The 72,089-nt window shown below is 42.5% G+C and overlaps 1 long non-coding RNA gene across 1 annotated transcript; it reads left to right on the top strand.

Annotated features, from left to right (window-relative positions):
- Nucleotides 1-14,282: 14,282 nt before the first annotated feature.
- Nucleotides 14,283-57,060, top strand: LOC141983312 (uncharacterized). The gene is made up of 3 exons (XR_012638348.1): nt 14,283-14,638; nt 38,250-38,374; nt 56,978-57,060. It is a non-coding gene; the product is annotated as an uncharacterized LOC141983312 (long non-coding RNA).
- Nucleotides 57,061-72,089: the final 15,029 nt, after the last annotated feature.

The following is a 72,089-nucleotide window of genomic DNA, read 5'->3' as shown; positions in this document are numbered from 1 at the left end:
ATTCAATAGAAAGCTATATGCCTCTGACTGTTTACTTGCTGCCAATGTCGTCAGATCCTTTGTTGTGATAAATGCCTTTCTAAAATTCATTTCTATTAAAAATCTGCTGTCTCAGGAAGGTGCCACGCAGCCTTTCAAATCAGTTAGCATTTTAATCTTTAGGAGGGAAGACTTTATTTGCATTCAAAATATGGTCAGAGTGAATGGTAATGCATCCATTTGTTTTGCACAGCAGTATTGAAAGGATGCCACATTAAGTATTCCAAATATAGGTAACTTTCCTAAGCTGCTACTAAATATTCAGAAATATACTTCTGTGCCTAAAAATTTGATGCAGCTGTAGTGGATTGTAGCTGGCATGGCCTTTAACAGAGGGGTTTGTGTAAACAGGTGAGTTTGCTTGTTTCAGCACAGTTTCTAGTACCTAATGTCCAATTTTAATTCAAACATATGTTCAAGAAATTCCAAGTATCCAGCACTAAGCAAGTTTCTGAATTACCTTTTTGTCCACCTTAAGGACAGTAATAGTCACTAGGGCTAAAATTGCCCCCTTTGTAGAAAGTATGCAGGAGGCTCTCAGCATTGCAGGAGCTCTGTGAAATAGCCAGAGGATGTCCTCTCCAGATTCTTGACCAGGACTTTGGTACAACCAAGGGATAGTCTGCCATTGGACAATCCATCCCCATTTTTAAAATGAGCCCCATGCATACTGGGACAAGACTTTGAGAGTTTAGTCAGTTCTGTGTGAATACACATTGTGCAGATATGAGCAGTACAGCTCAGGGCTGTGTATCAAAAAACCCCACCTTGATTAGTGTTTTGATTTAAGGAGCTCTCAGTAGCATGAGTCACAAGCTCCTGCAGAGGGGTGATGTGTGGATGGAGTGGTTATGTAGTGGGGCCTGCACTCCCCCTACATTCTTCTGACTGGACTCAAAATAGTCCTGTGCAATGGGGAATGTTGAGGGTTTTCTAGATAAGGGCCACTGGATCTGCTCAGTACCCTTACATAGCAGGACAGTGGCCCCTATGCCAACTCATAAACTGGTAAGCAGCCAAGAAGGCTTTGAAGGTGCTATGCTGCAGCCTCTCTGCTTATCCCTGGGCTAGAAGGGCGTAGACTTAGGTCTCTCCCACAAATGGCAGCCACATAAAAGCCTGATTATTTGGTCTTTATCCAGGATTCCAGAATTTCACTCTGGATCATCTCCTAGATGCTCAAGCCAGAGTCTGATGAAAACTACCCCTGTATTTGGTTGGATGGAGTGATTCAGCCATAGTTTGTCTGGTGAAAATGTGTATGCCTATTGAATGCCTCCAGAGTGCACACTGCTTGTAAACAGCAGCTTGCTCAAGATATAATTAGGAGGGTTGTAACCAGCCACCTTCGGGGCCCTATCCCTTTTGTGAGAAATTTTACCAACCTAAGTAAGAAATAAAATTTACAAATCAACAATAACAGCAACCTTTTCTGTATTCAGTTGGTTCTCAGCATAAATACACATCATTAGCAGGGGTACAATTTCAGTTTGGGGAAGTTCAACTCATTCCCTCTCCCTCTCTCCTTGCAATATTTCAATCATCACAGCTTGTTGAGGAGAAAAATCTTCCTAGCTGCAGGTTGTAACCAGCCTAACTTTGGCCCTAATCAAATCCACATCTGGGATTTATTACCACGCACTGGCATTTTTAAAATATGGGTGTCAAGCTTTACTCATTTATTCACATTTTGACATATGATACTCACATTGAATTCAAGACCAATTTTGGTCTTTTGATTTTAAATTTATGTTTTAATGTTGGCTCCATTCTGTTGCCTTTTTCTTCTGGAAATGGATTTGTGTTGGCCTGTGATCAACTCCATTATTCAAGGGCAGAGTCTCTTAAAACAACAGGTAGATTTTATGCAAGACAAGGAAGAAGGTTCAATTTAAAAGAAAATAATATAGAGGGTTTTTTTTTAATCTACGCTTTATTTGCTTTTGAAGAGTGTGATGAAGTTTCTTCTACCTAAGGGGCAGCTCTTGGATACTGCCTTATTCTCTTCCTCCAAACAACCCAGTTCTCCTGTGCAGAATATGAGTACATGCATTCAGCAGTGACAGAGAATAATGACTGACATCCAAACCACACTCTTTTGCAGAAAACTAATATCTGAGGGGTGTTTCTCTCAGATTATCCTGGCCTATTAAATAATTATCCTATTAATCCATCTTCATCCTATGAAGAACAGCACTGGGAATTTGGTCCAGTGAGACTTCTGAATCAAAATGAAGAGAGCAGAGAGGATTGAGCTGACTGGTCTGGAAGTGCTTCTCCACCCCTAATCGCCCCTCGCTTAAGAGCTGAAGGAAGAGAATGCAATTAAAGAGAAAATATCTTTTTAGGGAGAGCAAAGGGTGTCATTTCTCTCTCTTCACCCACAAATCCTAAACCCTTTCTGCCTTTTAAAGTAACCCAAAACAAGTTAAAGGAAAGCAATAGATACCCATCAAAAACATATGTAAGTGTTGAAACTTCCTTAAAATCAGCTGCAACCAGAGTGCGTTCATCCTTTATTTGCAGTAATAGGAAAGAGCTTCTCAAAAATGTCAGTAACCTCCTTGGGATGAGTGAGTTTTACTATTTTTAAAATTGTCTACAGTGTGAATTTAAAGGAAAGAGTCATTTCTTTTGTTGTGGATTACAAAAATCACTAATGGCTTTCTTTGAGTATAGTCCTTTTGCACAGTGCATAGCACTGTACTGAAAGTGCCCCTGGATGGCCTTAATCAGAATCTGAAGAGACCAACCAGGACTTGTAAGCATAAGGAACTGCAGAGTGTAGCTCTACTATAAGAGATTTATAAGACTAAATCTGGTTGGCAACTACCAGTATGGTCATTATCATGAAGTATATACAATGTCTTGTTTGGCAAGCACCACAATACGTTAAATATCTACTTTTTAAGAGCATGCTGACAGAGGGCACAATCCTGTTCTTACTGAAGCAGTAGTGATAGTCCTGTTCCATTCAATGGCGGCAGTATATGCTGGAATTTTACATCCACACAAGCACACTCCAAAGCCATGTCTGTTCCTATGTAAAAGGAGATGAGCAAAAAAATTGAATTACTTGAATAATTTGGAGTATTATCCAGCTGACACTTCAGGTTGAAATAGGTGCAAATGCAGGTTGGTGAATGAACTTTCCTGACAAGCAACTGATTCTTTTCAGTTTTCAGGAAGCTAGACCATGTAACCAGGCTTTCTTTCATTGAAAACTGCCACTATCAAACGAATCTTTTGGCTATAAAATATGCATGTAAGAGAAAAGCTCTGTAAAGTCTGAGAAAAATCTGAGAAACCAGCTCAGCCGTTAAAACGTGTGGCAAGGTATACTGGGTTGTGAATTCAACTCCTTCTTTTTTAACTTTTTCATTTAATTAATGTTTGTCTGAAGGTCATGTTCTTGTTACTCAGAAGCATGTCTCAACGGTGCTAATGTACAGCTGAGGTGACCTCAAGTTGGTTAACAATGATCACCCTATAGTTTTCCAGCCAATTATCTCCAAAGGTACTAGAAAGGATTATTTATTACACTTGTTTAAAAAAAAAGAAAAACAAACCTCAAAATTAATTTAGTTTCCTTAGGGAAAATTATAAATCCATGATATAACATTATGAAAGGGCTATGAACAGTAGCCATGTTTTTAATTGATCTCCGAATTTTCATACAATCTCCCTTCTCACCTAAGATATCATACAGTTGCAAAATGCTTTGGGGTTGTTTGGTACTTTTGCTGTATGAATTGCAGCAAAGATAGTTTCTTAAGGTGTTGTGGAAGAATTAATGTAGCATAAGCACATATATGGGGATGCGTGCTCTGTGGGTAGATAATATATAGTGTGCTCTACATAGTCATACTTACAATACACAGATATCCCATTTATATAAATAGGATTGCATGGGGTGTCAGAATAGCTACTCTGTGTGTGTGTGTAAAAGTACACATTGAGTTCCATATATATATGAGTTCCATTTATATGTCCAGTATTTCTATTGGCCTAGGTTTTTATATTGTTACCCCCTTTGATCCCTTTTGACTTGAGTAGCTAGCAAAAAATGTGGGCTCTTGCATGTTCTGGTTAGGAAGAGAAATTGATTATGGAACCAGGAATCTTTGGTGCAATCCTGTTTATTTACAAAGAATTTACAAAGTCCTGTTTCCCTGAACAGAGGAGGAATCAAACAACAGAAGATATATTCTTTGCTCCAAGCCTCTTTCAGCCAGCACTCTATCCAAAAGCTTTCTCTATCTAGGCATTTTCTCAGGGTCATGCTCCAGTGCTTCTGTTGCCATGTCTGGCTTCCTGCTCCTTCTGTGTCTCTGGTGCTGTGCAGTCACACACACAAAGATACAAACCCCCTACCCAAAACAGTGCCCAGGTAAGCCCTCCACTCACATAGTGCTAATTCCTGAATGGACTTGCATATTTTCGGGGGAGTGACATGTGCCTATGTTTTGCTTTGAGGCCCTCTATTGTTTCTTACATTGAACCTGAATGTAGAGGGGTGGTTACACTCACCAGTTTCAATAAGATTTAACACAGCTTACAACATTATCAATTTAGTCTCTACATTTTTTTCAACCAACAACACAGCTTTCCTTAAGTGTAATTTAAGGGGATGAGATAGTTAACTCTACGAAGCTAATATACCATGCACACACATACACATATTGTACATCCTTAACTGTAACTCAGATGAGACAGTTAATTATGAGGGTAACTTTGTTGCACCCCCAGGTGACCTATGAATACCAGCTAATGTTCACCGTTATTCTATGAGGCACTCATCTTCTGGGGTGTGTTGAGTATTCTGACTAGGTAGTTTTCATATCAGTGACTTTAATGTACTCTCTCTCTCCCTAGAACACACACAGTGGTACACAATACTGCAGGAATACAATACTGCTGTAGAATTATATCTCAAATTGGGAAAATATTATATGATGTATTATTTTAGTAATAGTTTGAACATGTAGCTAAGGGCCATAGTCCAGATTGTCTTAACCACAAGACCATTCTTTCCCCAGATGGTCCTGATAGTATTAGGGTTACCATAGGAACAAAAACTGAGGGATCTGTGGTGCTCACAGAGCCCCAAGATGTGTAGTCTTAATCATGTGTTTTTGTGTTGCTCTGCTGTACAGTATGTAACCATGAAATAATCTACTTGCCAAAGCACCTGGGGAAAGGGCAAGCAAGTAGGTTTTGTGCCTGGGCTAATTTTCCTGACAGTTTTTAACAGCTGCTCTTGATATATTTGACAACTTACACAATTGGATATTGAGAAGGTTTTGCGCTAGAAGTCAAGGTTCTATTCTATTCATGTTACACCATCCTTACCCCTTTCTAGAAGTGCATTAAGTAATTAATATATGCTATTTCCGTACCATCAGGTGTACATATCAAATTACTTAAAATACCGATAAGTCCTTTACAACTAATAGTCAGTCCCTTGGGATAGTGATGGTACAGAACCAGTATATAGTGAAACCCAAGTTTAAAGAAGGGTCTGAGGATTACATCCCTAAGGGTCTAAATTGGCTGCTCCTACGAAGAGTGCAACAGCGCAGAAGAGAAGCTGTCTTCAGTATATCTTGGCCTAACATGCTTACTGACCCACCACAGAAAAGGCTAATATCAGTTAATAGATAATGGATGGTGTGGGAGAAACAAAACAGAAATAAACTGCAATAAAGCAAACTACGTGCATCGGAAACCTTCCTGAAGAGCTGCTGTTCATATCCCTAGACTCCTAATTTATCTGGTTTCTCCTATTTTATTCACTTTCATGCTTGTTACAGATATCTGTCACTTATCTGCTTAACTGTGTTATGATATTTTGGAATGCAGAATCTGAAACAGAGAATTTAAAATGAACATGTCAGTGATCACAGCACCAGCTAATTAGTCAAAACAAGTAATTCTCTACTACAGCATTTCATGTAAATGACTCCTCAACATCTTATAAAATTTATAATAGGCATGAATCAAACCATGGACAAAACCCCTCAGCACTCTACCCGTTCTCATCACTCAGTGGTTCAGAAGGTAAGCTGGTAACAATTTTTCCTAGACGTGAATACATATAACCTGACCAGATTGCAAATGAACACCTAGAGTGAAATCTCACTCAAGAATGCCCCTTTTGTCACTGACTTTGGACTATGATTTGAAGCAGGAATTTATAATATCTCAGTGCAGCACCTCTCCCTTCATATGGCAGCTGATCTAAATTGTTTTGTCATTGTTTCCACCCATGATCGGATTCTAGATGTACAAGGATAAATTATGGGCTGGATACAGGAATCAATTGGAAAAATTCTATGTGTCTGTGTTATGCAGGAGATAAGTCTATCTAGATTTACATAATGGTCCCTTCTGGCCTGAGAGCATTTACCCAGTTCTCTACCACCCTCTTGACACAATTACTGCTAGGGTCCACCTCTACCATCGTTCTACCTAGCACCATGCCAGGTGGCAAGAACCATTGGCCTTGCTTCTGAAGCAACCAGTGTCCTCATCCCTGATGTCCTTGATCAATCAGCCTTTCTTTGTGGGGTGATATCATAACTCTGCCAGGAGGTCAAGTCTGTTAATGAACTGAACAGCAGTCCACAACATGGAAGAGGGAGATTAATCCCCGGTCCTGTGATTTCTCTTGTCCCCTAAAACTATGTCAGACACATAATAACCCATATGGCTATAAAAGTGAGGTATTTCATAGACTGTCTCATGCAGACTTGAACATTAGTATCTGTTTTAACAAGAGAGGTCATATTTACAAGAACATGGGGTATCTCTGACTCTTTTCAGTAAGTGACATAGGATCTCCATCTTCTACTCAGTCAGCAAAAGACATATGAAGGTTTAGCATCTCATCTAAAGTCTGGTGCATCTGACACAAGTCCTCAGCCCAGCACCCCTTAACACTAACCTGTAAGCATCTGCTTCTCCATCCTGTCCTGACAATGGAGGCCTTGGGAAATGCTACCAACTGACCCAAAATGATAATTCAGTAAGAGCTGGGAATAGTGAAGAAGCAGGATTTATTTTTCATTTTCCCTGCTATGTTTGCACTGGCGTAATGAGTAGCCTTTCACTCTGGGTCCAAAGAGTCCTTGGGTCACAAGGAAAGCAGAATTTTAGAAGGCTCAGCCTATCAGAAAACTGCCACACAGTCTGTCAACCTCTGGCATGATTAGCTGTCTTTGTTCAGGACGGGCTGCAGACTGAAACAGGAGGAAGAAGGACAAAAACAAGGCGCACTGGAAGAGCGATATGGGGCAGCTTACCCAGTGCCTGCCCAGGCTATGCCTGGCTCTAGCTACACTGTCAGTCTCTCACTTTCGTAAATACCAACTTCTGACAGTATTTAAAATAAAAAAGGAAGTGTTTGTTAGCACCGTGGTCACTCAGTCAGTGTCCCTCAAAATTTATGCTTGAAGTAAGGCCAAGAATCACCACCTCCGGTGAAGTAAGTTGTAGCTCACGAAAGCTTATGCTCAAATAAATTTGTTAGTCTCTAAGGTGCCACAAGTACTCCTTTTCTGTTTGTGGATACAGACTAACAGAGCTGCTACTCTGACACCTCCCAGGGTTTGTTGTAAGTGGTATCAAATGAGAATGACATCCATCAGTGTTTTATCTTCATTGCATTTGACTGAATGGCTTTTTTCTGTATGGAAATTAACTGCATTCATCTGGTCACCAGGCCTCTCTATTTTGAGCAGGAAATCCTATATAACCCACTTGAAAATCAAAATGGTGGGTCATCCTTCCAGTTTGATTTTTATAGATTAATCTCACATGGATATACATCTGATCAAGGGACTGCAGCTGCGACTGTAAAGTGATAATTGATGTTTTGAGCCTTTGGGGGTTTTTTGGAGAGAGTTTTTCCTGTGCTTGACAAGTGTAGAAAAGCCTACTTGGAAGCAATTTATTGAGAAGGGGAAAGGGACCTCTCATCAGCATAAGATTTTCTGATTCACATTCCCCTTTACAACTGCTTTGCATTGCAAAAATAAGAATCAATTGACTTTCTAGATGCAAAAGAAAATCTAAAAGGCCATGAAGATTCAGGTTTTCAGATGAAAGCTAAGTGAATTTTTGGCTGAAGCTCTTTTATGGCAGAAAATGAAAATTAGGCAACACTAAAACATTTTGTGAATTCATGTCACTGTTGCTAAATTGAGTCAGTCAACCCCCCCATTTTCCCCTCGCAAAAAATCCAACAAATGAAAACACACTTTATTTTGACATTAACAAAACATTTTGATTTCTTTTTCTATTCAAGATGACTCTTTGATTCAAAATTTCCTTTAATTTTATTAATAAAACAACCGAAAATAGTTAAAGTGGTCAAAACCAAAATGGAACATTTCAATTTTGTCTAAAACAAAACATTTTGTTCTGACTTGAAATAATTTTTTTCAACTTTTTGATTCACTGGAAATTTTGAAAAATTTCAATTTTGGTTTGACGAGATTTTTTTTGTGTTTTTTTTTTAAATCTGTTACTCGTACATCTCAATTTCAGATACTCCCAGATATGACCAAAGTTGTTTGAAGAAGCTAAGGATCATTGGAACTCCTTCCATGTCAGTGACCCCACCGAGAGATAATGTCTGTAATATCTTAATACAGATTCACTAATTAATTATGCTGTTGGGCTGCTAAGTGTCAAACTAATGTGCCTTCTAGAACATTACCATTGGATTTATGCTACAGTACTGTAAATAACAGGGGGGGGGTTAAATACTCTCACCTTCAAAGTAGAGTTTCAACTGAAAAAAGTATTTTTTAAATTGGCAAAAGGCATAGCACTAGCATAGGCCTTGTGGGGACCTGCTCTGCCACAGACTTCCATTGTGACTGTCATAAATAGAAAGGGAAGGGTAAACCCCTTTAAAATCCCTCCTGGCCAGAGGAAATCTCCTCTCACCTGTAAAGGGTTAAGAAGCTAAAGGTAACCTTGCTGGCACCTGACCAAAATGACCAATGAGGAGACAAGATACTTTCAAAAGCTGGTAGGAGGGAGAGAAACAAAGGGTTTGTGTGTCTGTCTACATTTTGTCTTTGCCGGGGATAGACCAGGAATGAAGCCTTAGAACTTTTAGTAAGTAATCTAGCTAGGTATGTGTTAGATTATGATTTCTTTAAATGGCTGAGAAAAGAATTGTGCTGAATAGAATAACTATTTCTGTCTGTGTATCTTTTTTGTAACTTAAGGTTTTTGCCTAGAGGGGTTCTCTATGTTTTGAATCTAATTACCCTGTAAGGTATTTACCATCCTGATTTTACAGGGGGGATTTCTTATTTCTAATTCTATTTTTATTAAAAGTCTTCTTGTAAGAAAACTGAATGCTTTTTCATTGTTCTCAGATCCAGGGGTTTGGGTCTGTGGTCACCTATGCAAATTGGTGAGGCTTTTTATCCAACATTTCCCAGGAAAGGGAGGGTGCAAGTGTTGGGAGGATTGTTCATTGTTCTTAAGATCCAAGGGTCTGGGTCTGTAGTCACCTAGGCAAATTGGTGAGGCTTTTTACCAAACCTTGTCCAGGAAGTAGGGTGCAAGGTTTTTGGGAAGTATTTTGGGGGGAAAGACGTGTCCAAACAGCTCTTCCCCAGTAACCAGTATTTGTTTGGTGGTGGTAGCGGCCAATCCAAGGACAAAAGGGTGGAATATTTTGTACCTTGGGGAAGTTTTGACCTAAGCTGGTAAAGATAAGCTTAGGAGGTTTTTCATGCAGGTCCCCACATCTGTACCCTAGAGTTCAGAGTGGGGGAGGAACCTTGACAGTGACCTTGGGCAAGTCACTTAGCCACTGTTTCTCAGTTCCCCATCTGTAAAGTGGGGATAATACTTTCCTCACAGGGGCATTGGGAGGATAAAAATACATTAAAGATGACAAAGCCCTTTCAGATCTACTGATGACTAGTGCTATATATAAGCTAGGTACTCTTATATTTATTAGCACATTTCATCTTCAAAGCATGTTATAAATATTAAGTGATTAATCCTGACATTACCCCTGTAAGATAGGTAGGTAAGTATTATAATTCCTCATTTTACAAAGGGGAAAATTTGATTCCACAGAGAGTGGAAGGAAGTTGTCACAAGGGAAGTCAGTGGCAGAACCAGAATTTAGAATACAGGAGTTCCGGGCTCCCAAGTGTTCATCCTAATAATCTCTGTCTCTCTGTGTCTTACTGTTCTAAATAAGCCATTATCTGCCTTCTAAAATATTCATTTTCTAGCTACAGCATGACAAAAAATCATCTGAAACCTGGGAAAATGCCAGTGTTGTCTCTCAAAATCTAAGAGCTTAATTGAGAAAACTTTGTTTTAAAAAGTCTTTTATCTGGTTAGATACTATGGTGACAGGTGATCTATAAATACCACAGGTGGACAGACAGAAAGCTAGGTAGAACTTGAGTGACAAGCTTAATCTAAGAAGATTTTTAATAGTCTTGATCACACTCTCCCACAGGGAAAAAAAAGTACAGGACAATTTCCATGAGTCTCACCTTCCATAGATTCCTGTTAAGCATCCCCTTAAGGGGGTGTGGTTTGGGGTTCCTGCAGGAGGAGCTCTTTTGCTATTAGCTGGGTCCCTTTGCTCAGTTGCAGTATAGATGAAACTATATGAAGCAGCATTAATTCCCTCTAGAATGTCCACCCAGTGGGAAAGCAAGGGATATTGTCAAGGAGCATAGCCAGTCCTCTGTTCCAACCCGTTCTGTCTCCAGCCCCAAATCCAAAACTGTGTGGTCACTGATCCCATAGAACCTTGGCAGAAGGGAATCCATGGGTCCCTCCTTTCACATGGGCAAGGGATATCTGGGTCCCCTGTGCAGTCATATGCAGAGGACGTATTGAGGTCTCCTTCTATGACTTTTATGTTTATACTGGAAACCTTGACAGGTCTTCACAGCAGTGGTGCTGCCAGGGCTGCTCAAACAATTCAGTACCCCTAAGGAGAGAGGAGTTAACATACAGGACCTTTGATTTTTATGAGATGTCACTGGGTCGCCTTCCTATTGGTCTGTGTGGCGATCTTAATATTATATGCAATATTTCTTTCTATTGTTCAAACTGCTGCTGCAGCTGACTACAGGAGGAAGATTGATCTAGTTTAATATATCTTTTGTTTGTAACGGTGATAGGGGCTAGTTTAGCTCACTAAGTTAAAGAGCAAGGTTTAATGTGCTCCTGGATGGGCCTGCACTTATAATCATAATGATAGCTGAAGCAAAGTGTCTCTGCTCAGTGTGCCGGGCGAGAGGTTACTGTGGCAGATGTTTTGAGTGACTGTGTTAGAGCGTGCAGAGTCTCAAAGCATAACAGGCAGCGTGACATGTTTCTTTAAGAGCTGCTGCTACAGTGCCTAGCGAGACAGGGGTACAAGAAGCTGCTGCAACTCTGAGTTACTGTGTGCATGTTTGATTACTTGATCTATCAGTAAAACACTCCATCTGTACTGCACGTTTTGGCAAAATTGCATGGCTGAACTCTCCTTTCCTCTGCCTCCCTTCACTCTCTTAGTCCCAGCTCTTTCCCCTCTGCCTGAGGAAATGTTGGTGAAAACATTCACTACAGTGAGGTTTTCCGTATGGATCTACTTCCAGTTTCCTATTAGGAGTAAGGATCCTCACTCCCAAGCTGATCCTTTTTCTGCCCAGATAGGCCTGCAAGGACCAGCCGTAGATACAAGAAATACAAAGTTTCCAAAAGCAAAGGACCCGAGTGTAGGTAAAGTCAACAGAAGAGCCAGTGATGGGCATAATGGCTTTCTAAAGACAACATAAAATGTCCCCTTAAGCTGCAGGGATTCTGCAGTATGAAAAGCCCTAGTTACTCTAGAACAGAATGGGTGTTCACCTGTGTGGTGCCCAGACTTCTTCCCCCAACACATCTCCTACATAGCCAATGCTTATAGTCACAGCCACTCCTCCCACATGATCCAGACTTTTCAAATAGCCAGATCTCACCTGCCGCGGCCATTTGGCTCCCCGTCACTCATATGCCTCCCCAGTACACTTGGGCAAACATTTATGTTCCTCAGCACAGTCATTATATAAATGTATGAAAATCAATATGGAATAGAATTACATAGAGGTCAAACAAAAAATGCTAAGGAATGCAGTATAATAGTGATTGTGACTATTTCACTCATGATCACCTTATCTCAGGAATAACTCTATAACTGCTGCGTGGTAGGAGTAGCCCCACCAAACTAGTGAAATAGCACTGAATAGAGGAGGTGCATGTGACCTGTTGCCAAGCTGTTGGGTTAAGAAGCCAGGGATAGCATGGTGGCTCCTTTCTGGCACATTAGAACTACAACAGGGCTTCTTTAAGTTACATCGGGAGTCTAAACCACTTCTGCATGGTTTAGAACAGATGTAGAATAGCACTAGACTGTACACATCCTCTTTTTCTTGCTGGATGTGTCTCTTTTGCTGTTTCCTTCCCTGTGCTGTTGGGTCCATGCCCTTCCATCGTAACCCCACAGCTATCTGATTTGGCTGTTGACTACTTTTAATACAAACTTGTTGGGGGCATAGGCTGCAGAGTTGGCAGCAGGTACCTGGGCCACGGCCCACCTACTTTTTGGCCAGGCCAAACCCGAGTGGCACTGTAACCCCGTGCACCAGGTCGCAACACCACTCACTCAGATTTGGTTTGGATGCCCCTCTGTCATAATGAAGGGTCAGCTGGGCCAAATTTGAGTGAGGGCGGTGCAACCTGGCACGTAGAGTCACAGCAATACTCAGGTTAGAACCTGAGTGATGCTGTCACCCTTTGTGCGTGGTCAGAATGTCACTCACTCAGGTTTGGAGAGGGTGGGTGTAGGGGCTCATGGGCATGGGGGGGATCAAACTGCTGGGGTGGGCTGAGATAGGAAGAGGCGATTCAGACAGCAGGGGTTAAAGCTATGCCCCCACTTTAAATGGTGCTCAATAGCCCCTGTGGGGGAACTTTTTACACTACATTTTTTATACGAAACTGGTGTACAATGAGTTCGTCACAACTCAGAATCTGTCTGAAAATATGTTAGTTAGAAATTATCAAAAGTTATCCAGTAGGGGAAAGAAGCAAGAAACAGCAATGAGCATTGGTAGCGGGGATGCACAGGAGATAGTTTGGTACAATAGCAGCCTTATGTTAATATGGATTCAGGATCCAGCCTTCAGTTCACTGTCCTGTCATCTTTTCCTGGCTAGGACAAATATCACTTCCTGCTTTCTAGGAAATGTTAGGCCACTTGGGGATCATATTATGATTGCCACTTGGGGATCATATTATGCCCCTGGTTGTTTTAATGGAAGTAAAAGCATTGTTATTAAATTGGCCACTCTGATCATTCTTAATTCAAGCTCTCCTTTTTGATGGCTTTCCCTTTTTAGTATTCCATAGAGGTGTTCAAATACTATAAATAAACTGTGATTTCTGCATATTTTCACTAAAATAAAAAGAAATTAGCTCACTGTGGGGTGAGCTATGGGGTCACTGTGAGGTCAGTATATTTCTCATTCCCAAACATTCCATGAACTACCATGTACTGGCAGAAATGTTTGTGAATCCCAAAAGTTACATGGTTTATATGATGAGGGTTTATTTGAAAATTCATGGTTGACATTTTGTTTTTCATTAGTCTCCAGTTTCAGTTCTCCAGGCATGGAGCACAAAAAATACCATGTGACTTAGCTTTCCAATAACATAAAGCAAATGAATAATCAAAACAAACAACCCAGAGCCTGAAAATGATTCAATGAGGCTATTCAACGAACAGTCACGAATAATGGATAATCACAGAAATCAGGATGCCTCACAAACAAGGGGCTAACAAAAATAAAAAGGCTAAATTCACCGCAGTTATTTTGTAAAGACTAGTTTGAGCAACTATAGTACCTGACTTCAAGTGTTTAAAGCTTCCCATAGAAAGGCCACAATCCAGCGAAGCACGTAAGCACATGGTTAATTTAAATATGTGATTAGTTCAATAGATTTCAGTGGGACCACTCACGTGTTTGTGCTTAAGTGCTTTGCTGAATCAGGGACTAATTTTAAACATGCTTTAGGAAACAATATTGCAGTATCTTAAAAGCAAGCAACTGCAAAACAAATGAAGATGAGCAGTGGATACAAAATCCTTTCCATTGGATTCCTGGAGAATGCACAATATTTAACTGAGAATTCTCTTATTTCTCTCTTCCCCTCCCTTCCCCTGCCAGCATGAAAAATTCTCACACACACGTACAAAGGATCTAACGCTGTCCTGATCTGACCCTGCTACCAAGTGCTATTCGAAGCAATATGGGATACAGCTTAGCTATGAGAAAAGCGAAAGCCATCCGAAAACAGCCTCAGTGGGTTTTCTGTTAAGAAGGAGAACAGCTTCCTTTCAGAAGAGCAAATAACTGTTTAGCTGTGTTCAAGCACAACACTTCTCCGGCAGAACCTCTCGCTCTGTCTCACTGCAGACTGCTCAAGTGAAGGGCACTTGCATGCCAATGAAGGAGCTGCGTGTCGTTTCACAGGCTGGAGCAGCCACCACATCATGTCTCTGCACGATTTTTGGGTAGGTATTGCTGCCACAAGGAGGGGTTGGGGTTCCTTTGCCCCAGGGTATTGCTGAGCAGCAATCTGTGTACCATAAGGTGTCATTTTTATGCATGAGTAAGTAAGTAACATGTCACTAGTCGGTCTTGTGAGACCATCGTGTAGCTGCACCACTTTGCTTCTATAAATAGATTTTCTTCCTTTCTCTCTGGTATGTTAATAACCTGATTGAAACTTTGCCTTTCCTATGAGTGCCTTTGCCCTACTCAAGATTCTGTGGGGGCTGGCAATTTTTGACACTGGCATGCAAGACTTTGTATCCTGCTAACTCAGAAGGAAAGAATGAATGATGGTGCTTGCTTAGGGCTAGTCCATTAATTTTGCTTTAGCATGAGGCTTCAAACTAAATATTCAGAGCTCAGTTCTCCTTCTGACGTCTGGTGCATATTCCCATATTAGAGTCTCATAGCTGGGCTTTTGCCTTAAGAAAATCCCCATACATATGAGATGCATATTGGGCTTTTAAGGCAGTGCCCTTTGTTTCTAATAGCTATTGATTCCCTGAACACTGGGGAATATGGGATTCAATTAGCTGTTCATAGCACTGTAGCTCAGGGCTTGTCAGCATTTCCAGTATATAAACCTCTGTTTTCAAGGTTTATAATAACATGGCCATAAAAATTCATCCTGCGTTAAACTTGGCATTCAAGCCTTTTGACAGATGATTAGTTCATAATGCTTACTAGTTGCCTTTATTATTTTACACCAGAGTTCCCAAACGTTTTTCAGGCATGACCCCATTTTAATGACATATTTCCTGCCAGTACTCCAGACAGTATGGAGGATGCCATTTGAAAGCGCAAAATGGTGTTCTCCGCACAGTGTGACCTCGCACACACCATACATAGGAGGTCATGCTGCATGGAGGATGCCATTTTTGCTCTACAAAATGGCATTCTCTATACAGCATGACCTCATATGTATGGTGCATATGAAGTCATGCTGTGAGGAGGATGTCATTTTGTACAGCGAAATGGCATGCTTCATGACCTCACATGCGAGGTCACACTGCGCTGAGCAAAATGGCAACCTCCGCACAGTAGGGATCATTGAGATCCCTATATCCTGATGGTGTGGCCCCATTTGGGGCCAGGACCCAAAGTCTGGGAACCACTGCTTTCTACCATTTTAAAACCACAGCTTACTGCACATGTATAGTGAGATTTCAGCAAAAGGTTCTGAGGGATTTGTAGCACACTGGCCTAGAGCATGGCCATAGCAGCCACACTGAAGGTGATGGATTTTCTGGATGAAGTAAAAATTATTTTTATGTCTCTTGACAAGATACACCACAGCTCTTCCTGCAGCAGCTTTTAAGGGCTGTCGTGTCAAGATCACCAGCATGTTTAGTTTGCTGATTATGGGTCAGATCCCCCAGCCAATAAAGCTCACTGAAATCGATGGAGATTGGAGTTACACTGATTTACAGCTGTGGAGGCTCTGGCCCAATGTGGTTTTAGCCAAGCTAGTTAATAATACTGTGTATTTTTTCAAACTCTCCGCCCCCCAACCTGTACCCCCCTTCTCACACACACACACACACACACAGACTTCTGAGTGCCTCTGAATTTTTCAGCAGGGGTTTGGAGAGGAAGGGTTTGCCCCACTTCCCCAAAAATAGATATAGGAGATCCAGCCTCCATACCTCATAGATTCCCCTGTAATCAGCTGGAGGGTTTTATGCTCCACACTGGCTCTGAGGCCTCCTGGTCACCCTTCAGGTGTCTTGCAGCATCACTATATTATGAGCTGGATGAAACTTTGTTATGGGTTGAGTTAAAAACATACCTTCATTGAACGTAGTTGTAAGAGACAGTTAAGGGGGCCGCACCTAAAACAAGGCCTAATAGATGCTGCCCAGAAACTAGCACCATGTGTGCGGAGGGTTTTACTGGAATGAGGCGAGGGGGAGGAGAGTGAAGGAAGAACACACAAGAACTGAGAACATACAGAACAGAAAGTGAGCCAGAAACAAAAAGCAAGAAAGCCAAGCAGTAGCCTGGGAGCACTTTGTGATCCTGGAAAAAGCCAGAGAGCGCACTTCTGGGTGTCTTGGCTAAAGAGGCTTGCAGCTGTAAGCTAAGAAACTTTGTTCCTGGTTCTTCCTGTCTTTAGAGAAGCAGAACTTTGTACTTTCCTTGTCAATAAATATGATTGTATCAAAAGGCACACCAGACTCCACCATCAATTTGTTCTCCCAGCTGAAACATCAGAACTTTGACTAGTGGCCCAGGTCTAAAAGGGGCAACAACTACATTGTAGTGTTGCCACGGTTTCCTCTAGTAGATCCTCCTTTAGGGGAATCCCAAAGCATAGAAGTACTCTATAAGAAAATTTATACACTCTCAGGCAGCAGTAACTTTCCTGTGCATTCCCAATGGGGTATTGGAGGTAAAACAATACTGTCTCTCCCCTCGCCCCTCCCCCCCCCAATTGACTTATGGAGTCCCAAGCCACAGAGAGAGACCTTCACAGATCCAAAATGGGGACACCATCACATAGCTAGGGGCCTATCCAAACTTACAGGTGACCTTCCATGCACAGATCTAAGGGTTATGATCTAGCATTGGGTGACTGGCACTTGCCCAGTCATGTAAGGTTTCTAAAAGGATCACAAGCTCTGAAGACAAAAACATCTTCCTGTATCAGACCTTTGTCTGTCCCTAAAAAGAAGGAGCAGGAAAGAGCTCGTTGGGCCAAAGTAGGGTGAACAGAGCTGATAGGGACAGTCCTGATTTTGGGGTCTTTTTCTTATATAGGCTCCTATTACCCCCACCCCCACCTCCGTCCCGATTTTTCACATTTGCTGTCTGGTCATCCTAGGCCAAAGCTAATACCCTTCCTCTCCTTTGCCGCATCACAATGGTGACACTAAGGCAATGTGTACGCTAGCAAGCTTACAGTGGCACAACTGCACCGATGCGTCTGCGCCGCTGTAAGATCTTGTGTAGCCGCTCTATGCAGACTGGGGAGAGCTCTCCCATTGACATAAAACCACCTCAACAAGTAGCAGTAGTTATGTTGGCTGGAGAAGCTCTCCCTCTGACATAGCGCTGTGCACACTTCCACTTATGTCGCTCAGGGGTGTGTTTTTCACACCCCTGAGCAACATATGTTTTGCTGATATAAGTGGAGTGTACACATGGCCTTAGTATTGTTGTGTGTTGACTCACTTTTGCCCTCTGCAGGCTCATTAAAAGGCAGCATTAACTAGCAGCTGAAGCACTGGCATTGGGCCACAAATCGTCTGAGTTCTACTTCCAGCTCTGCCACTGACTTTCTGTGTGACCTTGTGGAAATCACTTAACCTCTCTGCATCAGCTTCCTGGTAAAGGGAATAATAGTATTTATCTCCCAGTATTGTAAGGCTTAAGTCTTTAGTGTTGTAAATTTCTTAGATTATATGGAGGAGCTGACTAGTCCTAAATATGGTTAGTATAAAATATACTTTGTCAGTACCATTTAATAGGATGAGATTTAATAAGATTTGATTAACTTTGACTTGACTTCATTTTTTATTGTGATCCAGTAAATGCTACTGATTTTGTAGGTACAATATGTGACAATGTCTGTCACTGTTAGTATTTTTTAACCATATCAACTGTGAAAATAAATAAAATAGCATAAAATATTAGAATATACCTCTTAGAAGAAATGTGGATGTTAAAATTTGTTTATATCTAAACATTTTAAGCTGGAGCAGATTTAATATTACCTAAATAATTGTTTAATATAATGTGAAATCATTTTCTCCTCTTCCAGGGAAGATACTGTATTTATTTACAAAATCTTATCTTCCCAAACAGCATATCTATTTAAACTTGCAAATTAGTATTTGCACACTAAGGATAGTTGGGGTAAAAAGCAATTAGGAGTATCTGATCAGCAAAGGAAGAAGAAATTGCTGAAATGTATCACCATTACCACTGTAATATATGGCAATCTTATGACAGATAAATGTATAAGAACTTATTTGGCAACTCAGAATACACGCTATGGAACATTGATTTAGATATAGCAGTACCTTCTTCTCTTCACTGGATCATAATGTAGCAGTATGCCCTCTGATGTCCTTTACTTTTACAGCTGGTGCAGGGATCCAGCTTAAAAGACTGTAGAAAATGGTTGGGAAGTATAACACAAGACTCTGAAACCATTGCTTTGAAATATGCAGTACTGTGGGACTAATGCATTTTTGGAAAGTAATAAGAACAGCTATTAACATTATTCTAGGAAGAGGCATCCCTGAAATCACTAAATTATGCATTAAAATGCCATGCATTACAGTAGCACATTTGCACTGCTATAGTTAAGGTTGAGTTGCAGTTTCCATTATAAATCCATGTGCAGTAACTTTTTCTCAGATCCTTTCCTAGTACCTATAGCAGTATTAACTTAATGACAGCTACACACTCGGGTTACTACAATATGATGGACTGTAATGGCTGTAAAGGAGCAGTAATGGTCTGTCAATTAAATAATATGCATTTAAAAAGTACTTAAGTATGGAGCTATACAATAGCCTGCAGTGATTCAGAAAGGGTTTTAATAGAATATTAGTTAAATCAATCCATGTAGGCTATGCACAGCCCCTCCTCAGGGTGAAGGTCTTTTCTGCAATGCTCTTGCCTTGATGCTCACTTTCTTGGCTACTACTGATTAGCAAGGACATGCTACTCATGACCAGATTTGTCTCCACATTCACCATATCAGTGAATTTGAGGGTAAATGTCTCCTCCATGATATTGTTGAGTGTACTAGCTTTCTTACATTAATCCACCACCTGTGAGATAGTGTCCAGATAAATATTAAATGAATTTGAAGTACTGGAACAGAGACCTAAGGATCATTGTGACCGATTGGTTAAATAGTTTATTAAAAGCTATATACATGTATATGTCTATTAAAGCTGCTGTTTAGTCACACATTCTGAAGTAGCAAAGGGCTCGGACTCTTCCATGTTAACTGAATTTCCTGGTTTTGGGAGGAAATCAGCAAATTCTCCTTCCTATTCCTTCCTCCTCCTAATACCTCTTGCCATTTCAAGCTCTCTAGTACCTGCCATCTGGCTCCTTCCATTTCCAAAAATGACCTAGAAGCAACATTCGTGCTGGGTGTTGCAATGCTTTATGGGGCAAATCCAGCCCCCACTTCTGTTGCCACAGAGGCACACTTTAAAGTTCTACTACACAAGTGGGGCAGGCAGGATACAGGAGGGGCACACAGAGGGTGGACACGCTGCCCAGCTCTGTAGGTGCTCCTTGTGCAGTTCCATAAGGAGACAGGGGATGAAGTAGCATAGGGGGAGACTCAGGGCAGAATTAGAAATTGGATCTTCCTAACTTTCCCCGAGCTTTGCAGAGAATACTCCACTTTGTGGTCTGGGGAAGAAGATTCCTGCATTCAGCTTCTGAGCATCCACACAGCATCCAACCCAAACACTCACACTGAGCCCCAAGCCCAGGACTTTCCCTTAAGAGCGCCATTAGATGCCACTAAGATACAATACCATGGCACCAGTGCAATAGATCCAGCACCCAAGCCAGTCACCTTCTCCCATGCCAGTTCTATAGTAAACCAGCCCCTTAACATTACTTTGACATTCACTTTTGTCTTTTCATGTCTCCAGACAGTACTTCCTTATTACTACATTGCCACATTCATTCATTTTACTACCCAGAACTCACTTTGGTTCACATTTAGCGTCCTGCTTAGCATACTGACAACCCTGTGCATCCTTAGTGATTAAGGATGCATTTGGATTTTATAAGATAATCAGGATACCTAAAACAAACAACTAAAAGCGTCTAGTTTATTTTCATTGTTAAATTTACAAGGGGCCCAATCCTGCCAGTGGAAGTGGGATGGGCCAAAATAGGAAAGTTAAGGATCAGTGATGTATCTAACATATTCTCCTTAGTAAAACAGGTCTGGTGGTCTCATAAATAAAGCTAGAATTCCCTATGGGAGAGGGGGCAGTTACAAAATGTTAGTTTATTGTTCTGTCTTTCATCTCTGGCTAAACTTTGATCTCCAAAATATGTTAATCTCTAAGAGTTTTCTTAGACTTCACTCAGCAGCATATTAAAATTCAGCCTTCTAATTCCACTCTTTTCTTTGATCTTTCTCTTTATGTGAATTACTCTTTCTGGAGAGCTCACATTTACATGAGTAAAATTGATCTCTCTTTCTTTGCACATGCAAACACTTCAGCATTTCCTATTGTGGCATTTGGGGCTCAGTTATTCCTGCTGTTTCATGCATAATTCTCTCCTTCCCCTACTTTATTTATATTATTCTTTCTATGGAATCCTTGATATCTCTAGTATACAAGGTCCCCACCCTATCTGATCCCTACCTACTTGCTCATGCTGCTTACAATTCATGAGGATAGTTGTAAAAGAGACTTCCAGGAAATACAAGACCAGCAGTAGACAATCAGGGCTGCTTAATACTACTTTTACCTGGTGATTTATTCCTATTATTATTTTATTTAACTGTAGTAGTATTTATTTCTGTAACATCAGAAGTGATCACATGGGGCTAAACTGTGCACTATGCACAGTCCAAACTGAGGGGTGATGCCTGTGCCACCCCAGGAGGAGCGTCAGTGCCGTTTCACCTCAGAGAGCCACAGAGTCTCCCACAGTTCTGTGGCTATGCTGGGGGAAGTATACTTCCAGCATATTTCCCCAGGCACTCTCACTCACTCCCCATTCGCTCCTGGGTGGAGCAAAGAAAATGAGTTTTCCTTAATATCCCCATGTAAATATATGACCCTGATCCATTTATCTGTTAACTTCTCCCCCCGCTCATATACGCTCTGCCTGTTTCTTAACCCACAACTGTATTAGCACAGGGTGCATTAGCCTATTGCAGAGCTCCATATGTTTTCTGATAAAGTGATGTGCTGACTGAGTAGTAAGATGTTTGATGAATAAAAGTATATTCTTTAGATTTCATAGATTCATAGATATTTAGGTCAGAAGAGACCATTATGATCATCTAGTCTGACATCCTGCACAACGCAGGCCACAGAATTTCACCCACCACTCCTACAAAAAAAAAAAAACCTCACACCTATATCTGTGCTATTGAAGTCCTCAAATCGTAGTTTAAAGACTTCAAGGAGCAGAGAATCCTCCAGCAAGTGATCCGTGCCCCATGCTACAGAGGAAGGCAAAAATCCTCCAGGGCCTCTTCCAATCTGCCCTGGAGGAAAATTCCTTCCTGACCCCAAATATGGCGATCAGCTAAACCCTGAGCATATGGGCAAGATTCATCAGCCAGATACTACAGAAAATTCTTTCCTGGGTAACTCAGATCTCACCCCATCTAATAGCCCATCACAGGCCATTGAGCCTATTTATGAATATTTAATTACCAAAACCATGTTATCCCATCATACCATCTCCTCCATAAACTTATCGAGTTTAATCTTAAAGCCAGATAGATCTTTTGCCCTCACTGCTTCCCTTGGAAGGCTATTCCAAAACTTCACTCCTCTGATGTTAAAAACCTTCGTCTAATTTCTAGTCTAAATTTCCTAGTGGCCAGTTTATATCCAAAAAGAAAAGGAGTACTTGTGGCACCTTAGAGACTAACCAATTTACTAAAACCAGTTTATATCCATTTGCTCTTGTGTCCACATTGGTACTGAGCTTAAATAATTCCTCTCCCTCTCTGGTATTTATCCCTCTGATATATTTATAGAGAGCAATCATATCTCCCCTCAACCTTCTTTTAGTTAGGCTAAACAAGCCAAGCTCCCTGAGTCTCCTCTCATAAGACAAGTTTTCCATTCCTCGGATCATCCTAGTAGCCCTTCTCTGTACCTGTTCCAGTTTGAATTCATCCTTCTTAAACATGGGAGACCAGAACTGCACACAGTATTCCAGGTGAGGTCTCACCAGTGTCTTGTATAACGGTACTAAAACCTCCTTATCTCTACTGGAAATACCTCTCCTGATGCATCCCAAGACTGCATTAGCTTTTTTCACAGCCATATCACATTGGCGGCTCATAGTCATCCTATGATCAACCAGTACTCCAAGGTCCTTTTCCCTCTCCGTTACTTCTAATTGATGCGTCCCTAGCTTATAACTAAAATTCTTGTTATTAATCCCTAAATGCATGACCTTACACTTCTCACTATTAAATTTCATCCTATTACTATTACTCCAGTTTACAAGGTCATCCAGATCCTCCTGTAGGGTATCCCTGTCCTTCTCTAAATTGGCAATACCTCCCAGCTTTGTATCATCCGCAAACTTTATTAGCACACTCCCACTTTTTGTGCCAAGGTCAGTAATAAAAAGATTAAATAAGATTGGTCCCAAAACCGATCCTTGAGGAACTCCACTGGTAACCTCCCTCCAGCCTGACGGTTCAGCTTTCAGTAGGACCCGTTGTAGTCTCCCCTTTAACCAATTCCTTATCCACCTTTCAATTTTCGTATTGATCCCCATCTTATCCAATTTAACTAATAATTCCCCATGTGACACGGTATCAAATGCCTTACTAAAATCCAGATAAATTAGATCCACTGCGTTTCCTTTGTCTAAAAAATCTGTTACTTTCTCAAAGAAGGAGATCAGGTTGGTTTGGCACGATCTACCTTTTGTAAAACCATGTTGTATTTTGTCCCATTTACCATTGACCTCAATGTCCTTAACTACCTTCTCCTTCAAAAATTTTTTCCAAGACCTTGCATACTACAGATGTCAAACTAACAGGCCTATAATTACCCGGATCGCTTTTTTTACCTTTCTTAAAAATAGGAACTATGTTAGCAATTCTCCAATCATACGGTACAACTCCTGAGTTTACAGATTCATTAAAAATTCTTGCTAAGGGGCTTGCAATTTCTTGTGCCAATTCCTTTAATATTCTTGGATGAAGATTATCTGGGCCCCACAATTTAGTCCCATTAAGCTGTTTGAGTTTCGCTTCTACCTCAAGTATGGTGATGTCTACCTCCATATCCTCATTCCCATTTGTCATGCTACCATGATCCCTAAGATCCTCTTTAGTCTTATTAAAGACTGAGGCAAAGTATTTGTTTAGATATTGGGCCATGCCTAGATTATCCTTGACCTCCACTCCATCTTCAGTGTTTAGCGGTCCCACTTCTTCTTTCTTTGTTTTCTTCTTATTTATATGACTATAGAACCTTTTACTATTGGTTTTAATTCCCTTTGCAGGGTCCAACTCTACTTGACTTTTAGCCTGTCTCACTTTATCCCTACATGTTCTGACCTCAATAAGGTAGCTTTCCTTGCTGATCCCTCCCTTCTTCCACTCCCTGTATGCTTTCTGCTTTTTCTTAATCACCTCTCTGAGATGCTTGCTCATCCAGCTTGGTCTACAACTCCTGCCTATGATTTTTTCCCCCTTACTTGGGTTTATGGAGCATGGTAACTGTATGGTGTTTTACATGTGTCTAAGGATAATAACAATAATAAATACCTAGCTCTTATATAGAGCTTTTCATCAGTAGATATCAAAGCACTTTACAAAAGAGCAAACCTTGGTAACTGGTAGGTTCACCTACAATGTCTGCTAACTAATGTTTGTAGTTCTTTAAAAGAAAAAAAATGTAGGCATGGTAGGATTTGATTTTTTTAAAATAATTTCAATGGATAATGTGTTTATTTAAAAAAAATTATTAAGGGAAAGTTACAACAAAACATTAACATACATCCTTAATGTTCCAATAATTAATGTTTATTTGTAAGCAACATTTAGATTTTTATCAATTAAAATTTTCAGATTTGCATGAAATTATGTGCTTAAAGTATTTGTTGTTTATTTTTATCAATTTACATTTTTACAGTTGTGGAAAAAAAATTTGGGGGGTGTTGGGCTATTATTTAATGACCTTAGATGTTTAGATTCAAAAAGTTAAAAGTTTATAAACTGTAAAAAAACCCAAATTGTCACCATCACATCAAAATATACAAAGATAATATCCTTAAATCAAACTCTAATTTGAAGTTCTCAAGTGGCATTTTTCTTACTTTGCCTATCGATACATTTTTATTATCATTGATGGAAACATTTTTTCATTGGTTTGTGTGTGTGTGTGCAGTGAAATTTATGTTTACTGCCATTTACTGATAAAAATCAAATTCTTCCAAGCCTAATTATATGTTACTTCTATTTCCTGGAAATAGACTTGATAAGATGAGGGGACTGGACAATCTCCCAGTAATGTGTTCCTCATAATGTTAAAATTGGGCAAAGAGAAGGTTGGAAGGGGCGGGCCCTGGGCTGGTGTGGGAAGAGACTGTAAGTAGCCTGTTCCTCAGAGCCAACCTTAGTGTTTGGGGGCTGACCAATGAACCAATATTTTGCAACCATATTCCAATTCTGTTCCTCTCCCGGCACCTCCATATCCTATCCACTGTCATCACATCCCTGGGCACATGAGTAGCCTGAGGAGGAGAATTTCTTTGAGATACACTTAACTGACTCATTTTACATTAAAAGCATGTGTGTGTAGGGGGGGAGGAATCTTTAGCCCACTCACTCCCCAGCCCACCCCCCGATGAAGATGTGGAAGCCAGCGGCTGTGGCTTTCAGACCTAATCGCTGATTCGCATTGGTTTAGATTTCCAAGGCTCTCCTTGTAAGGAAAAGGGCTAGAAAATAGAGGTGTTTCTCTGAAGACAGCTGAAACTCTTCTTTATATTTCTAGTTTCCCCTAAGCCAGAGGTCCCATGTCTGCAGGTTTAGAGGGCCCAAATGCTATCTTGATTTTCCTTCCTGTGCAGCAGGTAGGCATGATTCCATGCTAACATTCAAGACTAATAGGGAGGGAAACAAGAAACTATGCCTGCTGTTGCACCCTGGCCATTCTGGAAAGTAGTGGGGGAAGGTGTCCGATGTATTGAGCAGAGAGTGTGGCCAGCCGTGCCAGCTGTCTGGTGAGTAGCTGACCATCTGCAGCACGTGCTAGTTGCGGATGCATGCTGCTCCTTTTCAGAGGTATAGCACTGAGTGTCAAATCATGTGTTTGTAGCTGCCTGACCTAAGGCAACTGCTATGCACTGACAGGATAGCTCTGGTACTGCTGGCACTGCTCGTTTCTCCTCCTTTCCTTTCCCGCCCCTCTTCTCCCCACAGAATATGCAAGATTCCACCTTGAGGGAAATCTCTCTGTGTACAGCCATCAAACAATTCAGCCAGATACTACATTCACAGTGAGATTTACCCACTAACCACTCAGACAGCACCACCTTACACACATATTATACAGGACAACATCTATGAGCAAAAGAGACTAAGCAGACTTTTTACCATTTTGCTGAAGTTTAGAAGTTAAGCTAGTGCTTCAGTAACTGTTTCCCTTGCCTCTCCTAGTGGTGCTGTCTTCCTGGGAGGCTGGTGGTTTTTAGCTGTTTCTTAGTGTCATTTTATGTTTACTATTCACAGGACAACTTTTGTTCCTCTATGTTGTATCTTCACCCAATCAGAGGTGTTGGCAAGCACAGAAAAAGAACTAATAGCAGTTCTACCCCTCTCCCGAAACAAACATCCAGTTTTGCTTCTCAAATCTTTAACCATTGTTTCAACTAACAATGTCTTTGATAGTAATTACCTTTCTGATTCATTCAGTTTTGCTTCCTTGGTTTCTCCTAATGACTAATGGTTGTAGAAGTTTACAGATACAATTTTCAGAAGCACCTAAGACACTTAGAAGCCTAAGTCCCATTGACTGAAAGGAAGTGACTTATTGCTTTTGAAAATGTATTTTCAAACGTTTGTTTCCTGTCAACTACATTTTTATCACGTACAAGCTTCTTTCTGGAGGAAATAGGTACAGAGGGTAATTTATTTGTCAGTGTCATGCTGCTCTTCTCCATTGCTTGCCCACAGTGTTTCTTGAATACTTATACTGGTTTGCACAACATATAATTAACCTATAGAACTCATTGCCACAAGATATCTTTGAGTCCAAAAACATAGCAGAATTTTATTTAATTTAGGTATTTTTATGCATTAGCTACACTAGCCAGGAAGAAAAATATAAGGGATACAAGTCTTCATATTTCAATGCATAAAACATTGATAAAATTTCCCCTGTGGGCAGGTTATTCTATAATAGTGCATTACAGGGATTTGTGTATCTTCCTCTGAAGCATCTAGTACTGGCCACTGATAGAGACAAGATACTGAACTAGACGGACCGCTGGTCAGATGTGGAATGGCCATTCCTATGCTCATAAGTCTCTGTGGTGCACCTTCAATATCACTACCCTGTTGTTCACCAAGACCTCACACACAGCTGCCAAGCAAAGAACCCCTAGGAATAGTTCTGGGGCCAAATTCTTTGTTTAAGTAAATTGGTGCAGTTCTATTGACTTCAGTAAAGCAGATAATTTGGCTCCGTATTTTAGTCACTCATAATTCTAAACAGAGTCATAGAGTCTAAGGCCAGAATGGACCACCAGATCAATCAAGTCTGACCTCCTACACATCACAGGCCACTAAACGACACCCATTTACCCTGTATTGACCCAATAATCTGGAGTAGACTAAAGTATACAGCCCTCGGAAGACTAAACTACTTTGTGTGCCACTGGCAGAGAATAATAGAGACTGAGATGAACCCCAATGCCTAAGGCACTGGTGGGTGTTGCAATATCTGCTACAGATGGACAGCATGTGTGGTCAGGAGCATTAGAAATGCCCCATCAGTGGAGAGGCACATAACTCCAGTCCGGGATTTACCTGTGTCTGGCTTGGGTGAAATGTAGTGGCGGAGAGGAAGAAAACTCCTTCTGTCAGTTAGGCCAGCTGGATTAATTCACTAGCTGACACTCGTCACATGTGACAGTCAAAAACACTGTAAATCACAAGATGGGAATTTGTGACAGCTTCTTCCTCCCTCCTTCCCTTTCCCCAAGCAACACATCAGTGCTGCTTCATTAGGATGTCCACAATCCACGTATTACAATTTTCATATTAATGTATTTTTGGAATTTTTGTGGGGTAAGTGCAGGGCTGATTGCTTTTTCAAGCTTCATAACGCTGACTTGGCCATTCTTGGATCTCCAGATCTCTCCCTCTCTCTCAGCTTCACAGAAGGAGGAAAATCAATAAGGAAATTAATCCCTCTTTAAATCCCAGAGTATGAACTCCTTTATGCAAAGTGACCACACAACTGCTTGACCAACTGGCTGAAGATACTACCAGCAGGAGGGAATCCCTGTGTTTCATGTAACCAGCTATGCCAACTCTATATCTCTCCCCCCCCAATTTTGCAGCCCCTGTGGTAGGTGGCATGGCCAGAAGGGAGGGGTGTGCTAGAGAACTACTGCTCTCTGGTGATCCCTAGCCTCTTGCAGGGCCATTAATATCCAGAGAAAATTAAAGAAGTTCTGAGGCCACTCTAACTCGTGCCAGGGTCCAAACCAGACCTTGGCTGGCCCGAGGATTGGGAAAAGGACAGAGCAATGATCTAAAACCACCATGACACCCCTTCTCATTCCCACCTTCAAGTTCAGCCCAAAGCACAGCTGCACTAAAGCCACAGATGAGGATCTAGATTATTTTCACATTTACTTATAGCTCTCAGTGTTTTTGTCATGGTGCTGTTTAATTCAATGTCTGTGTTATTCACCTCAGTGAAGAGTTATGGGATACAGTTCTCATGGAAGATGCTGTACAAAACAGAGTTATACTTTATTGTCAGTGTTTTAGACATTTAAAAACTGATGTTCCAGGATATAGACAACGCTTCAAGTGCTGTAGTTAAAAGCTTTCATTACTGAAATATCCACACCGCCCCTTTAAAACAACATAACAAAAGGAATTTCTGTGTTTTTAAAAAAAAAAAAAAAGGCACACATTTATCACCCTGAATTACAGGCATAAGAAAGAAACGTATATATTTAACTATAAACAGAATGTCATTTTATGAAGGGAAACAGCAGTTTCATTGCATTGGCATTTTGCTTTTGTGTAGGTACAAAACACCCCCCCCACCACCACTATACACACACACAATGTAATGTAAGCATAAACACTATGTTCAGTGTAACAAGACTTGGGTTTGCTTCATCTCTGCAATGTCCCGTGTTAAAATTTTACAACTCAACCTTTTACATTGCAGTTAGCCTTGGGTGTAATAGGTGTGACATCCCAGCTAGGAACTGGAAACGGACAGCTGTGCTCAGCTGGACTGAGCACAGGACAAGGAACTGGGAGCTGTGCATTCTGCTCCTGGCTCCGACACTGACTTTATAGTAGGCAAGTCACTCAATCTCTCGATTACTCCATCTGCAAAATGGGATAATGTTGTACCCACTTTTGTAAAGCCAGTTGAAATCTCTGGATGAAATGCTTGGTATAAGTGTAAAGCAGTAATACTGCACAGGTCCTTCATAGAGGCAGAGCTTGTGCCTCCAGTAGCACTTTAGCTCAACACAGGTCCTTTATAACATTTATTTACTGACTTTATCATGTTTTAGGAAGCTTAATCTGAGATTGCTAATACCCCTGCTTTCTAAATAAACACTGGCATGGAGTGAGGACTGACGCATGTGGCTGAGCACCAAATCTCAGTGACACTAGCAAAGAAAGGAGAAAGGAAAGAGTTTGAGCTTTTTAGAATCTTTTGAGATGAATTTATTGTCTCTGAAAATGTGGGGCTGATTGTATTGGCTTGTATTACAGGCTCTGATCCTCAATATGCTCCATATGGGCGGACCCCATTGATTTCAGTGGGGATCTGCACAGGTGCAGGGGCCTGTTCACAAAGAGTTCACTACAGGATCGGGGACTTAGTGTGGGGAAGGCACAAAGCAAGTTTCCCCTCACACTTCTGCAAATTCACTTTAGTCCTCTCCTGAAGACAGCACCAATTCCAGTTCTTGGCCTCCCTGAAGTGGAGACTACCAGTTTTGCCGTGTCATGATGTGGTAAAAGGGTAGACTGTTCATAATCAGCTGAACTCAATTGAATGTGTTTGAACATGGCAGAGCTCTGACTTTTAATAGCTTCACTACCTGAAGCTGTGCCACTTTTCACTTTTAGTTCTTAAGAAAGCAGGTACGGTTTGGGTGTTAAAGCTGTCCATGGGATAGAAAGCCCCTCTGTGGGAGGAAATATCTGGAGCGACTCTGCAACGACCCATTCTGTTGTTACCATAAAGCAACACTGATGGGCTCTCGACACAGTGAGTCTTTCACTTTGTATTCTGTGTATCATTTCATAAGAGAGAAATCAGCTCCTAGACCAACACCTCTCTCTCTCCTTCTCTCTGTACTCTCTGTTTTGGAGGCCTTGCAGTACACCAGAAATGGCTCCACCAACTACGAACGCTCCACAGACCCTAGTTTGAGAACCACAACTTTAGAGGTGTCCAGACATCTTTGGCTGGAAGGCAAACTGGCCAGATGCAAGGCTTTAGGGGATGGGCAATAGAGGCAGATAATGGAGGGATCCTTGAGAACTCACTCAAACAAACTATATTATACAAGTAATATTTTTTCCTTATCATATGGGATTCCTCAGAAGAGGGGATGGGGCTGGAGGAAACATTTTAAACTATCCCACCATGCAGGTGCAGGGACAAAATTAGAAAGGCCAAGGCACAAAACAAGATCAAACTAGCTAGAGATATAAAGGGTAACAAGAAAACATTCTACAAATACATTAGAAGCAAGAGGAAGACCAAGGACAGGGTAGGCCTGTTACTCAATGTGGGGTGTGTGTGTGAAACAATAACATAAAATGTGGAACTAGCAGAGGTGCTTAATGACTTCTTTGTTTTGGTTTTCACCAAAAAGTAGTGATTGGACGTCTAGCATAGTAAATGCCAGTGAAAATGAGGTAGGATCAGAGGCTAAAATAGGGAAAGAACATGTTTAAAATTACTTAGACAAGTTAGATGTCTTCAACTAGGACCTGATGAAATGCATCCTAGAATACTCAAGGAGCTGACTGAGGAGATATCTGAGTCATTAGCGATTATCTTTGAAATGTCATGGAAGACAGGAGAGATTCCAGAAGACTGGAAAAGGGCAAATATAGTGCCAACCTATAAAAAGAGGAACAAGGACAACCCAGGGAATTACAGATCCATCAGCTTAACTTCTGTACCTGGAAAGTTTGATTACATTTACAGGAGATACTGCTTCCTGCTTCTTATTTACAATGTCACCTGAAACTGAGAACAGGCATTCGCATGGCATTGTTGTAGTTGGCGTCGCAAGATATTTACATGCCAGATGCACTAAAGATTCATATGCCTCTTCATACTTTGGCCATCGTTCCAGAGGACATGCTTCCATGCTGATGACTCTTGTTCAGAAAAAAATGCGTTAATTAAATTTGTGACTGAACTCCTCGGGGGAGAATTGTACGTCCCCTGCTCTGTTTTACCCGCATTCTGCTATATATTTCATGTTATTGCTGTCTCGGATGATGACCCAACACATGTTGTTCATTTTAAGAACACTTTCACTGCAAATTTGACAAAATGCAAAGAAGATACCAATGTGAAATTTCTAAAGATAGCTACGGCACTCCACCCAAAACTGAAGAATCTGAAGTGCCTTCCAAAATCAGAGGGATGAGGTGTAGAGCATGCTTTCAGAAGTCTTAAAAGAGCAACACACTGGGCATGGCTACACTTGCGAGTTAGAGTGCATTAAAGCATCCCTGTGCTCTCTAACTCACGATGCGTCCACACTGGCAAGGCACGTAGAACGCTCTGACTCCGCGGCTAGAGCACTCCTGGTACTCCACCTTGGCGAGTGGACACCCAGTGTGGACACCCTGGTCTGTTAATGCACTCTGATCGGCCTCCAGAAGTGTCCCACAATGCCTGTTCTACACACTCTGGTCATTACTTTGAACTCTACTGCCCTGCCCTCAGGTGACCAACCGTCAGACCTGCCCTTTAAATTCTCTGGGAATTTTGAAAATCCCCTTCCTGTTTGCTCAGCCAGGCATGGAGTGCTCTCAGCGAATCTTTCCAGGTGACCATGCCTCCACGCGCCAGGCGACCCCCAGTATGGAGCAGTGGCAAGGTGATGGACCTCATCAGTGTTTGCGGGGAGGAAGCTATCTAGTCCCAGCTGCGCTCCAGCCATAGGAATTACGATACCTTTGGGCAGATATCAAGGGACATGATGGAAAGGGGCCATGACCGGGACACACTGCAGTACAGAGTTAAAGTGAAGGAGCTGTGGAATGCCTACCACAAAGCCCGTGAGGCAAACAGCCACTCCGGTGCTGCCCCTGCGACCTGCCATTTCTACAAAGAGCTGGACGCGATACTTGGGGGTGACCCTACCTCCACTCCGAGTACCACCATGGATACTTCAGAGCCCAGTGCAACAAGGCAGGAGGAGGAGGAGGAGCAGCAAAGCGGGAGTGTGGGTGCTGAGGCAGAGGAAGACACCCTGGCATCCCTAGATGCATACAGCCAGGAGCTGCTCTCAAGCCAGGAGGAAGATAGCCAGTCACAGCAGCCGATGCTTGGGGAAGGACAAACACCAGAGGAGGTTCCCGGTAAGCGGCTTTTATTTTGGGAAGGAAGTTATTTCGTGCGGGCTCTTGGGGCGAGGAGGGTTAGGGCTGCATGCATGCCTAGATGCGGAATAGGGCATTGATGTGCTCTCTCACATCATGGTAATCAGCCTCAGTGATCTCTTCAAACGTCTCAGCCAGAACTTGGGCAATGCGCTTGCGCAGGTTTCATGGGAGAGCCACCAGTGGCCCTTGTCCCAGTCAGGCTAACATGTCCGCGCTTTTGTGCCGTGAGTGGGGGGGAGGGAGGACCATTGTTGCACCCAGGCAAGCCGCATATGGAAGCCTCATTGTAGTAGAAGTCCCTCCCTTGCTTCCCAGGTCACCTTCAGCAGCAAGATATCTTCCAGGACGAACTCCTTTGGAAAATGTGGAGACGGTGTTCAGTATAGGGGCCCCCTGCAGCTGTTGGCTCTCCCCAAGGAACAGAAACCAGAGGACAGTACAGCCGTGAAAGAATCAGTTCCCCTTGACCCTGTGCTTACTCACCATTTTGGGGCTCCTGTGGGTTATGTGCGCTTGCTTTGGGACGGGAAAATTATGCTGTTGTGTAGACTGTGCTTGCCCTTAAGTATAGGGGAATCACTACTCTGTCTGGTGTGAAGAATGCTGCCTCTGTTAAGTGTTGCATTTTGCCTTTACAGATGCAGCCTTGAGATCTCAGCTGTCTGTGTTATCACCGGCTGAGAGGCTGCAAAGAATCAGGAAGAGGCCACATAGAAGCAAAGAGGACATGCTGTATGAACTCGTGCAACACTCCCTTAATGAAAATCAAAAAGTGCAGGAGTGGCAGGAGAGTGAAAGGAGGATCCGCCAGCAGAATGTGGGTCGCCGGCACCAAAGCACAGAGCGGCTGATAAGCATCATGGAGCGCCAAGCGGACTTGATGCAGGCGTTCATAGCCATGCAGGCTGAGCACTACCACCCCCGCCTCCCCCTGCAGCCCTTGTCCCAGAACTCTTTCCCTTGTGCCCCATGTCACCTCCAACCCACTTTCCCCAACATCCGGGTTCTTATCGCCACCAGCTGCCTCCAACACCTGTAGCTTCACCATCCAGCCCTGAAAACTACGACCCTTACCCACTGCACTCAACCCCCATCACCATGCAGTATAGCCAGCCTGAAGTGCAGCACTCGTTGCACAGCACTCCAAACAGGAAGGCTGAGTATGATAACAGGACATATGCAAACCTGTGATTGTACTGTTCCCCACCTCACCCCCTTGCCCTTTGTGTTTCCCAAGCAGTTGTGTTTCTTTTCAATAAATGCATTTTCTTTTCATTAAATGGATTTTTTTGCTTTGAAAACATTATTATTGCATAACATAAAAGATACCTTAACCCAGGAAAGCAACAGGCACTGCAAGTCAGCGGATCGTACGTAGCAAACACAGATTCCTACTAACATTGGAACCACTGCACTTCACTCCCGTGCAGAGCACCGGACATTACTGGTGGCTTTCAGCCTCAAATTGCTCCCTCAAGGCATCCCTAATCCTTGAACCCCCTCACTGGGCCCCTCTAATAACCCTGCTCTCTGGCTGTTCAAATTCAGCCTCCAGGTGTTGAACCTCCGAGTTCCATACCTGAGTGAATCTTTCACCCTTCCCTTCACAAATGTTATGGATGGTACAGCATGTGGATATAAACGGGGGGGAGGCTGTCATCAGCCAGGTCCAGCTTTCCATACAGAGAGCGCCAGCGGCCCTTCAAATGGCCAAAAGCACACTCCGCAGTCATTCTGCACCGGCTCAGCCTGTTGTTGAACCACTCCTTGCTGCTGTCAAGGCTCCTTGTGTAGGGTTTCATGAGCTACGGCATTAAAGAATAAGCGGGGTCTCCAAGGATCATAATGGGCATTTCGACTTCCCCTGTGGTGATCTTCTGGTCTGGGAAAAAAGTCCTGGCTTGCAGCTTCCTGAACAGGCCAGTGTTCCGAAAGATGCGTGTGTCATGCACCTTTCTGGGCCAGCCTGCTTTAATGTCAATGAGATGCCCACAGTGATCCATAAGTGCCTGGAGAACCATAGAGAAATAGCCCTTCCGATTAATGTACTTGGATGCTAGTTGGGCTGGTGCCAGAATTGGAATATGCATCCCATCTATTGCCCCTCCGCAGTTAGGGAAACCCATTTGTGCAAAGCCAGCCACAATGTCATGCACATTACCCAGAGTCATGGTTCTTCTGAGCAGGATGTAATTAATGGCCCTGCAAACTTGCATCAACACGATTCCAATGGTCGACTTCCTCACTCCAAACTGGTTAGCGACCGATCAGTAGCTGTCTGGAGTTGCCAGCTTCCAGATTGCAATAGCCACCCACTTCTCCACTGTCAGGGCAGCTCTCAATCTCGTGTCCTTGTACCTCAGGTCGGGGGCGAGCTCCTCATACAGTCCCATGAAAGTGGCTTTTCTCATCCGAACATTCTGCAGCCACTGCTCTCATCCCAGACTTGCATGATGATGTGATCCCACCACTCAGTGCTTGTTTCCTGAGCCCAAAAGCAGCATTCCACAGTGGTGAGCATGTCCGTAATTGCCACAAGCAATCTCGTGTTGTATGCATTACTCGCGTTGATATCATCGTCGGAGTCCTCGCTGTCGCTTTGGATCTTAAGGAGTAACTCAACTGCCAAACGTGATGTACTGGCAAGACTCGTCAGCATATTCCTCAGCATTTCGGGCTCCATTCCCGCAGACCGAAAGGGAAGACAGAGCACGCAGTAGAAAAAACATTGAAAGATGGCACCAATTGTGGACGGAAGCAGAGGGATTGTTGGGATGCGAACCAATGCATCATGGGGCATTGGGACAGGACCCAGAATGCCCCACATCTCCCACACCCTTCCCATAAGCCACAGCACCAGAATGGAAAGAGGTGCTTTGTGGAATAGCTGCCCACAATGCACTGCTCCCAATGCCACTGCAAGTGCCGCAAATGTGGACACGCCAGTGCGCTTGCAGCTGTCAGTGTGGACAGACGGCAGCACTTTCCCTACTGCACTCTACGAAGGCTGGTTTAACTCAAAGCGCTCTACATTTGCAAGTGTAGCCATGCCCTCTGATGCAGAAACTACAGAACCCAAACCACCAAAAAAGAAAATCAACCTTCTGCTGGTGGCATCTGATTCAGATGATAAAAATGAACATGCGTTGGTGCACACTGCTTTGGATTGTTATCGAGCAGAACCCATCATCAGCATGGACGCATGTCCTCTGGAATGGTGGTTGAAGCATGTAGGGACATATGCATCTTTAGCACATGTGGCACGTAAATATCTTGTGATGCTGGCTACAACAGTGCCATGCAAACACTTGTTCTCGCTTTCAGGTGACATTGGAAACAAGAAGCAGAGAGCGTTATCTTCTGCAAATGTAAACAAACTTGTTTGTCTGAGAGATTGGCTGAACAAGAAGTAGAACTGAGTGGACTTGTAGGTGCTAAAGTTTTCTAAATGTTTTATTTTTGAATGCAGGTATTTTTTGTACATAATTCTACATTTGTAAGTTCAACTTTCGTGATAGAGAGATTGCACTACCGTACTTGTATGAGGTGAATTGAAAAATACTATTTCTTTTGTTTTTTACAGTGCAAATATTTGTAATAAAAAATAAATATAAAGTGAGCACTATACACTTTGTATTCTGTGTTGTAATTGAAATCAATATATTTGAAAATGTAGAAAACATCCAAAAATATTTAAATGAATGTCATTCTATTATTGTTTAATAGCGTGATTAATCACAATAAAAAATTTTAATTTCACGATTACTTGCGATTAATTTTTTTAATTGCTTGACAGTCCTATTTATAAAGTTTGCAGATGATAACAAGCTGGGAGGGGTTGCAAGTGCTTTGGAGGATAGGATTATAATTCAAAATGATCTGGATAAACGAGAGAAATGTTCTGAAGTAAATAGGATGAAATTCAAGAAGGAGAAATGCAAAGTACTCCACTTAGGAAGGAACAATCAGTTGCAAACATACAAAATGGGAAATGACTGCCTAGGAAGGAGTACTGCGGAAAGGGATCTGGGGGTCATAGTGGACCACAAGCTAAATATGAGTCAACGGTGTAATACTGTTGCAAAAAAAAGCGAACATCATTCTGGGATGTATTAGCAGGAGTGTTGTAAGCAAGACACAAGTAATTCTTTCGCTCTACTCCACACTGCTTAGGCCTCAACTGGAGTATTGTGTCCAGTTCTGGGCACCACATTTCAGGAAAGATGTGGACAAATTGGAGAAAGTCCAGAGAAGAGCAACAAAAATGATTAAAGGTCTAGAAAACATGACCTAGGAAGGAAGATTGAAAAAATTGGGTTTGTTTAGTCTGGAAAAGAGAAGTCTAAGAGGGGACATGATAACAGTTTTCAAGTATATAAAAGGTTGTTCCAAGGAGGAAGAAAAATTATTGTTCTTAACCTCTGAGGATAGGACAAGAAGCAGTGGGCTTAAATTGCAGCAAGGGCAGTTTAGATTGGACATTAGAAAAAACTTCCTGTCAGGGTGGTTAAGCATTAGAATAAATTGCCTATTGAGCTTGTAGAATCTCCTTCATTGGAGATTTTTAAAAGCAGGGTAGGCAAACACCTGTTTTCTTAAAGCGGTATTATGAAATTTAACAGTGTGAAAAGAACAAGTCACTATAAAGAAAGTATGGTGTGAAGATGAAGGGTTAGTTCCTCACCGGTTGTAAATCAGTGAAGCCTCTTCGAAATCAATGAAGCTAAGCCAATTTCTGAGAATCCAGCCCATAGATTGAAATGAGCATCAGCATGTCTGAACTGTCTGGTGTTAGTGGTTATCTACAGAGCACATTTGGGATACTTCCAGTGTTAGACTCCAGTGTCCAGGAGGCTAAGCTGCTTTCTAACCTGGTGACATTGTTTTAGCAGTTTGGGGAAGGATTTTATTGTTTAATATTTAAACAAAATGTTTGATCAACTGCATTCTTCTCCAGACATTTAAACTAGTTTCAAAGCATGCCCCGCAGCCATATTACTTTGGGCTCTGATCCCATCATTTTTCAGAAACCAAGCAGTGTCATCCTGTGGCAGTACATGGATACGAGACCTCCAGAAAAGACACAGATGTGGTGTGGTCAGTTCAGTATATGGCATGCTCGCCAGGGCCGGCTCCAGCGTTTTAGCCGCCCCAAGTGGCAAAAAAACCCAATTTGCCTCTGAACGGGGAGGCGGAATCTTGCCCGCTGAACACGGACGTGGAGTGATGGTGCAGCCGCCAAATTGCTGCCGGTGACCGAAGAAGAGTCGCATCCCCGCCGCCGAATTGTCGCCGAGCGCGAAACGCGCTGCGACGGAGCCCCAGAGCCCAACGTCCTGCCACCCCTTTACATTTGCCGCCCCATGCACCTGTTTGGTTCGCTGGTGCCTGGAGCTGGCCCTGATGCTCGCCTGAGTCAGTAATAAATCAGTGCCCCAGTGGGGCTCTGCTCTTGTGGAGGTGCCATTTTCAGATGCAATGTAAAACTGAGATTGACCATTCATGATCACTGAAAATCTAATGGACTGATTTCAAAAATATGGACGTTGGGTAATTACATTCTCTATCTATCTTAGGTTTTAGCATCCATCACTGTAGTATCTAAACACTCCCCTACATGGTTGTTACACGGTCTCAGGTAACAGGGCCAGGTTCTTTGACTGGCAATACCAGTATCTAATAACCTGGGGAGTAAGTTAACTAAAATCTTCCCACCGCCCACCAGGTAGGTAACAGAAGACTAGAGAGGCAAAGTCTTCAAAAACAAAGAGGAAATTTATTAAAAGGGTTAGTAACACTGTCAGGGAGAAGGTGGGGAGAATAAAACAGATCAAAACCATAAAACAGCAATGTGGTTGCCCAAAGATGGGCCTGCAGATTGGTCCCCAAGACAGCCCTTGGCATTTACACTTCTAACAAAATAAACCAAGGTATCCCAGAACTGTATCTCGAAGGATGGATCTTGAGTGGGATTAGCTGCTGGTGTTAAGTGACAGTCTCTCTGTTGCTTGGGTTCATAGGGAACTGGACCTACCACTGTGCACCCAGTGGTTACTGGGGACAGGAGAAGCTCAGGACCTTCCCTGCATTGGAACCCGGAACCAGGAGACTGCTGGTGTTGGTAATCACTGGAACCAGGAACCAGGTAAGTGGATTCAGGTGGAAGATACCGGGATTGGTGGGATAGACCAGGTAAGATGGTGAAGGAAGTCCTTGATGCCTGCACAAACATGACAGTCCCGCTGACAGAGTGTGCAGCCCTTTTATGCCATCGCGAAAGTTCTAGTCCAGACCAGTTTGATCCAGTCTCCTCAGAGGCAGTTTCTGCAGCAAACCCTGTTTCCCTCCAAACAAAAAGGTGCGAAAGTGAGTTGTAAACAACCAAAACTGGACTCCACTTTAAAAGATGGATTCCATTGTCCAAAATGCTTTATAACTGATTAGTTTAATACAAATACAATAAATTCAAATGTGAACAGTGAAACAAGCATAAGTAAGCATGAATAAACGTATATAGGGAACGCTGCCCTACATGGTGGTGAGATCTCCAATGGGTGTTATGGGGTTTTCTGCTCTTTTCTCCTTCCCTGATCACACAAGGCTCTTCTAGGGGAATAATTTTTTCTTCTATTATCATGGTGATAGAAAAGCTTTGTGAAAAAGGAAGGTCTTGCAGTGTGTCCTAAATGTTGTCAGACTCCAGATTAGTCTGATCTCCTCTAAAAGCTGGTTTCCTCATTGAACCCTCTTGACTGGAAATACTTTGTCTACAGCTCTCACATGCTTTATCCTGGGCTTTGTGATCTGTACAGTTCCAGATGTGCAGAATTGTCGAAGCGATCGATCGCAAATACAGAACACAGTCACTGATTTTGCTGGATCCTGACCTGTTACTGCCTTTGAAGATCAGGACCAAGGCTTTGAATTGATGACAGAGCTGGACTGGAAGACAGTGGAAGGATCAGATCACAGGAGTAATGTACACTGATCTTACTTAAGGTCAGTTTGAGATAGCTGATCTAGGCATTTTGACATCCTTTTTTATGGTGCTTGTTGCATCTGTGGAATGACTGGAGCCATTTTAGTGCTGCGTCATCTACTCCATATATATTATGTAGGTAGGTAAGTATCACCTCACTAATAGCTACTAAAAATGCAAGTGGTATGACTGTTGAGATATGGCCTCTATCCATTGCCATCAGGAGGGCATTTTTTAGAGCCACTGGAGCTGTCTCTGTGCTGCACCCCATTGCAAAGCAGCCAGGATGATGGAAGCTGTCACGTGTTGCAGGAGATTGGTGGTCATTTGACTCTGATTGTCTTGATTTTTCCTATGAGTTTCCTATGGTTTTTTGAGACAGGGCAGTATTTCTATTTTAAAAATGACCTATCAACCTCTCCACCCTCTTGGTCCAACTGGGTGTGCTATTCTTCATTTCTGGTTCACATATTGTAGTTTTGCATTATTGGAAGAACTGTCTTTTATCCCAAAGGTGGTGGTATGTCAGTAATCAGTGACGTGGTCCCTACGCTTTGCTGGGGGATCCCTCAAGATGAAAGGTGCTAGGTAAATGTTAGATTATTACATTTCAAAGTAGTACAGAAACTGGTCTATCATTTCTGATACTGGATGCAGCATCCGCAAATGATACTTTTCCTTTTAATATGATGCCGTCTTCCCACAAGAAGCTCAAAATAATATTTTAAAGTAAAAATCATCCCTTTAAATGTAATATAGGCTGGGCACATGATCCACATGATGGTTGTCATTCCGAGGGTGCATTGGGGAGAGAGGGTGCCACAAAGGCTGGCCACTAGCTCAGCTGTCAGTGTTATACCACTCAGATGGAATGTTGGGGGATGACTTGGTGGCATGACCACGGCTACAGGCCCTCGGGGTACCACCCAGTGCTATACTCCTGGTATAAATGTCTCAGCAGGTATTCTGATGTACACCAGCATAATGCTTCCCTCCACCACTGCTAAAGCAATGCAGCCATTAAACCTCCCTTCTGTCCCCATGTACTCCACTGACTTTCAGAGCTACCACTCACCCCAAATGGATGTGCGTTTAACACCATCTGAAGTTTCTGCAGAAACACGACTTCCCACCTCCATTTCTCCATAAATGATGCCTGCCTTGAGCATCCATTTAGCTTCTTCACCCACAATAGTCTCTGTAAGTGATCTACAAAGTCACTAGCCTCTCACCCTTTGGCACCCTCCTCCAGATTCACTTCTGCTTCTCCATCTACAAGAAATTGCAAACCAAACTGAAGCTAAGTTTGAAACTAGTCTGTAAACTTTTCAGGGCAGGCACCATTTTTTCCTGTGTTTGTGCCCCACCTAGCACAGTGGGGAGCCAGTACTGAATGGAGCTTTGTGGCACTACCACAATACAAGTAAATAATAATAAATGTAGTCTTCTTAAGTCTTTTTTATATTAAAGAAAATATACAGTATTTTTTTAAAAATTGAGCCAGATCGTCAGCTGGTGTAGATCTGGCCCTTTACATGCATATCTAGGAAGGAAAGAGGGATAATCTAGTGATTAAATCCCAAGGAATGGGATTTACGTGATCTTAATTCAGTTTCCAATTCTGTCACAGATTTTCTATGTGATTTCCAAAAAGTCACTTAACCTCTCTGTGCTTCAGTTCCCATATCAATAAAATGGTGATAATAATACTTAATTATCTCATGAGTGCTGGGCGGCTTAATTCATTTGATACTCTCAGATGGAAAGTGCTAGAGAAGTACAAAGCACAATATTTATTGTTCTTCTTCTTAATTATTATACCTCCCTAATTAAAAGCAGCTCCTGAAGTCTGCTCTGTAAATGTATCCCTAGAAGTATGATTACCTGCAAAAGGTTAAGAAATGTAGTAGTTATTACAGAGGTAGCTAGTTGGAATACCCAGCAACGTGAGGTAGCAAAATATAATAACGTGGCTGGTTCTAAGCCCCCAACATATATAGACTCCTAGTCATTTCGCTTTCATATGAAAATGGCAAAAGTTATGTTTTTTTCCCATTTAGCTAAATATTTTGTTGTTGTTGTTGTTCCTGGCCAATGACGTTATAGTATAAATGTTTAAAAGTATTAAAAGAAAGTTGATCTGGCCAACTCCCATTAATGTCAGTGAAAATCACATAGCTAAAGCCCGGCACACTGAAATCCAGTCCAGTTATATCTCCCTGAAAAATAGGGGGGCTTAATGAAAACCCTGACAGATTCTTAAATACAGTGGCATGAATGCAGGACTATAATATATTAGCTATGGGAAAACTAATGGAAGACATTGCCTGTCATTTTGTAGGCAGAACATTTTGATGGCTAAACCTTCCTGTTCATGTTGGATGCTAAATAACTCACTCTTTCAAGGAGCCCTTAAAAAAAAGGCTCTTTGAGAGATGCATACAAACTCTGTTGTCATAGCAACTGCAAGCATCAGTGATAACCCAGAGCTTCTAGGTTGTAACGTGCATGCAACCCTGTTAATGAGTGCCATAAAACAACTCTCAATTAGTGATATATGAGGTAATAATAATAACCTGGTCTCACAACTTTGAATTAAACCAGAAGAGATCTGAACCCATCGAGAGGACTGTTTCTAAAACCCTTTATTCCCATATCAGAAGGATACTTTACACTTAAAGGTATATAGTACCTTTTAGACAAATATCTCAGTGTGCTTTGCATGCTTTAACTGGAGCTCACTATTTGCCTGAGAGGTAGGAGTTATTATCTTTTCCTTATGTATGAGGAACTTAAGGCATAAAGAGATAATGTCTAGTTCAGCGTTTCACAGCCAGCTTATGACAAAGTTAAGAATAGAATCTGGATCTGCTGTCCTTTAACTACAAGACCATCCTTCAGCTATCTGGAGTTTGTTACCAAAATGTGTTCAAAATGCAAATACAGTAATTGCTTTAATTATTGAAGCCTCCAGTCTTCTGAAAATTGCCTCTGACATCACTTCTGTTTCATTTCAGTTCAAACCCAAGACTTACCAATCCTTCCCAAGGGAGTAGCTAGATTGTAAGGGCATAAGAGGAAGAATGACACATTCCAGATATAGGATTTTGAGTGTGACTCCCCCTGGTCTGAACTGAAAAGCTTAAAGAAGCACAAGTTAATATTTTCCCTAACGTTTAGCCTTAGGCTCAACACTCAGAGGGGAACCCACACAATTTATTGATGACTAACATGTGCTAGCCTATTCCATAGGTGGAAGATTTGAGGCGGAGAATGTGAATCAGCCTGTGTTCTCACTCTGTCATGTCCCCAACTCCATCAACCCAGCATCTGAGCCTTGAAGAGAAGCTTCTAGTGGGTGAGAGACAAAGGATAGTCTTGTGAGCAAGGCACTGGATTTAACATCTAAGTACTCAGACTCAGAACGTTTGAGTTCAGCTCTTGGTTCTGCCATAGACTTCCTGTGTGGTGTTGGGTGAGACACTTAGCCTCTTTATGCTCATCTTCCCATCTGGAAAATGAGGTTAATATTTCCTTCCTCCATCCCTTTGCCTGTCCTTAGATTGTGAGCTTTTTGGGAGAGGGACTGTCTTTTATTCTGGGTATGTACGTGCTTAGCACACTGGGACTGCTTCGTAGGGGCACCTAGATGCTACTATAAATAGTAATAATCATGGAGTAATATGTCACAGATCTGGTATTTCTCTCTTCTATCTGGGCTGGGATGGGGTTAGGTTCCCTTCCTCTTGCATAAGTGGAAGGGAGCATTTTGTTCTGAGAAATTACACCTCGAGTTCTGCTTCTGGTGATTATACAATGTGTGACACCTTCCTTCCTGTTTAAGTGATTTTGCCTTTCTGTTGCTCCCCTCTGTCCATTACGCACATACATATTTTCAAGCCCAGGGAAGTCATTTGTTCTCCTCTATCAGACACTGCATTAAAGTAAATTAATATATTAATGCAGCTGCTGCATTTTAGCTTTCCCCTGGTATAAAGCCTTTAGAAATGTCTACCTGTTCAGATTGTTTGATTTAGGAAATTCCTATCCATTGATAATTTTGCATCTAACCAGCAGCTCTTGATGCGGAGAATCCTTTTTTCTAAATTGATCATTTTAACTATTGGACAAAAAAGAGAATATGTTATATTAATTTAATAAACTTTATTTTATTTTTATTCCAGTGCCTTGTAAAATATGGTGAAAACCTCTATTTATATTACAGACAAAGGTGTTGTATCAGTGTATCCCACACAGAATTATTCATCTTTCTTTTTTATGTATTGTAGTTCAGAGAGGCCAACAGCATTATACAGCTGTCAGTCATCTTTATTTCAGGAACTTCTAATCAACAATAAGGCTTGTACTGCAAAGTCGTATTAGTCAAGTAACATATTAACATGTTCTAGTGCCATCTAGTTGCCTCCCAGATTAATTCTCATCGTTATACCTTTATAATTATGTGGCCTGGAACCAGAACTGAGACATCCTATAGTACAAATAAGAATACTTTCAGGATACCAAATGTATTTATAAGAGAAGTATATAAAATATGCAGTAATGTGTAGGCAGGCCAACACTCTTCACTGAGAAGAGAGGCAGACATTTCAGTAGTTCAATATCACCTTAAGGCAGAGTTTAAGAAAAAGTGATGCTGTGAGATTGTTAACATTTACAAGCAGGCTATGATCATTTTTAGTTCCTCAAATAGCTACAGTGTTGTACAATGGAGTAAGGCTAATAATACACATCTGCTTTAGAAAGTGCTTTGAGATCCCCAGATGAAAGGGGCTATAAGAGCACCAAGTATTATAATTACTTGTACACGGGTTCATGTCAACCTTGGAACATGTGAAGCCAAGGTAGGGAGAAGGTTTCTTTGAAGGAAATAGAAAGAAAAATTCTTCCCAACTCTCTACTCCTCTTACCATTTTAGATCCCTTCTCTTCATTACCCTTCCTTCCTGGTATCATTCACTTCCCTTCTTTTCACATTTCCATTCAATTAATTTTTAAAACTAAATTGACAAAAGTCTTCTAGGAATATGGGCACGTTTGGACAAAATAGCCAACCTCTTTCCCCAAATTCAAACTAAACCTGAACATGAACCATTCTCAGGGGGATCGACAAAGTTTAACTTTTCCCCCACACAATTATTTTCCTGCAGAATTAGATGAGGAAAGAGTATAAGATTCCAATAGGCTGCAGTTGTCTTTTGGAGAAGAGGGTCTAGTAGCCGCAGCCCTGACCACGGTCCCGCTCCCAGCTCCAGCTCCCAACCGCAGCTGGAGGAGGGGGTGGGCAGGGCAAGGTGGGGCATGAAGTAAAAAGTGTGGGGACCACTGGTCTAATACATCATGTACAGGTGTCACACTTAAAGCGCTGCTGAGTGAAAGAAGATATGTAGTTCTGGAGCAGGGCTTGAATTATTTCATTGGGTATTTTTTCCTCCTTGATCTCTTCCAATCCCCTTCCCTTTTTTGTATTCTTACATGTATTTTCCAATAAATACATCCAAATAAAACGTTGTTGTTTAATATTTATACTGCAGTGGCACATAGAGGCCAACCAGGCCAAGGCCCTGCTCTGTTAGGTACAAACATGCCCCAAAGAGTGTACAGTCTAAAAGAAAGATATCACAGTGGAGAGGGGTAACAAATAATAGGCTGTGCACTAGAGAAAACCCATCATGTCCTGTATGATGACAAGAGTCAGGACTGATTTTATTATTTTTAAAATCTCCCCAATTACTGTAGTCTAATCTCTCCTTAAACTGCTTTGCTATGCTGGAGACTATTCTGGCAGGATGGAATGCTAACCTTACCCACATTGTTCAGCTTCTTCCAGATGGTGATTTCTGTCACCTTTGTGACATCCTTATGGAAATTCCACATTTATCATGTTTCAATGGTTCCATGTCAAATTTGTTCAGCTGACAAGTGAAAAGGTGTTTTTTCTAACTGCCAGACCTGCCCACTCACCCAGGAATCCGAAAACCATGCTGGTATGAGAACTAGTAATTCTACAAGCCAAATCCTGTCTTCATTCACAACAGTGTGACGCTGACTTTCAATTCTGCCCACAATTACACCAATGAAACCTGGGATGATCTGAGTCTGCAGAATCTCTTCTCTGGGGATCATACAGGAAGGAGGATGCAGGAAGGAACAGAAGGCTGAGTTTGCAGTCCTGCAAATTAGAGGAAGCAATTGTAAACCAAGCAAAACTAACATGCAAGTGAAGTAATGCCATAAACATGGAACCCTCTTGATGCCATTTTTAAGAATCACTTTACATCGCAAAACTGCATTTTAAATATCTCCAATGAAGGCGATTGTCATCCCAAAACAGCTTGTACGTCTAACTAAATGTTCTTTCTTTTACAGCTTTTTCTGTTATTTAACCTGAATTTTCCAGCTGCAGTTTAAGCTCATTGCTTTTTATTGTGTCCTCAATAGCAAATGAGAATAATTGACTCTTGTCCTCTTGATAACATCCCTTAAGAATTCATAGATTGTTATACAGCCACTTCTGTGCTAGCTCTGAGAACAGCACAGGAACAGATGGGAGGCAGCTTGTGTCTCCCCATTCAGCATCTTGGAGGCCACTGAGACATTGGCATAGCCTAAGGTAGCCCTTAGAGTTGCCTTGACTTTCACGCCTTCTTCAGGTTTCAGAGTAACAGCCGTGTTAGTCTGTATTCGCAAAAAGAAAAGGAGTACTTGTGGCACCTTAGAGACTAACCAATTTATTTGAGCATGAGCTTTCGTGAGCTACAGCTCACTTCATCGGATGCATACTGTGGAAGCTGCAGAAGACATTATATACACACAGAGACCATGAAACAATATCTCCTCCCACCCCACTCTCCTGCTGGTAATAGCTTATCTAAAGTGATCATCAAGTTGGGCCATTTCCAGCACAAATCCAGGTTTTCTCACTCTCCGCCCCCCCCCCCCACACAAACTCACTCTCCTGCTGGTAATAGCCCATCCAAAGTGACCACTCTCTTCACAATGTGTATGATAATCAAGGTGGGCCATTTCCTGCACAAATCCAGGTTCTCTCACCCCCTCACCCCCCTCCAAAAACCACACACACAAACTCACTCTCCTGCTGGTAATAGCCTATCCAAAGTGACCACTCTCCTTACAACGTGCATGAAAATCAAGGTGGGCCATTTCCAGCACAAATCCAGGTTTTCTCACCCCCCCACCCCCATACACACACAAACTCACTCTCCTGCTGGTAATAGCTCATCCAAAGTAATGTGAGAAAACCTGGATTTGTGCTGGAAATGGCCCACCTTGATTATCATGCACATTGTAGGGAGAGTGGTCACTTTGGATAAGCTATTACCAGCAGGAGAGTGAGTTTGTGTGTGTATGGGGGTGGGGGGCTGAGAAAACCTGGATTTGTGCTGGAAATGGCCCACCTTGATTTTCATGCATGTTGTAAGGAGAGTGGTCACTTTGGATAGGCTATTACCAGCAGGAGAGTGAGTTTGTGTGTGTGGTTTTTGGAGGGGGGTGAGGGGGTGAGAGAACCTGGATTTGTGCAGGAAATGGCCCACCTTGATTATCATACACATTGTGAAGAGAGTGGTCACTTTGGATGGGCTATTACCAGCAGGAGAGTGAGTTTGTGGGGGGGGGCGCGGTGGAGGGTGAGAAAACCTGGATTTGTACTGGAAATGGCCAACTTGATGATCACTTTAGATAAGCTATTACCAGCAGAAGAGTGGGGTGGGTGGAGGTATTGTTTCATGGTCTCTGTGTGTATATAATGTCTTCTGCAGCTTCCACAGTATGCATCCGATGAAGTGAGCTGTAGCTCATGAAAGCTCATGATCAAATAAATTGGTTAGTCTTTAAGGTGCCACAAGTACTCCTTTTCTTTTTACTCCTTCTTCAGCGGCTCCTATGGGATTGCAGTGTTTCAGGAGTGACCCTACCTCACCACCTCCCTTTTCTGGACCAACATATCCCTCTTATCAATAAGTGAAGTTATACTCCATTCTCCTAGCCTTTCCCAATACTGTATAGGTAGGCCTTGTTTCCTATCCATTTAATATTATTTTCCTTTTAGTTGTATTTATTAACAGCTCCAGTCTTTTATAACCAAAATCTTATAAAGTTTGTTTCATATTTAGAGAGAACCTTTAGTATATACCGATATTCACAATGATAAATTGGCCTGTGAAAGTCCCTCAAGCTGTATTAATGAGACCTGCTACCAGTCACTTTCTTCAGTTATATGATATTGATTGCGTATTGTATTATTTCATTGTTTATTGCACTGGGACTATAACACCACTATCTTCCCGTGACAGCATTAACATGCCTTGGTTCCAGGCAACAGGAAGGTGGTTCTAGTAAAGGGTTCTGTGAAGTACTCTGGATGCTGTCACAAGCCAATCTGTTGTAATTATCAGCTTTGGAGATGTATTCAGGGACCCAACAATGAACTCTGTGCTCATGAATGACTTTTATTTTTGTATTCCTTTGGAATTTCTGCTGAGAGCAACACTTTTTTCACAAACCGGTTGCTTTTACTGCAGGCCTTACACTTCACGGTTTGTGTTGGATACCTTTGCATTCAATGCAACTAAATCTGATCTCTGCCATTTGTTTATTTTTTATATTCTCTCTTTATAACTTGATATTCATGTTTAATTAGATTCAGTTCTTTCACTGCTTACTACCACTTTCATTTGGGAAGCACAGTTTTCACTAGCCCTGGAGGTCGGGGGGCTGGTTTGCCTGGCAATGGGTGCGGGTGGTAGAGGGGTCATCTGTGGTACTGGGGACAGATTAGGGCCGTGTCCCAAAGGGGAAAGGAGACCATGGGAGGGGACCCCCAGGCAAGAAGGGAGGGGAGACCCCGATGTCGGGAGGGGAGACCCCTATGTCCAGTGACCCCAGGGAGGTCCCCAGAGGACAGGAGAGAAAGGCCGTTGACAACAGAGCTAGAGCGAAGACGGGAGAGAAAAAGGGGCAAGGGACAGAAGGAGTGTCCCATTATAGAACCCCAGGTGAAGGTTCCCAAGGCTGAGAGGAGGGAAGGCCCCAAAGAATGCCTGAAGGTGGAGCCTCTAGGCAGGGAGAGCCAGACCCCCCTGGGCAGGGTAACTGCACTTGTTGTCCTGGGCGGCCGGGGCGAGGTACAGACTCACCCGGCTCCCCTGCCGACCAAAAAGGGGGAGCAGCCGTGAGGGCAACCGTGAGGCTGCTACCTGTGGGTAGCAGTAGACCTGTGGGGCGGTCCACCCCCAACCCAGTGCAACTTTTGTGACTAGTGGATGGACTAACCCTGCACAGAGGACCCTGGGGACCACCCCGTGGGCAGCAGCAGGCCTCCCTGGAACAGCCTCCTGGGCAGACCTGGCCCCCCCCGCTGATGGCTTAAGTGGGGAGGTGTGTGGCAGGGTGCTGCTAGAGAGGCCTTAATCAGTTCCTACCACTCTTGCCCCAGTCAGGGGGATTAGGTTGGGCTGGGTAGATAGCCTGATGCTTGCCTGGTAACTGACCACATGCCAGCCTCGTTAGCAGGAGCTATAAGGCTGGGAGAAAGTGAGATCAAAGCGGGGTGGAGACCAGGAGGGGAGGTCAGGCTCAGACGGAGGTGGGAGTCTCCAAGTCTGTTGCTGGCCAGGCCTGTGGTAGGCCAAGCTGTTATAAAAAGTCTGTATATAGTTGGAAACTGGTGGTGGGGACTTGATCACAAACGAAGAGCATGGGTGTTGCACCAGCCCGAAGTGTCCCTGAGAAGAGGGGGAGAAGGGCCAAATCCGGAGGGGCACGGCGGGCACCCTATTACAGCCCAATTCACAGATACAAAGGAGGCATCACAGCGATGCACTCCGCTACTCCTGACACAATTATCTGGCTTAACCCTCCAAATGTAAAATTAAAGTTTTTGCTCTACATCAGCCATACAAAGAAGAGAAGAAGTGCTTTGGGAAGGCATTATAATGAGCTATCACAAAAACAAAGCTCAGCAGAATAATTTGTTTCTAAGATGTATGGAAGGTGTATTCAGATGTCAGAGTAGACACAGTACATTTTGTTAACTCATGAATTGCAGCTATTCTTTAATGCCCTTGTTTCCTTCTTTCTGCCTGGCATCTTCTGGCTGTGAAATTCACCTAAAGTCCCAGCAGAAGCCTGCTAGTGCCTCTCTGACTCACCAGTCCACTGCTTTAAGTTTTCTAAATGCAACAAATGACCATAATTCCCATCCAGAGAGGAATTACTTAGAAAAATAATCCCTTTGCCTTGCTCTCTTGCAGGATGGAAAACTCACTCTGATTCACTAGCTGACATAGAAGTTCAGTTGAGTTTTTTCCAGACTTGCCCTGCATCATTTTAAACCAGGGGTTCTCAAACTGAGGGTTGGGACCCCTCAGGGGGTCGCAAGGTTATTACTTGGGGGGGTCAAGAGCTGTCAGTCTCCACCCCAAACGCTGCTTTGCCTCCAGCATTTATAATGGTGTTAAATATATTAAAAAGTGTTTTTAATTTATAAGGGGGTCACACTGAGAGGCTTGCTATCTGAAAGGGGTCACCAGTACAAAACTTTGAGAACCACTGTTTTAAACCCAATGCCCTTCAAGAATAAATTTTCTCTCATTGAAATAAAGCCATCAGCCAGGGCTGCCGTGGTTCTGCCAGAGCATACTAGAGAAGCTGTCTACATTTCTTCCTCTTCCAGTTTGAAATCTCAGTTGAAGATGGGAAGTCACAAGTTTTTCAAGTCTAGTCAGTCTCAGGAGTGCAACTATTACATGCCGCTTAAGTGAGGGATTGGCTGTTGATATTGAATGCTGCAAATGATGAAAAATCAGCTAAGAAACCACTGCGTTCTTGATACACCTATCATCACAGCTGCATCATCTTTTCAAACATTCACTGCGCCTTCCACTATAAACCTTGGAACACTACTTATAATAGCAACAGACCCTAAGACATCCATCATTACTTCACTTAATGGAAAGGTGGTTAGACATGATCCTTTGCTTCACAACCACCTCACAAAGGCATGCTTACTATATGTAGGGGGAAGAGGGAGAAATAATTTGAAGTGAAAAACAAAGAACTTGGAACTGGGATTTATTTGCAGTATCGTGCATGTGGATGACAATACAACATACATTCCGAGAAATTTTACCATGACTCAAAAAAAAGAAATCACTAAAAACCAGATTGTTGTCTTCTTTTTTTGTAATCTTTCTGTTATAGTAAAAGAAATACTCTACTTTACTCCTCTGGCTTGATTTCTCCTCATTCACACATAGGAATCAACTGAAATATAGTTCTGCAGCAGTCACCATTGAAACATTAACACAATTATTTCCTATTTTAAGAATAAGGGGGAAAAGTGAAATATTAATGTGGCTTTAGTTATCTTCTGTTACCATGAGTTATCATAGTATCACGTCGTTAATAATGTCCAATGGAAAGAATGCATTTTGGTACTATAACCCATTATGAGATCTTCCTGGAAAACATATAAGAGCTCCTGGAGGGATCCTAAGTTACTTGTATAACTGCATTAGACTCCTCGTTGTATAACTGCATCGCACTCCCAAGAAAAAATATGAATAACTATACCTATATGAACAATTTTTTTTAAAATCCTTTTACTTTTAGAATTAGGGCAGAGATTCAAGAACAACAACCTGGGAAGGCCAGAAGTATTCTGAGAGTATCAGAAACACTGTTAATATTCATCATCATTACTACTGATAAATTTATTGAGCTCTGTCTAAGGTAGTGCTGTCATCTAGTGGACAGGGCACTAGCCTGGAATTTAGCATTTCCCTGGGTTCTGTTTCCAACCTGCTTTGTGAATTTGGGCAGGTCATTTCACCTCTCTGTTTTTGCCTCCACCCTTTGCCTGTCTTCTCTATTTAGTTTTTAAGCTGTCTTGAACAGCGATTGTCTCTTATTATGTCTGTACAGCACCTAGTATGATGGGGCCTCATCTCTGTTGAGGCCTCTGGGGACTATAATAATAATAATCAGCGGGCACAGGGCTGTACAAAGCATAGACGAAGATACACTCTTTGTCTCTGAGCTTAAAAAACAACCACTATAGTTCAAGAATGAATAGAAATACTCAATAATTCACCAGATGACAAGATGATGGTTAGAAGAAACTGCAGATTTTATTTTAAAGATTTTTTTTCCATATGATGTTACTGGGCTTTGCAGAAGGAGTGTGCTTTAAGGAGGAATTAAAGTGAAGAGAGAGAAAACCAGAAGTACAAAAGAGGTAGGGCAGAGCAGCAAATGGGACCAAACTGAGATCTGAAAAATACTTTCACAAACAATAAAATAGGAATTAGGTTAGTTTAAAAAAAAAGAGTGTAATATATATATTAGAGCCTGCTAAAGGGCCAAATTCTGCCACCCTTTCACTCAGACATGAAACTAAGGCACAGATCCTCAAAAGCATTTAGGTGCCAACTGCCATTGATTTCCTTGTCTGCGCTGGTGGTGGCATGTGGGGTAAGTGTAGCTATATGCTGCAGGGAAAAGCAAGCTGTGTCCTAGGGTGACCAGACGTCCCGATTTTATAGGGACAGTCCCGATTTTTGGGTCTTTTTCTTATATAGGCTCCTATTACCCCCCATCCTCTGTCTGGATTTTTCACATTTGCTGTCTGGTCACCCTAGGGTGTCCATACAGTGTGTAGTTACCTGTGGCGGTGAAAGGCTCTGGCAGGTGGAGCCAGCAGAGGGGAGCTGCCAGAGCCTTACCTGCTGCATTGCCCCTGACGGAGCCTTTCCCCACTTCCAGAATCTTCCACTGTGGCGGGGGAAAACTCTGGCAGTGGGGAGGCAGTGGGACACTACACTGCTAAAAATAGCACCATAGACAGGGGAAGCACTGCTTGAGGGGCACCATGTAGGGTACATACCCTAATGTTCTGGCAGTTCTTTACTCACCTAAGCAGTGCTTCATTGTTTGCACTATTTATACCTGTGCTAGGGGGGCAGGCAGTGTATGTATTCTACATTCTGCCATCCAACAGTCCCTTATTACAAGAGACGTCCCTTATTTATTCATCTCTGTACAAGAAGGTTGGGAATTGGTGAGTGCTGCAAAAAACAGCAAGAAATATCCCCGGTGAATGTAGGTGAGTACTGCTTATTTTTATTAATAATGATGATTATAATAATGTGGGGTGGGGGTGCTAAGAAAACAGTCCCTTGTTTCTAAAATACAATGTTGGCAACCCTATGTGAGTGTGCAGTGTAGACATACCGTAGGAGTGGCATAATCTGGCCTTAGAAGCTTGTAACATTAGGTGAACTATAAACCTTTAAAAAATTTGAATAGGATCCAGGATACATTTTATTTGTGCATCTTAACAGGTTGAAGTATAGTAAAGTACCTCAGTTTAAGTACATTTTCCTAGCTTGTATTTGGCTGAACTGCTAAATGCAGATCTTTAGTAGGTTTGTTTATGTGACAGTTTGCCTGTTTACAGGAAAATATTGATTCCTCTGGCTCTGCAGTCAGGCCTCTTAAGTGTTTCATCCAAAAGCTTATAACATGGTAATATATAAATGAAGTTTGCTCAAGGAATTCATTCAGCCAGAAATGTTGGGTTGGGCAGAGTGGAAGCATTTTTCTTGGTTGGCATGCAGACTGCCAATGGCATGCAGACTGCCAATTTCCTACTGTGCAATGTACAGAGCAAAGCCTTTGAGAAATGAAACATACAGTGAGCATGGTTTGTTGTAACCTTCTCAATTATATGCATCACAACACTAAATTTTTAAACAGGTAATATATACTAAATAAATGATGAACAGGAAAGCACACATAGCCATTCTCATAATGCATCTGGAAAGTAATTAACTTTTTATATTTTTTAAAGAATGTAATATATTATATACCCTGACAAAGGAGGAGCCACACATGCATTTCTGATTAAGATTTACCAAAGATCATACTCAGAGAGACTCAGATTCCCATTCATACGGCACTGCTGCATCATTTGGCGTCATGCTATCGCTAGCCAGACTCCGTGAAACAGTGCAAAGAGTACTTGTTGTGAATGACCTTTGTCTTCAGTATTAACTAGGCAGTGAGCCCCTTTGGGCTTCTCTTTTACTACCTTCCACAATCCATCTTTATCACCAATCTGTTCATGAGCAATACATCAAAAGTGCCACAAGTTGTAAGCTGGGGATTGTGCAGTGAACAGTTTTAAAGATGCTGCGCTCTTCTGATACATCACTTGAGGATGGTTGTAGAGAACCAAATGATGACATGACATTGTGAATGGGCTGCGTGATTCCTGTTCTGTGAGAATGAGACTCAAGGGCAATACTGATGATTTCCTGAGGAATAATGGACAAATACCTATCACAGAAAAGTCGCTACTTAGTAGTTAGCAAAATTATAGATAAATTTTATGAGGTTGGATACAGCATGATAGAGACTCAATATAGGGCAAAGCATAACCCTTCTTATTTTAGGGGGTGGCACTGTTGTTTAGTAGTTAGAGCAGTGGACTGCGAGTTAGGATTTCTGGGTATTATTCTCGGCTCTGTCACTGACTTTTACTGCATTTAGAAAGGACTGTAGTTCTACAGAGGGTGTCAGTGTGAACCGCTTTGTAAAAAACGGGGTTGGGAATTTAAAAGCAAGGGTGCAATACGTATATGCTTAATTTATACTGTGCAAAACAATGCATAAAAATATATACTCATTGTACTTGCAAACTGAGAAGAACACATAATTCTTACATCAAAGAGTTTAAATAACATGCTGTTAGTCAATGGGGGGCGGGGGGGAAACATGTTTACAGTGTGTCCTCATTCAGCTCCAGATTCAGCTTAAAGTTCAAAATCCTCTTGACAGGCAGACTCATCCATGCTGCTCAGTTGTTTGGGCATCGCTGTGTATTAAGTGACAAGGGCATCATCTCATTGTAGTTACTCAGACCCAAAGCTAGGCTCCTAACTCCATAAGGGGGCACCTAAATAAATGGCCTGATTTTCAAACTGCTGAGCACCCACCAGCGCTCCGTGAAGTCACAGAGAGCTGCTGGGTGCTTACGTCTGAAAGCCAGCCTACTTACTTAGCTGCCGAAAAATGGCTTTAGGAGTATCACTTTAGATTCCTACTTTGGGCTTTTTTTATTGAAGATAAGGCACATTTTTTTTTATTTCATAAGCAGTAAAAGAGAGGTTGTCAGATACAGATGTCAGATAATGAAGGAATAGCGCAAATCAAGGCAAAGTAAGGTTTTAGTCACAGTAAGTATACTTACTGTCATCATAAAATTATACCAGGCATTTACTTTTAACTAGTTCATCCCACACGGTTCATTTTCCCTCCGATGGAACAGTTATTATTCTAATATAGACAGTAAGTTGTTCAATTTCCCTTGATTCTTTTATTCTTTTCAGCCACTTCTCTGTAGTGGTGATTTGGTTCTGCAGCCAGAGTTATATTTTTACACACCAGTTTTACAAAGCAAATGATGAAACCATTTTCCCCACACATTTTTTTTTATTGATGAAGGTCTTCTAGATTCTTTACATCCTTCCAGGTTCTTGGACTGCCAACTGCCCCCTCCACTGAGGGAGAAGTAGAGCCTGGCACTGGGCACCAGTTGTAGACATTTGAAAAATATTTTCAAATGTCAATTCTCCATCTAAGCCACCAGTTTAGGGACTGCTAAGCCACCCTTCACTTGAGATTTGAGCGTATTCTGGTGAATTTTAGGTCTGTTGTGTCTTTTGCTCTTTACACAGCAAACATAATATGAAGGAACCACATGGGCACACTGGGGTCCAAATAACTATGTTTACTAACTATATACAACATGCAAGGACTACATACTGTGACAGGGTTGGGCCAGATGGCTACAGGAGAGTGGTAGAAGGCAGATATATTAGCCCCAGGTTAAGTAGGTCCCGTTTCCCTGGGTAAGGTAACAGGGAAGGTCCCAGAACAATCAGGAACTTTCTGGAAACAATTAAGGCAGACAGGCTGATTAGAACACCAGCAGCCAATCAAGAAGCTGCTAGAATCAATTAAGGCAGGCTAATCAGGGCACCTGGATTTTAAAAAGGAGCTCACTTCAGTTTGTGGTGCGTGCAAGGAGCTGGGAGCAAGAGGCGCAAGAAGCTGAGAGTGAGAAGGCGTACTACTGGAAGACTCAGAAGTACAAGTATTATCAGACATCAGGAGGAAGGTCCTGTGGTGAGAATAAAGAAGGTGTTGGGGAAGTAGCCCAGGGAGTTGTAGCTGTTACAGGAGCCACTGTAGGCAGCTGCAATCCACAGGGCCCTGGGCCGGAACCCAGAGTAGAGGGCGGGCCTGGGTTCCCCCCATCCCCCGACTCCCTACTTGATACCGGAGGAGTTGAACTGGACTGTGGGTTCCACCAGAGGAGAAGGTCTCTGGCCTGTTCCCCGATCCACTAGGTGGATCAGCAGAGACTGCAGGGATTGTTTTTCTTCCTTTCCCCATGCTAGTCAGTGATGAGGCTAAGTGAGTGAATGGCAGATTTGAGCCATGAAAGTGGCCAAACTGAGGGCTGCTGTGAACCTCTGAGGCGAGAAAATCCGCCAATAAGAGCAGGACCCACCAAGGCAGAGGAGGAACTCTGTCACAATACATAGATACACTACTGCTCCACTAGCGTTCTGGTGACTTCTGAAACACAGAAGACATTGAGGGCTGCAACAGGGCTCACAACTATTTAAAGTGATACTACCTAATTCCTATTTCCAACAGAGTTATTTTCTGTCTTTTTTCTCCAATTATTTAACTGTAAAACCCAGAAGGCCTGATTCTTATATAGACGAGGGCTCCTATTCACTTTGATGATGAAAAGGGGCCTACATACAGAGATAGCACATCTGCCAGGGAAGCACAATTAAATAAAGTAAGACAAAGAAATTACATTTGATCCCCTCACCTAAATGTTGTGTCTTTTCTTGCTTATTCCTTCCTTCTGTTTCGTTGCCCGTTTCCCTCTACTTCCATTCTCTAACTCATTCTTTCCCCCTCCAAACCATTTCCTTTATCTTCTCACTGCTGTGCACTGTTTTAGGCAATTTTATTTTCTTTCCTTCCTCTCCTTTCTTTGAAAAGCAGTGGCTCCTTCAGTCTCATTCTCTCTTTCTTATTCATGCCCATTCTTCGTTGTCGCTCTCCCACAACATGCTGTGTCTTTCCCCTCATGCGCCTTTCTCTGTTTTCAGTCTCTCTTGCTTCCATCACCCTTACCTCATGTCATCTTGGGTTCCATCTGTATTCCAAAGGCTAACTGAAGTCTTCCACCTATCTATCTCTTTCTAATACTGGGTGTTTATAGAGCATTCTACAGACATTAACTAATTAATAGTTTCATTACCACTCTGATGTAGATAAGTATTTCTATCCCCATTTTTCTGATGGACACACGGAAACAGAGGAGTGAAATGATTGGTCCAACAACCCAGAGGGAGTCATTGGCAGACCTGGGATTCGAATGCAGGAGTCCCGCATTCACTAGATAGGTTGGGTGGGGGCTACTAAAAGTTTTCTTTGTGCCTTCTTCTGGATATTCCATGAGTAAGTTAAACCAGCCTAGGCTCTTTTACACATGGGCAGATTTGGGGTAAGTCAGTCCAGGGAAGTCTATGTGAATGTGAGGGAGTTTGACTTTAAGGAGATATAAATTAGCATAAGGGGATAAGATCTAACTTACCCAATTTTATGCGTCACTTCTGAATTTGGGTCATTGTCTCTATAGCCTTTTCATAGGCCAGGATCAAGCAGCTGTTGGGTCATTGGCAGCTTCATGCTCCTCTTCATGCCCCACGGAAGACTCTATACAGATATGGGAAGACTGGAAACTATTTTCTCTACACTAACTTGCCAAGGAGTTCCAATGGAGTGTAATGCTCCAAGGATTTCAAAGGTAGAAGCAATCATTGACATTCGTAGAAAATGATCACACTATGAATGCTGTTTGGGAAGGACTTTCAAATGAGATAATATCAACCACAGCTGTAATAAAAAGCTTACTAAAAAGAAACTGTGCCCTTATCAAGAACATTATTGTCTCTGGAGTATCAAACCAAAGCTTGAAATCAATGAATCTTGGGACTGAAAGAAGATTTTAGTCAATGGGTTTGTACCAATGTAAATGAAGAACAAATGTGGCCTCCAGAGTGCAATGAGGGCACCTCTAAGGTTGTAGAGTTATAATTATATCCTATGTCTCTCCATTGGATAATGAAAAAGTTTTTAAAATTCCTAGCTTCCCTTCTGGTGCTTCCATTAGTCTGGGAGATTTGGTGAAGGTCCTGAAGGGTAAGATAGATATTGTATGTTAATTATTTTATACTCTCTTGATATACAGCAGATTCTAACAAAACAATTAAAATCAAAGGGCTGCACAGAATATAAACCAAGACAGATTTTGTCTTAGAATGAAAACTCCCATTTTACATCATTCAGCTAACCAAAGGCTTATGGAGTAGCGGGTCGGGGAGAGATTACATTAAATAGCACAACAGCTAATTAAAAAACAAGTTGCTGCCACTTTGTCTGCCTCTCATTTGCTGAAGTGCTGCTATTCTCACTCCCCAAAGGAAAAATCAACCAAAGAGAAAATAGTGATGTCAGGTGTGAGTGAAGGAGAGAAAGAGAAAAGCAAAGAAAATCTTGTGATTAAGGCACTGGACTGAGAGTCAGGAGACCTGGAATTAATGCCTTGCACTTCCACAGATTTCCCGTGTGACCTTGGGCGTGACACTGATGGCTTGCTTTCAAAGGCACTAAGCACCTTCAGCGGGACTTGTGAGTACCCAGTCATTTTGAATAGTAAGCAATTAATGTCTCTCTGCCTCAGTTCCTTATCTGTAAAACAGAGACAATAGTAATTCTTTGCTCACTCATAGGACAATTGTGAGGCTAAATCTATTAATGTTTGTGAGATACTTTTAGAGCGATAGGGACAATGTAAAGTACCTGGGGGGACACAGGAACAAAAAAACGAGAAGGAAGGAAACCAGACTTGATGGCACTTCCTCAGTCCTCCCAGAAAATGATGGCAGAGCTTGGTGAAAAGGAGCAGGTGAACAGGAAGCATCATCGGTCAAGCATTTCTTTTATAACAAGGTTTTTCAGAACTACGGCCTACATGTATGATCCATGATCACAGCATTAACACTTTGTGTTTGCATGACCTACAACAATTGATTTTAATTATACAGTGCTGGAGTGACTGATGCTTTTAAACAGACTTAACCAGTCACAACATCTTTCACGAGAACTACATTCACTTGAATTTATGTTTACATCACTAAAATAAATAATAGTAATTATAATAATAAAAATCCCTTAGAAAAGTTATTGGATGAAGCTTTTGTAGAGTCATGATATTTATAATGAAGTTATAGGTGGGGCTAGTGGCTCTGCCTATTGTTCAGATTGTCTGATACTTTCCATTATAAGCTGTTGTTTTCAGTTGCTTATAACTTTGCCAAACCTTAAGTGTTTGGGCTGACATTTTACATGTGGGGTGTTTGCATCAGGCTGAATATTTTTGGAAAATTTCAGCCAAAATGGTTCAGCCATTTTCAAGAATGAGATTAGGGTGAAATATGTTATTTTGTCCCTGTTAAAAAACGTGGGTGCCCTTTTCTTTGAAAAGTGCTAGTGACCACATGCTGTGGAGCAGGAACTTGGAAATTTGGCAGAGGGTGGCCTTTTTGTCAGGGACGTCCCTTTTGCCACCCTCCCGGAAATCTGCCCAAATGTAGCCAAGTTATAAGCCTTTGAAAAATCACAGTTCATACATAATAAGTGGAGACCTTGCTAGAGCTTTGCAGCTAAAAACTCAAAAGATTCCATCCACACTGAGCAGGACCTCCATGCAATTGCAGCTCTGATTGCTGCAGTCCAGGCTGGGACCACCAGAGCTGAGAGCAGGGGCAGGTAGCCTGTCTCTCCTGTGCTCCTGATGCTTCCCTCTGTTGAGGCCCAAGCAATGGAGTGCCTGATTCTAATGCAGATGGGACAAAAGCCAGAGCTGGGGAAGGCAGGTCATGAGGAAAGTAGATTAGGATGCAGGCCTGAAGTGGGGGTAAGGCTGGGACTGTTGGGGGAACAGGTTGGAGGGGACAGGGCAGAAGGGGTCAAGCTTCGGGGGAATGGGCAGAAGAATCTATGTCCAATAGATTACACTCCCCTCCAGAGGCTGGAATGGAATACCTGATTTCTGAGTTTCACCCTTTCTCTGCTGTCAGCAAATACCTGTGAAACCCATTGGCAAAGTGTCCCATTCCCTTCTAGTAGTGGTCCACACAGAGGATGACAACCTACTAGTGCTATAAGTTACTCCGTTAATTCAAGTAGTAGAGATCTATGCAGTGGGTCTAAAAGTTCCAACCCTGCTGAAGGCCCATGTGGGTGGCCACATGATGGAATTGCTTTTTTTAAAACTTAGGAAATTATATGCACAAAATCTATGTTATAAAAACTTTATTAAAGTTGCAAAGTGAAACACGGAAAAATTAGGAAATACCACATAGTTTTTGCCTGTGTAAAATGTGTGTGTAGGTGAGTAGGTGCACACGTACACATTGCTGATGTGGAGCCAGATCTGGACAGGTGGCATTCCATTGATTTCATTAGTACTGAATCTCTAGGAGTTGCAAAGGTGTTCATTATCAAATAAGATTTGCCCCCCTGCAGAACATGTAAAAATTATGAGGCAGATCCTGCAATCTTGATTTCAGGTCCTAAACTTGTATAGATTAATTGGAACCTCCTTAAAAAAATCGTAGTTTATAATGAAGAAAAAACAAAGAAACAAACAGAAGGACCTTAAGTATGGTTATGCAAATGCTCTGTCACTGTATTTTCAAGTGGCCTCACGGCACAGACATCCTTTCTTGTCTGCTTGCATGATAAGAAAACATATGCACCTAAATCTTCAGCTGCACTGTGGGTGCAAAGAGACTGTAAAGTTGATGCAGTCTGCCATGGGGAGATCACCCCTGTGGCATAGATCCTCCAGTGGCAAGGAACTGATATAGCAGCCCCTATAACACCTACATTCCAGCTGCCTACTTTGGTGGTATGGCTGAGGGGAGGAGTCATGGGTGGAGCATCTCTTCTCCTTCCCCCTCCCCTCCCCCCATCAGCCCTGGTTGCTGTTGGCAGCTGGCACAAATTGCTCTAATTATGCTGTGGGACTGGATTACCACACAGTTAGCCCAGGTCAGGGACCTCCCTGCGCTGTACCCTCCTCTGCTGCAGCTGAGGATCTGGGTCATGGTATCTTGATCAGACACACCCAAGTACTGTGCTCATTGATGAAAAGTTAATCTCAGTATATGACTGCCCTGGAAATCATGTCAAAAGTTCACATATAATATTAATCTATTCTAACAGATGTTTCCAGGAAATAATCAGCTAAAAATGACTGCTTGTTATTGTATTTCTTTAAGTATAAATGAAATAACATGTCAGCCTAGCTAGTTCAGACAAGGCAGCTGGGCAATAATAACTCTGTTGAGAGGAGATGGATAAGGGCATAATTCCTGCTCAACAAGGAATAAAGATATTCATATCATGGGAAACAAAGTAACCTATTCATTTCACATGGCAGGACCTGCCAGTGTAAAATTGTCAGAGGCACTAAACCTTATAGAAACATACAAATGAGAGATGAGAAAGACCTGTTAAATCACCTAATCCATACTTCTGCCAGTGCAGGATTGTTCCCTGCAGCACATTTCTTAGAGTTTTGTCCAGTCTAGACTTACATTTGTGTTTATTTTGATGTATATCTCTATTTAGATTCATACCAAATAGATAAAAAGGCATCTGTCCCAAGCTCTAGTTTTTTGACAATTGTCTAAAAGCACAAGTAAACATGAGCAAAATTAGGAGTAACCTTCTCTAAATTTATCCTTCCTGCCCTTCCTCATATTTTTCTGCTTCTTGGGTGATTTGTCTCCACCTCCTCTTCTTCAGCTGGGAAAACTTTTTGTTAAGGATTGATCACAGACAAAGCTCTGTGGAGTTGAGTGATAAGCATGTACGGGAGCCTTTCCCATAAAGAGAGCACTACAATAATTGAGGGAATATCTGACAGGTGAGGGACAAGAGTTACACTTGTTTATCCTGATCCTGTTTTTGCATCAGGCTCCATCTTGGGAGAGCACCTTATTGCACTAAGATGAACAAAACAGCTTTAGAGTAGCAGCCGTGCTAGTCTGTATCCGCAAAAAGAAAAGGAGTACTTGTGGCACCTTAGAGACTCAAAAGCTTTCGTGAGCTACAGCTCACTTCATTGGATACATCCGATGAAGTGAGCTGTAGCTCACGAAAGCTTATGCTCAAATAAATTTGTTAGTCTCTAAGGTAAAACAGCTTTAGAAAGCTTGTCACAAAGCTTTCTCTCTGCTTCCATCAGAGCGGTTGTTTGGCACATATGGTGGCCCCAACTGGTTAAATCCCTATCTCCAGTCCAGTGTGCAAAAGGTTGTACACAACCCTGCACTCCAAGGCATCATTGGCCTTGCACCACTGACTATCTGCCTGCTCTATTTTGTGTCTTGGATGGTACCCTTACTTACAGGGTTGCCTGTGGTAATCTTACAGCCAACCTTTCTGCCGACCTGTCCAAATATGTTTTCATCCTGCCAGAGATTTATGGATGCTCTGTGCATTTAATAATTCACTGAGGCAGAATCCTTGGCAGTAACATTAGTAACAGCCGTTTTACTTAACTTCCTTCTGACTTAGGCAGTAAAATGAAACCCAGGGAGTGACAGAGGTGGATCTAAAAGATGTCTGGCTTAGAAATGGAGGTGAGATTCAACAGATGCTCACATTACAATCAGCACAGACGTCAACTGCAATATAAGGCGGATATTATTGCAAAGGACGTTAAAATCAAAGTCAAAATTCTGCTTGTACAGTAAACTGAGCTCAGAACTAGGGATGGACATGGGTCCAGGTAAACCTAGCCTGTAGATCGAACTGCCAAAGGTTTTGAAATTAATTCTTTAGTATTTAGTATTTACAACTAGAGATGACTCAGACACAGATCTACAAACCCTGGAATTCTGGGAGTGCAGATTCAGAATTCAAACCTAGCACCAGATTTAACTCGTATGGCCGGCCCCTGTGTCTGTAGGGCAAGACTGAGTCTTTAGCTGTGCTGCCCCAGAAGGAGGCGCAGGGAGGAACTGTACTTCAGAGCCACATGTCTGGCCTTGGCTCCCTTTTAGTTCTGAGTGAGTAATTTATGACATTCCGCCTCTGCTAACCAGTGTGTGTGAGAGATGGAGGGAGGGAAAGAGCCATAGCTCCACTCGCTCTCTGCCCTTCCTGTCAACTTGTTCATGGGCAGAGTCTCACCTTGCAGCATCTGCTCTCTGTCCTGAACTGGAGATATGATCTGAACAGTCTCTACCCAGCTGCTCAGTGGGGTTGGGTGTGGGGGCTTACTTCCCTGTGTGGTTGTGTGGAACCAGGACACTTGGCCAAGACCTCAGCTCCAAAACACTCCAAACTTTGCAGGAGGGAATTAAAAATCTAGATGGTTGCCAATTGGGCTCATCTCTGCTAAAAACCTTTATAAACCAAGTCTCAGGATCCCAAGCATGGTCTTGCCGTATCAGAGACAGTTCTGAGTACATCAGTATTGCACTCTAACAAATGACACAATTGTCCTCACATCAGGCACCCATTTAAAAGATTCTTACTTTATCAGCCAGTACATTTCTATGGGATTTATTTCCTCTCTCCTGCTATTTATTTACCTCATTTCATTCCAATAAAATTCTGAAGGGGGAGGGTGGGAGTCTGGATGTCAGTTCAAAATTCAGAATGATGTGAATGATGTTCTTGTTTCCACATTGGTTTCCACAATTGGTTTCCACATTGGTTAGAGACCACGCAGAGCTGGAATGGCTCACTTTGGATATACAAGTGAGTGCGTGTGTGTCTTTGTCTTTTTCTTGGTTTACTCTTGGGCTGATGTTGTGAAGAACATATTAACACTGGTGCCAGGCACAGAAATGTAGCAGGGTAATTTGCCAGGGGGCCGCAATCTGACACAGGCGGCAGTGGCAAACATAGTACAGCTAAACTTCTCCTCTCAACCCTTTCTCTACTTGTTTTCCTTTTCAGCCGCCGTTGCTGCTGAAATAAAATTGGTTGAAAAGTGACAGCTGAAGACTTCCCAGATGCCTGAGCTTTTAGCCACTTTTTTAAAGGCAGCAGAAGATGGGGGTGAAGGAAGGAGTATGTCCTTCATCTACAGAAAGACCCAGGCCACTGAGTAAATGTAATTGACCTTTCAGTTACTTAGATCCTTGTTGGGCACATTCATCTGTTGAATTAATGAACTCTGGCACCAGCTTTACTGACCTTGGAAACACCAGATATAAAAGTGCACCACACTGCAGATTTAGCCCATTCCTCATGACAATGCAAACAGCGACTGAAACCTACCTGGATTATGAAAACTGAAAAACTTCTAGTTGAAAGAATATTTGCTTTAGTCTCCATTCAGGGTATTAATGTTGGCCTCAATTTATAAGTTTGTGCTGAGGCAGATAGGATGGAGTTAGTGGACTCAGTATCCTAACATGTGCATTTGAAAGTTGTTTTTAATCTTCTTGGTGCATGACAAGGGAAAATATCAGGAAGTGACAGAGCAGGCATTTCTGTAATGGGTAAACTGGCTTGCAAGAGCATAGTCCTGGGTTATACAGTGAGTCAAAAGGAAGTACTGCTATCAGCAAAAAGGGATTCATGCTATTTAATGAAATTAATAATGCTTCATATTGCTTTACAGAATACAGGGCTTGTGTGTGATGGGGTGTATTTGCCTCACATTGGACAAGGAGGGGTTAACCCCATACTCTGGGCAGAGGAAGCCGGCCCCCTCATGCTCCAACTGGAGCGCCAGTATAAAAGGGAGCAGCCCAGCTCAGTCAGGGCTGACTGCTGAGAAGAGAGGATGTCCATTGCAGGCTCCTGCCTGGGAGCTGCTAGAGCCCGAGATCATGGAGGCCAAGCCCGCTGAGACCCAGGCAGATACCCGGCTACGTGTGGACACCCAGGAGATGTAGGAACTGTCGGGAGCTCCACAGGCTGAAAAACCCTGGGAGCCAGGAGACCCGTGGACCACGCCACTGGAGGACAGGATAGGAAGTAGCCCAGGGGAACTAGCCATTGATCCAGTTGTAGGACCAGGAACTAAGTCAGCATGTTTCAGTCATTTTCCCACTGGCCCAGAGTATACTCACTGCTGACAGGACCCTGGGCTGGGACCTGGTGGAATAGGAAGGGCCCATGTTCCCCTACTTTGGCCACCACCACCACCACCCCTTGGCTGGGTGGTGGCCCATCCCCCCGGCCATTAGGCCACGCAGCCTGGCTAAGGAGGGCAGCCATACTGACTCTGGCCATTAGGTCACATAGCCCTGCAAGGGAGGGCAATTCTATTGACTCTAGACAATATTGCTCTAGACTCTATTGCTCTGAGGCTGAGGGTGGTCTGGTGATCTCAGCCGTGGGGCTATAATGCCCTTTTCCCCGCCCCAAAGGGAGATGGGGTGTACGTGCCCTGCAACGTTGTACAATAACAATAGAAGAAAGACTGAGAAAGAATTTCTCAGCTTCTCTTCCTCTTATTTCCCGCGCTCTTTAAAGGATAGGGTACAAATGTTCTTGCAGTACTGCACATGGTCAGCATTTATTATTGTTTTGATATCCAAGTTTTGCAAAGTAGGGCTCATGAGTGGAGGTGATTTGAAAATAATGTCTCTGACATTACATTGGCAGTCACTTCGGACTACATGGTAGTTGATTAACAAAATAAATCTATTGGTGTGGGAGGATGTTGGTGGAGGAGATTTAAATGTAATAAAATCAGAGTTATAGTGAGATAAAGTGACAGTCCTTGTTGTGGATCTCGCTGTCGGGGACATGAGATGATTTATATGCATGATAATGCATTTGCTTTTAAATGCCAACACTAGGCTGATAATTATAAATTTCTTCTTATTGTGCCTGGCAGGGAGTCAAGGCTGAATCTTGCCAGTCTGTAAGCATGTGAACTGGAATAGTGTGCTGCAAAATACAAAGTTTTGATCAGGGTGGCTCATCTAGCCTGCAAATGTATTTAAGATCTTACAGGAGAGACTCTTTAGCCTTTTCTTTTCATAAGCAGGATAAAGCTAGATGACAGTTTCATAGCATTTGGCATTTCTGCAGCAATGCTTTTAGGAGATCTTTGTTATAGTCAGTTTAGAAATAAACACCATCCAGCCTGCATTTTTCAAGATTGCATGGCCAGGATTGCTGTAGTTGGTTTAACAGCTTGTATCCAGCCTTTATCCTTGCACCCTTGACATTTTTAGATGATGGCAAACATTTGAAATTACTTTCACTTTATTTTTAAAATACACTAAAACACAGTGAAAAGTACCATAAATCTGAGGCCACATGGGGATATTTAGTATCGGCAGTAGGCTGTACTGTATGCTGGACTGCTAACTTTGGGGAGGGTATAAGTCGGGGTACTGGGAGTAGAGAAAACCTTTTGGTAATGCTTTACATTAAACATCTTAACTGAGGATGAACTTATTCTGAATGTAGTAAGACATATTCAAATTTTTAAGCACACCCTCCTAAATGGCACCAGCAAAATAAAAGCATGAAATTATACACAGGTAATTACACATGAAATATGTATTTGTGTATACTGTGACAAAGTTCCTCCTCTACCTTGGTGGGTCTTGCGCTTATTGGTGGATTTGATCGCCTTGGAGCTTCACAGCAGCCCTCAGTTTGGCTGTTTTCATGAACCTACAGTCCAGGTCAACTCCTCCTGTGTCTGACCAGGAGTTGGGAGGTTTGGGGGGAACCCGGGCCCGCCCTCTACTCCCGGTTCCAGCCCAGGACCCTGTGGAATGCAGCTGTTTAGAGTGCCTCCTGGAACAGCTGTGTAACAGCAACAACTCCCTGGGCTACTTCCCCATGGCCTCCTTCCAACACCTTCTTTATCCTCCCCATAGGACCTTCCTCCTGGTGTCTGATAATGTTTGTACACCTCAGTCCTCCAACAGTCCGCGTTCTCACTCTCAGCTCCTAGGGCCTCTTGCTCCCAGCTCCTCACACGCACACCACAAACTGAAGTGAGCTCTTTTTTAAACCCAGGTGCCCTGATTAGCTTGCTTTAATTGATTCTAACAGCTTCTTGATTGGCTGTAGGTGTTCTAATCAGCCTGTCTGTCTTAATTGTCTCCAGAAGGTTCCTGATTGTTCTGGAACCTTCCCTGTTACCTTATCCAGGGAAAAGGGATCTACTTAACCTGGGGCTAATATATCTGTCTTCGATTACTCTCCTGTAGCCATCTGGCCTGACCCTGTCACAATACACAAACCAGTGATTACAAGTGCATATTTATAGTGAATGCCAGTAGAATCTTTACATTTGCTGCACTATCTATAATTGTGTGAATTAAGCTGATGAGGGGGTGATTTTCAAAAGCACCTAATTGATTTAGGAGCACAGGTCCCATTGACTTTCAAATCCCACCTCAGGCCATTTAGGTCAGCAACACCCCTAAAAGGACAGTGTGATTCAAAATATTCAGAGAGGGATGTTGCGATTTCACCTTCTTCTGCCAACGGTCCTTTTGGGTAAGGACAGGAATTGTGTTGACGTGGGGATGATTCCTCAGTTAGCCTTGTGATGTTTGGAATGTGGTCCATTTTGAAATGTGCTAAGATGAGGATGAACAGATGTGACTTGTTTTTGCTGACTGACTCTAACTATGCATGGGAGGAGAGGGGGAGCTATCTAAGGAAGAAGATATCAGGAAAAGCCTGGCCCAAGGGTGGGCAGGTGGATGGGGAAGAGGGATGATTTTGGAGAAGAGGGGATTCTCGCATACTTGCAGGCCAAGGGCAGCCCAGGGGGAGGTTAGTAACCTGGAGATATGTGTTCTTACAATTCCTCTTTAGAGTAAGACACAGTTTTGGATACATAATTATGTCAACCCGAGGGGCTGGACAATGAGTCACAGCCTCTATGCCCTGTCCTGGGAGTGCTGACTGGAGGAGCCTGTTGGGTACTTGAATGAGAACTGTATGGTCTGAGCCTGCAAAGATGACAGGGCTCTTTCTGGAGCATGTGGGGGAAAGAGTGCACCAACCACTGTGGCTGCCTGAGCACTGTCATATTGTGGGAACCTTCCTTTTCCTTGGACTGCCCTCAAGAGGCATGTTGAAGTCTTACCTTGGTGAGTACGCTGGATGCTTATTGCAAACTCCAGTGTCTTTTTATCCCCCTGACACCACTGGCTGCAAGAACAGCCTGCTCCTTGGGCAGGCTGGGTTCCCATGCAAAGGAATGGGTGAGGTTTGGCTGTGCAAAGGTGCATTGGATGTGGTACACCTGCATTAGAAATATCCAGTCCCTGTGTAGTATGGGGTGTGCTTCCATGTAGAGAGTGTGGTGGGGAGAACTGAGGAACCAATGCTACACAGATACTCCCAGCAGACTGGAGGCTACTTCAGCTCTTGGATTGATGTGCATAGACTCCAGATAGCAGCTCCACAATTGTAGCTAGTCAGACAGTGGAGGACTCTTCCATGGAAAATTTTGATAAAGACTAAAAGAATTGCAAAATTGTAAAAATTTTCAACCGAAAATTTTGACCTTTCATTGAAAAAATCATTTTTTCCAGTTTTTGGTTCAAAATTTTCAGTTTTCTAGTGATAAATTGGAAACTTTCTTTGGTCAAAAAAGCATATTTTCCATCAAAAACCTTTCAGTGGAAAAAGTTTTGACCACAACCATTTCACAACCTTTGAATCTAGGATTCCTCCTTGCTCCCTGCCATGGCCTGTCTCCCCCGAGCCAGGGCCCCACCCAGCTACTGAACCAGGATATTGTTTTCTGGATTTGGCCTTGCATGAAATGACAAGCATAAATATTGCGCCATTTGAACACTATCCACACACATGCCAAAGTCGACACCTCAGCTTGGATTGGTACATAGCAAAGGTGAGAGAGAGCCCCTGCGTATAATCACAAAAAGCAATGGAAAACCCTGAATCCTCCCAATGCTCCAAATGAACAAATGCGTGCACCTGACTCAGGTAAGCTGAGGTGAAAATATTGTAAAAATGACGATGAACTGTTGAGTTGGCAAGTGAATGTGCAGTCAAATAGTGATGCCTAGTTGAAGCTGTCCAAGCTGGAGGACTCAGACCTGAAAGGAGACACTGAAGCAAATTGTTATCTCTCTGTCTAATGTCAGACACACTTTCTCTAGCTTGCCAAACAGTGAGTGGTGGAATACTATGCAGGCTATCTGTGGCTTATTCAAATAAAGAGCTGCAACACTGTGTATCCTTCATTAACCTGAACCCACACTCACCATAGCCATAATAGTTCAATTCTAGTGGAACAACAGCAGCCCATCCCATTTTCTGATAAAGGGCACACACAGGATCCAGAGTCATGGCCTCTCATGTCAGAAGTAGCTCACATTCATCTGACTTACCATGCTAGCACATTTGCTAGCATTAATATTGTTCCCAGAGGCCCACTCATTCGCCTTCCCCCCCAGCAGCACAAAAAAATAAAAAGAAACTAATTCACTGGTAGCATCACCTCATGAGTGATGAGGGACGCAAGAATTCAGGGAAGAGGTATAGTAACTCCAGTGCCCATAGTTAGTCAGGTAAACACACAAATCAAAAGTGTTAGCACTGGAAGGCGATACCTCCTCCGTTTTCCCTCCCATTTCACTTCCAAATTATGCCTGTTCACTAGAGGCCTCAAGGAAAGTCATAGAATTGTCTTTACAGGCAATAAACTAAAGTTAATGATCTGATAGGAAAACCACTGAAGGAGAATATTTTGAAATGGTCAAGGGAAGGAGGGAGGGAGGCTGGCCAGAGATACAGCAGTACAGTCGCCATATGATTTTATACACACAGCATAAAGCTTCTGAAGCTGTCTGCTAGCTCTTAAAATGGGAAGAATTCAATTTTAGAGGTTGTAGAATAAACAAGTTGAATGAATCAAACGCAAAGGTTCCTGAGGCAGAGCTAGTGCTATGAGTAAAATAAATAGCCTTGCCAGCCCATCAATATTTACAAGCACACAACAAAACTGACTTGCAGTTAGCAGGGCTGCACTAAAGGAGGAGCCCAGTTACCACCTCATCTGCTCCACGTGCTATTACAGTACCACACACTCCCTTTTTGTCAAGGAACATTGGGAATCAGTTGTCTCCTGAAAGAAAGGCTTCTCTAACATTCCAGATATGTTGCTGGTACATCAAAAAGAATTAACGTCCTGTCTTTACTTACACAAAGAGAGCGGTCTCATTGGATGCCAAATGGCCATGTGCACTGACACAGAAATAATGTCCTTGCAGCCGACAGGAATGAAAAGGAGCCAAATTACGTCAGTCGCTTTCCTTTCAGTGGGGAGAGAGGCCTTTAGTTACTATTCTGGCAATAGCTAGAGTCAGGCCTGTAGCCAGTCAAATAGAAACAGGAGGGCTTTGAGGGTGGTAGAAGTGAGGGGAGGCAACAAAAACATAAATGGTGAGGGGCTCAGGGTTTCTGCCCTGGAAAATTGGAATTGCCTGGTGCAAAATGGAAGAGGACTGGGAGTCGAGAGACCTGGTTTCTATTCCCCTGACCCATCGTGTGACCTTGGGCAAGCCACTTCACTTCTCTGTTTGCCCTCCTACACTTTGTCTTCTCTAGTTGGATCATAAGCTCTCCAGGGTACAATACAGGCTGTCTCTCGCTGTGTGTATGGACAGTGCCGCGCACAATGGGATCCCAATCTCCCGCAGGGCCTATGGGTCCTCCTGTAATACAAATAAATTATAATAATATTACTATTAATACATTAAAAATGGGCAGAGAAGGTGATCAACTAGGTTTTAAAACCACCAGAATGAATATGCAACACACAGATTACTAGGCAGAGAATTCGACCTGCCTGGAGCAACTTTAGCAAAGCAAATATTTGAGGCTTAGAAAAAGCAAAGGGCAAAGACAAAAGTGATGGAGATAAATTGGATCATGAAGGTAGCACATGAAATTGACTGTAAACTTGAAGCAGGTCCCCACAAAATTTGACATGGAGGTTGTGAGACCCTTGTACTACTACAAAGAGATTTTAAAGCTAATTTTCAATTTCAGTGGCAACCAGTGCAACTGTACAAACCATGATGGTAATGTGGAGATGTCAAGGACTATGGTAAATTAAACAAACAGCTTTATTTTGAACAGAAAGTAAATATTGGACAAAGGAAGCAGGGACAACAGCAAAGATACCCATAGCAAGCGCAGAGATAAGAAGTCGCCAGCATGCAAGCTAGAACTAGTAGCAGAAATAGTCAAGTAGTTAAACATGTTTGTTAAATTCAAACGACAGGATGTAGAAACTGAGTTAATATCAGCAACTAAGGATAAATATGGCTGTGAAAAGATTTCCAGATCCTTTATTCTGGGAAAAGGCATAATGCAGAAAGAATTTACCGATGGGGTGTAAAACCAAGAAGAGATGTCCGAGTACCTGGCCTAACAGCACACTTTAGTTTTGTCCATTATCCATTGCTAGAAAGTTTGAGTATATCCAGCTGACAACATCAGAGAGACCTAAGAAGTCACATCCCCAATAATAAAGTTGTGCAGAGCCTTAATTTCAGTATTTTGCTTGATTTTGCGAGTCCCTTTGTTCTTCTTGTATTGTTCCTAACAGTGTAATTATTCTGTCAAATGCAGAAAATAGTGATCCCAATTTAATCCAGAACACCTGCTGAAGTTACATCACTCAATACTTATTGCTCAAGCACCACAGTATGTTAGACTCCCCTCGACAGAGTATTAATGTGATGAATGAAGGCTAAAAAAGGTATGAATTCTCCCGGAACTTGATGGCTAGATGGCAATGCAAATTAGCATGACCGTTGTCATGTGTAATTCAACCAAACCTGCAAAAAACTGAAAGAGCTGGGTACCCAAGAGAATCTTTGTGCTTTTAAAATTAACAATAATGACCCTGCAAAGAAAATTAAAGGAAGTCTCATCTATGCTTTCCCTGCAGAACGTAGCTAAGACTTCATTAACAGAGCCAATGGACTTTGTAACTAGATGAGATTCTGTCTTGCTGGCAGGCAAATCCTACCCATTGAACAAAGAAACCACACACAAAAATGTTCCAAAGGGAGATGTCCTTAAAAATATCATTGCCCCATCACATTGCAGCATCTTCCAGAAGTTATATCTTTGTGAAACAAAATTAGGGAAGGGGGTGGGGGGAGTAGATCAGGTTGATGTGGCAGAAATCTCTCCCCTTGGCCTTTTATTTTTAAATTAATGTCTTGTGAATGCCTAGTCATTACAAAGCAATTGCTTTTTCTTTCCTTGTATCCGATAAACAAACCACTGCCATTCAACCGTTGCCTTACTGGGAGGGAGACCAAGGAGCTGGCAGCACATTCAAAATTATTCACTCTGGAGTTTTGGAATACTACTCACCAGAGCCAGGAGACCTGGAGAATGAGCTTCTCTTAAATCTCACAGGCCTACTGCTCATCTCCTAGTGGGCTTGCCCTTCCCCGCAAGACTGACGAGGCCCATTAGACTTGAGATGAAGAGCAAGCCTAAAAGACAAATGTGAAAAATAACAGGGCTAAGCCACTGGGAAATTCAGACTTTTCCATGCATGGGAGCCAATGGGCCTGTATGGGATCAAGAAATATTTCCTGCATTATGATTTCATGCAGACTCTGATGGGAAGAGGTAGGGGATAATATGAGCTGAAAGCCTGACAAATAACTGGGACA

The sequence above is a fragment of the Natator depressus genome, chromosome 1 (genome assembly GCF_965152275.1).
Source record: "Natator depressus isolate rNatDep1 chromosome 1, rNatDep2.hap1, whole genome shotgun sequence".
NCBI lineage: Eukaryota > Metazoa > Chordata > Testudines > Cheloniidae > Natator > Natator depressus.
This window is presented reverse-complemented; position numbering and strand designations above follow the sequence as displayed.